Here is a 72,089-nt window from a genome sequence, read left to right as displayed (position 1 = left end):
AACCTTCGAACTTTTCAGATTCTGCTGGATCTTAACTTCATGTCTCTGAAGTTTCTTCAAAGATCATGCACGATGTTCGTGGCATGAATTTCCATTCTTTGAAGTATTTTATTCTAAGCTTCATTGTCTTTCATCTATATACTCTAATTTTTGATGTTTCATAAAAACTTCAAAGTTTCTCTACTTGTCCAAATTCGAGGTTTATTTAAGCATATAATTAACTTTTTAATTTAATATGAAATTACTCGTTGTCCTGTCTGAACTCATTTATCTTCATATTAACATGTCCTAATCAATGGATTAAGTCTTAAACAAGTTTTTATTTCTTTAATCCATATTTGTCTAAAACTTCAAATTTTTGAAGTTCATCAAATCTTTAAAGTTTTTAGCTTTAATGGTAATAATGGTAGGCATTACGTGTTGTTACTTTAAGTCCAAAACACCTTACCCAGTCGGAAAAACTTATTTCCTTCATATTTTTTGGAAAACTTAGCATCGTCAATGAAGAAAAGCATTGGGTAAAGCGTCCAACATTCGGATTAACGAGAAACAACTCTCAACAGACACATTTATGAGTCTAACATATATATGGCACAAAACTCAATAAAAGGACTGATTTATGAAGACTAAGGTAGAGAAGTTATTATGCTCACTGATTCATTAATATTTGCAACTACTCTTTTGCACTAGTATTCAATTTGTTGAGAGATTCATTGTTTATATATACTCTATAGAGATCAATTACTTGAGATTTTGATCACTTTGTGATCTACCCTATTTTCACATATTTAGAACAAATTAAGAATTTTGAATTCGAGGAACTCAAGCAGGTGATACATTACTTTTGAAAGAAGGAGTGTTTCAGACATGCATATTTTGGGTTATATTAAGTCATCCAAGAGCTCAGATCAATCTTAAAGTTTATAATAAAAAATTCCAAGGGATAAGCTTGAAAATTGGACGTAGGTAAGTAGTTGGTCTAACCAAGATAAATTTCTATTGTGATTTTCTCCTCTCTTCACTTTAGCACTTACAGTGATACTATTCCTTCTCTATCTCTTTAATTAAGTGTTTATTTGGCAAAAATTTTATTGGTCCAATTCACCCTCCTTTTAGGCATTTTTACAATTTTCTTTATTTAAATTAGTTATTAAATATTTTTCAAAACGCTTATTAGTTTTTTTAATTTATAAATAATAAAAATCACTATTTTCTTGTGGGTTCAACTCCTAAAATACTCTGAAATTTATAACTACATCGATCCCATGCACTTGAGGGAGCGATGAGTCACCTCCACAAGGAAGCCTATAATATGCTACCAAACATATAAAAGTCTTAGTTCCACATCCACTTCTCTCTCCCTCCAATTCCATCATACCATGCAGCCATATTCTTAAATACTCTTATTGCGAGTTTGGATTAATAATGATGATTTGGATTTGGACCAAATTCCTTATTTGGATACACAAAACTTAAATTATCCAGACAAATAATTTTAAATGCATTGATTTTAAATGTGAAAGTTCAGATATAAAATTCAAATCCAAATCTATAAAATCCAAATGCTACCTTATTGTTTTAGGAATTTTGAACTCACCACGGCTTTAGTTTCAAGTTCTACTTACTTTCTTTTGTCTCTCCCATATCCCAACCATTACTTGTTTTCTCAAATGATCAAGCAAGGTGTCACGCCCCAAAATTTGGAGAGCAACCAGCACGGGATGTGAACCATTTCACACATCCCTGTAAGCTTTAAATCGTAAATTCACTCTGTTTCTAAAATTAAATTAGATTTATATTGAAATTATAACACTTTTGACACTATTAATTATAACAAAGCTTTAACATGTTCATAAAAATTTCAACAAAATCCCTCCTGTAAATAGAATTTCTCAAAATTTTTACAAAACATTGATGCGGTCAAAATATCAAATAAATCAGGAGCTTAGCTCTTTCCAGCTGACAAACAGCATATATAGAAACAAAAGTCCAAAATATCAAATAAATCAGGAGCTTAGCTCTTTCCAACCGACAGACAGCATATATATAAAAACAAAAGTCCTAGTTATAGCTTATGTGGAGCACCTAATCGTACTTTTCAAAAATAAAATAAAAATAAGATATAGAAACATTTATAATTACATCAAAAGAAAAATTTCAATCAACCCTCCACCTGTTTATAAGTGCTCAAGGATCGGCAAGAAGATCAACGTCAGCTAAGGTATCTGAGACTAAAATAATTTTCAGTGAATAACGTTCCAACAATAAACAATAGCATATAAATAAAATAAAAGTTTGACATAGTTATGTAAGTTAAATAGACAAAATTTTTATAAAAATTTAATAAATTTCATAATAAAATGGCTCTATAAATTTTAAATAAAATCTCAAATCATTGAACTATCATAGAAAATAATAATATCACTTGATTCCAAGAAAGCACATAAATGAAAAAAAATATTATAAACAAATTACTAAATAAAAACTAATAGAATATGAAATCATCAAATGATTTGATTCATAATTATAGAGACTTATCAGAACAATTAACAAATATGGACACACAGTCCACGAAAGTAAATAACCCAAACGTAGCTTATGCCACAAAAACAAACATAGACACACAGTCCATGAGGATAAATAACCAAAACGCGGCCGAAGCCATGAAACAAACGTGGACATATAGTCCACGAGGGTAATGCTAACCAAACGTGGCTTGAAGCTATGAAACAAATGTGAGTACGATGCTCATGAATAATCATCCCTTCATTCCATGTGCGTTAGCCATCACACGGGGCTAGCGTCTCCTATAAATACCCTACTAGCTAGGTGTACTATGGCGCGCTAAGGGCTAATTGAACTGCCTTTAGCAATCAATGTTCTGTATAAAGTTTCTTTTTAAAACCATTTTCAAACATGCGAGAAAATTATCACTTTCAAGATACAATTCTCATTCTCAAAATCAAACTCGCATGAATACTTTTAAGCATTAAAACTTGTCAGAATAAAATTTCATATCTAATGCTCATGCTTGCATTTGTTGAATAATCAAAAATTGTCAATACTAATGAAAAGGAATTTTATTAATCTTGAAAGGATATCTCACAAGGGTTAAAACATTCATATGCTATGAAGAATCATTTTTCACCACCATATTAAAACTTAAAAATGAAAAAATTTAATTAACAAAGTATCCACTAGTAAACATAATTATTATTAAAATAATCAATGTAATAAAATAAATTTTAATAGGAAAACTTAATTAATAAATTAATTGGGACGCAATCCAAACACTGAAATTTGCCCATTTAGCATTTCCCACAAGGTTTATTCTTGAAACACCCAATATAATAATAATTGAATCTTAAAAATTTTTCAAAACGCATAATTGCCCATTTACTTAACTATTATAGTATATTCTAGCATTGCTCTTAGACACCCATCTTTTAATTTTCATTATAGAGAAATTCATATCCTTCGCATTCTTTTCTAGCATACAAGTCATAAAAATCCACTGACACATTTTAACCAAACAATACCATTTTGTTACATTTAAACTCTTCCTACAACTTTGAAAAAAAAAAAACTCTTCCTATAACATTTCATCAACATTTTATATGCATTCAAAAATCAAATCATACACAAGTACCAAAATGTATAAATCACCAACCATACAACCCTCAAACATCAACAAATTCTTTATAAAGTTTCTTAGATTTAATTTGATATAAAGATTCGACGTCCTATAAGAGAAAAACTTGATTCTGGATTTAAAAATTTTTAGTCCTTAATACTACCAAAATTCATCTAATTGATTCAAAGGTTACCCCAAACATCATCATTTATATCACAATTTCTTCATGAAACTATAGCCATAGTTCATTATTTCATTGAAACATGATTCTCTCTCAAGCCTTATATCAAATACCTTGTGTGTACAACTTTTAAGTCATTCAGTAAAACTTGTTCAGCCTCAATGTCTTACCCAATGATTTCTATGCATACATCATTAAATTCATCTGCTTTTCCAATCTAATTCTCCACCAAAAAATCAATTTCAGCTCAAAAATTCAATCCGAAACAACATTTTCACAGCCAAAGAAGCAAGTAATGAAAACCACTATATATCTATATACCACACAAGATCATCAAAGATGAAGATGGGAGGATAAGCTCCCTCAAACCGGCCACAGCCAACAAGAACGATGGAGGGGGAGGAGTTCGAAGCTGAACAGGGGATTTTTTTTTAATCTCAACCACTTAAAAGCATACACACAAAAATCAAAGAGGAAGAGAAAGATTCGAAGCTCTTCTCATTCACACAGCAAATAGAACAGAGAAAGAGAATAAATTTCACACTCACACGCAAAGAGCCGGCACAGAGGAGAAGGACTGGAAAACTCATACCTGAAATCTTAGTAACACTAGAATCAAGGAGCACGGAATACAAATCATGCGGGCACAAAGGAGGGAGAAGAAGAACGTCCAACACACTCCCACACCGTGACAGGAACAGAGGAGAAGGAAGAAGCTCAGATGACACGAAGCAAAACTGGGGAAGGATGGCTTCGATAGTGATGCCACACAGAAATAGATAAAGAATTCATGACCTCCTCGGAACTCCTTGTAGTGGCGAATGAACGGCGACTCCAACAGTGACAGCGATGGATAGAAGGACGAGCTGGACGACTAGCAAGGTTGAGTGATCTGATACGAAGCAGAGGAGAGAAAGCATTCACAAATTAAACCTTTATAACAATGGAAGAAACTCCAGCAGCACCCACACCGGTGATAGTAACAGGGACGACGCCGGAAAATCGAAGGGAGAGAAGGTCGGATCTCTCTAGCTCTCGATCCTTTGAAATTTTAGAAGGGGAAGAGGAAATAACAAGGCAGCATGCGTGCTGCAAATGTTCTGATCTCTCTTCCTCTTAGTTTTATTTTTTTTTCCAGGGTAAGAGGGTAATTTCAAAAGGCTGTGGTTAAAATAATAAAATTCCTACCCTATCAAGATTCGAATCCGGGACATAGAGGCATACATATAAAAGAATTTCCATTAGGCCACTAGCATCTTTTGTGTAATCTATTTCAAAACTAATAAAAATATACAAAATTATATTCTTATAGATTTTAATCTAATTTAAATTTTATTTATTATTTTTTTTGAGTTATTACACAAGGCACTCGTTTTCTTCTATTTATACTGTCTGATGTTTGGTTCTTTTCTAGAATTGCTACATTCCCCACTTTTTAAAGCAAATCTTGTGCGCTGAGTGAATCTTCACATAAATCTTCAATTCAAGAATTTTTGTAGATTTATTGTTTCTTTTAAATTCTAGATTTTTGTTTCCATTGTTCTCTATTTCTTCTTGTGTGGTAAAAATAATTACTTTTTCTTTTATATCTCCTTACTTCTTTACTTGTCTCTCTTTTCATAATTCACCATTCTTATTTCAACTTCATATTTCTTTTACTCTACTATCTATCTTTATTCCGTCACTTTTCTCCTCAAATAAGCAACAACCTTCTTTCTTATTTTATTTTGTATATAACCATTGCACCAATTTTTAGTAGCAAAAGAGTTTTTTGTTATTTCTCAAATATATTAAATAGATGTTGTTCTCATTCTAGCATTCTCTTAAAATGACAAATAAAATTTAGTTAGACATAAAGCTAATATTAATTTTTTCTAACTCCCTCCCCCTTACTTCAAGGCATTTTTTTTTATGACACCTAAGAGTGGACACGATAGCATTCAATAAAAACAATCAAACTATTATTGATGTTGCCCATGATACTGTGCCTTCAACTTCACAAAACGAGGTAACAACTAACTAGAAGTGACATGTAGCAACTTACTCCCTCCGTCCTCATGTATAAAATGTTTTTAACCGAATCATGTAAACTAATAAAAGTTAGTTATCTAATTAAAAGCACCACAATATTTAATTTGCCCTTAATTATTGTAAATAAAAAATGAGTCTCTTTTTTCAAAGTAAATTAATGAAAGTATTCATCCTTTTTTCTTTTCAATTTAATAAGGGTATAATAGTCCATTTATTAAAAAATATGCTAATAACCCCTTACATTTAGGAACCAAAAAAAGGTTTTAGAATACTTTTTATATATAGGGATGGATGGAGTAGTAAATATCAATAAACACATTTACAAAAAAAAAAAAGAATCAAAAAACACAATATAATATATGTGAATGCATTGATTTTACAATGAACATAGCTCTTTATTAAATAATTACTAGGGGATTCATTTTACCTATTACATGTTGTAGGATTTTTCCTTGCAAAAACTTCAATAGTAGAAAAATGGAGTAAGGTTTGGTGGGCGAGTCATAAATAAGGATGCTAAAAAGAAGAATCAACACAAGATGTGATTCAACAGTGGATGAGAACGTGGAACATAAGCAATCTTGGGTTCTTCCCAAAGTTCTTGTTGTCTCTCTTCTTATTGCACTGTCTTTTTTCTTTTTTTTTTCTTTACTTTTCTCTTTTATTTGTTTTACATGGAATACAGGAGGCACAGGCTTGTTGAACTTAGACTTGAAGATTTGCCATTTTATCCTGAAGATTTTGTCCTTAGTGGGGAAGGCATACAATTGTTGGATAGAAGGTCCCAAAAATATTTTAAAGAATATTCATCTTGTTTTCATGTCTTTGCATTTTCTCTTATAATTTCCACTTCATATATACTCCAGCATGTGTATGTCATCATTGACTAGAAAATTTCAACACTTCATTCTCTGTTAGGGTACTTCCTCACAAAAATATATTATTTCAACTTGTTTGGTTTATAATATTTCTGATCTCTGTTGGCTAGTAGTAGTTGTTGAATTTTCTGAAATTAATTTTAAACTTTCTTATCTTTCAACTAATTTACTCATTAGGTTTACCTAAAATGAATATCAGATTGTGTTTATGATAACTTATATTTTGAATCGCCATGATAATGAATGACACAGTTGCCTAGCTTTTAAGCTTGAATGCTGCTCTCTTTCACTGCCTCGGGTAGTAAATATATGCAAGTGTTTTTAAGGAAAATTATTGGTGATTATAGTTTTGACACACTTTAAGCTCAGTTTTTAAACATTAACTCGATTGATACAACTCAATTCCTATAGTTTTAATTTAGACTCTAAATTTTGATTCTTATAACTCAGACTCTATAATTTTAATTATTTAAAATGTTGGTCCTCACATTTTATAAACTAAAATTGTAAAGAATAAAGTTATTATTAAATATTAGAGACTAATATTTTAAATCGCTAGAACTATATACTTGGTCGTGCAATGAGTTAAAGTTCATATAATGAGTTACAATTGAATCAAAATATAGATATTAAGATATAGTGAGTCAAAAGTATATAAGGACTAAATAATTAATTTTTTTGTATTTTAAAATTTCTTTTATTCTTGGGTTAAATATCATTTGCCCTTGAATTATACTCTCAAGAGTACCTAGTGTCTTATACTCACTTTTGGTATAATCTTCTTCTTAAATTAAAAATACTAGACCAATATTATCCTTGTTGTTAAATGGGAGCTATTTGCCGCCAAGCATTATTGCAAGCGCATGGGTTATCACAAGTAGTAAAGTTTTAAAATCTATCATTTTCATGATGACTAGTACAAAAGAGGGTTAAAATTTATCATTAAACTTTGGATTAAATTGAGCAAAATAAAAAATGAAGTTTGTGTATCATTCTTTCATGATAAAGTATCAATATTTTTCTTTTAAAAAAGTTAAATCTCATTATCTACTGTAAAATCAATCGACAAAAAGGGGAGGGGCAGGCCAATAATTAATTGGTTATTGAATGTATAAGTTATATAATATTGTCAACCCCTATCTCCAAATTCCCTTACAAACCGGCCCATTGATTTTCCTTGTATAAATTTTAAATATTTTATTTTTTAAAAAAGGTAAAAGAGTAAATTGATTCATAAATTATAAGTAAAAGAGTATCTAAGACTTTAAACTTATTTTTGGTGCAATGTTCTCTTTAACTTTAAAAATGGTGCAATCTAATAACTATTGTTAACATAAATTAACTTTGACTAATAAAAAATATTTTTCTTTTCTATAATTTTTGGATTCTTTTAGTGTGATTTTATCCTTTTCTATAATTTTGAAATATTTTTTTATCATTTTTTAGTTAACTAATAATCAAAATTAATTTTTATTAATGATAGGGTTAGATTGTATCAATTTTAAAAGTTAACGAGAAACATTGCATCAAAAATAAGTTTAGGATCTCAGACATTTCAGGCACCAATTTGTTCTTTTACCCTTAAAAAGTAATGTGTTTTAAAATTAAGGTAAAAAGCAAATTGGACCCTAAACTATAAGGCTAAAATATTTGGGACTCTAAATTCATTTTTTGTACAATGTTTTTCTTTAACTTTTAAAAATGGTGCAATCTAACATCTGCTGTTAACAAAAGTTAAATTTAACCATTAGTTAATCAGAAAATAATAAAAAAAGACCTCAATAATTACAAAAAAGGATCAAGAAAATTTCTTTCGCCGTTTATAGTTTATAACCAAAGCAAATTTTTTCTATGGTTGTTGCATTTTATCTATTGATATATGTACTGTTTTCTTCTTTGGGTTCCTATTATTTCTCAAATCATTCACTGCTCTGATTTCAGACATGCATATTTTGCATTGTATTAGGTCATCCAAGAGCTCAAATCAATCTTAGAGTTTATAATAAAAAATTTCAAGGGGTAAGCTTGGGAATTGGATGTAGGCAAGTGGTTGGCCTAACTAAGATAAATCTCTATCGTGATTTTTTTTCTCTTCACTTTAGCATTTACGGTGATATTATTCCTTCTCTATCTCTTTAATTAAGTTTTTATTTGGCAAAAATTTTATTAGGCCAATTCACCCTCATTTTAGCACTTTTACAATTTGCGTTATTTAAATTAGTTATTAAATATTTTTCAAAACTCTTATTAATTTGTTTTTATAAATAATAGAAATCATTTCTTCTTGTAAGTTTGACTCCTAGAATACCTGAAATTTATAACTACTTTGATTCCATACACTTGTGAGGACGATGAGTCACCTCCACAAGGAAGCCTATACTATGCTACCAAACATATAATAGTTTAGTTCCACATCCACTTCTCTCTCCCTCCAAATCCACCATCCCATACAGCCATATTCTTAAACTCTTATTGTGAGTTTGGATTAATAATGATGATTTGGATTTGGGCCAAATTAAATCCCTTATTTGGAAACACAAAAAACTTAAATTGCCCAAACAAATAATTGTCAATGCATAGATTTTAAATGTGAAAGTTCAAATATAAAATTCAAATCCAAATCTATAAAATCCAAACACTACCTTATTGTTTTAGGAATTTTGAACACACCACAGCTTTAGTTTCAAGTTCTACTTACTCTCTTTTGTCTCTCCCCTATCTCAACCGTTACTTGTCTTCTCAAATGATCAAGCAGTGGACTTGTTTCTTTCTATTTACACTGTTTGATGTTTGATTCTTTTGTAGAATTGCTAACATCCCCCCCTTTTAAAGCAAATCTTGCGCACTAAGTGAACCTTCACACAGGTCTTCAATTCAAGAATCTGTCTAGATTTGTTGTTTCTTTTACGTTATAGATTTTTGTTTCCATTGTTTCCTATTTCTTCTTGTGTGGGAAAGTTAATAATTACTTTTTCTATTTATCTTTCTTTACTTCTTTAACCTCTTATATTGTCTCTCTTTTCATATCGTTCTCATTTCAACTTCATCTTTCTTTCACTTTACTATCTATCTTTATCCCGTTACTTTTCTCCTCAAATAAGCAACAAATCTTCTTTCTTATTTTCTTTTGTATTGTTTATAATCATCGCATCAATTTTTAATAGCAAAGAGTTTTCGTTATTTCTTAAATATATTAAAAAGTTATTATTCTCATGCCAGCATTCTCTTAAAATGAAAAATGAAATTTAGTCAGACATAAAGCTAAAAATAATTTTTTTCTAACTCCCTCCCCCTTACTTCATGGCATTTTTTTATGACACCCAAGAGTAGACACGGTAGCATTCAATAAAAACAATCAAACTGTCCTTGATGTTGCCTATGATACTGTACCTTCAACTTCACAACACGAGGTAACAACTAACTAGAAGTGACATGTAGCTACTTACTAAATATCAATAGACACATTTACCAACATAAAAATATTCAATAAACACAATATAATATATATGAATTCATTGATTATACAATGTATGCAGCTCATTATTAAATAATTACTAGGTGATTCATTTTACCTATTACATGTTGTAGGATTTTTCCTTGCAAAAACTTCAATAGCACAAAAATGGAGCAAGGTTTGGCGGGCGAGTCATAAATAAGGATGCTAAAAAGAAGAATCAACACAAGATGTGATTCAGCCGTGGATGAGAACAAGAAATAGGCACATAAGCAACCTTGGGTCCTTCCAAAGTTCTTGTTGTTGTCTCTCTTTTTATTGCATTGTCTTTTTCTTTATCTTTATCTTTATCTTTAGTTTTCTCTTTTATTTGTTTTACATGTAATACAGGAGGTGCTGGCTTGTTGAACTTAGACTTGAAGATTTGCCATTTCATCTTGAAGGTTCTGTCCTTAGTGGGGAGGACATACAATTGTTGGACAGCGTATGAGGGGGTCCCAAAAACATTTTAAAGAAGTTTTCATCTCTTTTTTATGTCTTTGCATTTTCTCTTATACTATTTCCATTTCATTTATACTCCAGCATGTGTATGTCATCATTGACTAGAAAATTTAAACACTTCATTCTCTATTAGTGTACTTCCTCACATAATTATATTATTTCAATTTGGCTTGGTTTATAATATTTCTGATCCCTGTTGGCTATCAGTAGTTGTTGAATTTTCTGAAATTAATTTCAAAATTTCTTATCTTTTAACCAAATTTACTCATTGAGTTTACCTAAAATGAATATCAGATTGTGTTTATGATAACTTATATTTCAGAATCGCCATGATAATGAATGACGCAGTTGCCTACCTTTGAAGCTTGAATGCTGCTCTCTTTCATTGCCTCGAGTAGTAAATATATGCATGTGTTTTGAGGAAAATTATTGGTGACCATAGTTTTAACTCACTTGAAGCTTAGTCCTTGAATTTTGAATTGATCAGTACAACTCAATTCTTTTTAAGTCAATCTCTAAACTTGGACTCTTGCAATTTAAACCCTATAGTTTTATCTATTTAAATCTTGGTTCTCACATTTTATAAAGTTAAATTATAAAGAATAAAGTTATTATTAAATATTAGAGACTAATCTTTTAAATGGCTAAAATCATATACTGGGTTGTGCCAATTGAGTTAAAATACAAATATTATGCTACAATGAGTTAAAAGTATAAGGATCAAATAATTAATTTTTTCCATGTTTGAAAATTTCTTTCATTTTTGGGTTAAAAGTCATTTTGCCTTCAAACTATATTCTCAAGAGCACACAGTGTCTTGTACTCAATTTTGGTATAATCTTGCCCTTTAAATAAAAAATATTGGACCAATATTATCCCTACTATTAAATGGGAGCTATTCGCCGCCAAGTGTTATCACAAGCACACGGGTTGTCACAAGTATTAAAGTTTAATTTAAAAGTATTTCATTTTCCTGATGATTAGTACAAAAAAGAGTTAAAATTGATCATACAACTTTGGATTAAATTGAGCAAAATAAAAAATGAAGTTTGTGTATAATTATTTCATGATAAGTATCAATACTTTTCTTAAAAAAAGTTAAATCTCATTATCTACTGTAAAATCAATTGACACAGAGAGGGAGGGGAGGCCCACAATTAATTAGTTATTGAATAACATAAGTTATAATATACATATATATATATATATATATATTATAAGTTTATAATATTGTCAACCCCCCATCTCCAAATTCCTTTACAAAATTATTCTTCAAAAGCACCCAATACCCTAAATTATTTGGTGTAGTATTTTTGCCCTTAAGTAATTAAAACATAGTATTTTGACACTAATATTAAATAATAGATGTTGACTATTAACATGATGTGAGAGAAGGTAGTTTGACTATCTAACGGATGTTGGTGAGTTTTTAACATTAGAGGGGAGAATGTTATGTTTATTTACTTTAGGGTAAAAATGCTACGCATAATAGTTTAGGGTGTTAGGTGTTTTTTAAATAATACTTCAAAGGCAAAAATGCATTTTTATCTTTTATTTTTTTTTTTTTTAAAAAAAGGTAAAAGAGCAAATTGACTCGTAAACAATAGGTACATGAATATTTAAGATCCTAAACTTATTTTCCAGTGTAATGTTCTCTTCAAGTTTTAAAAATGGAGTAATCTAGTCATTACCATTAATAAAAGTTAACTTTGACCATTAGTTGAATAGAATATGACATCAAAAATTATAGAAAATGACCAATAAAAATCTGTTGATACTTTTCTATATTTTGGATCCTTTACTGTGATTTTTGTCCTTTTCTATAATTTTGAGACTTTTTATTATTATTTTCTGATCAATTAACAGTAGTCAAATTAATTTTTGTTAATGATAGGGCCAAATTGTACCGGTTTTAAACTAAAAGGAGAATATTGCATTAAAAATGAGTTTAAGATCTTAGACATTTTAGGACCTATAGTTCATGCACCAATTTGTTCTTTTACCCTAAAAAAGTAATGCATTTTAAAATTAAGGTAAAAAAGAAAAATTAGCCATTAAACTACAAGTCTAGAATATTTGGATTTTTAAACTCAATTTCTATACAGTGTTCTTTTTCAACTTTTGAAAACGGTATAACTTGACGAATGTCAATAACAAAAGTTAAATTTAACTGTTAGTTGATCAAAAAATAATAAAAAAAAACCTTAATAATTACATAAAAAGACTAAGAAAATTTCTTGTCGCTTTATAGTTTATGGCCAAAGCAATTTGTTTTTTCTTATGGTTGTTGTCTTTTATATATTAATATGTGTAGTGTTTTTTTCTTTTGCATTCCCGTTATTTGTCAAATCATTCACCGCCCTTTAGGCCCAAAAAAAAAAAAACAGAGAGCGAAAATCATTCACCGCTCTGATTTCACGTTCTTTTTCTCACTCTATTATCTCTCTTTATTCCTCACTTTTCCCCTCACATGAGCAAAGAATCTTCGTTTTTAGTTTGTTTTTTTTCTTATATATATATATATATCCCTCTCTGAAACTACCGTGACAAATTTGTCTATAACAGAGGAAGTAGCGGCAAATTACTTTTAAGGACATCTGTCAGTTGCTTAAATTCAAAAATTGCCTCAAACACTGTAACACTCATTTTACGATAGGACTCACCCTATATATAATCTTTGATCTTTCATTTAACAATCCCTCTCTCAAGCTACTGCGGAGAAATTTTCTGAAGTCGAAGTAGAGAGGAAGTAGCAGCAAAGATTGCTCTTTCTGATAGCGCTCAGCAAACGGCTATCTTTAAGGTACTTATAGGTAATATGCACATAAATAAGAAATATTATTGTCTTGATGCTTCCTTTTCTTAAGGTCTGAGTTAATTTCATGTGTTCTGTGTTGATATTTGCTTACGAGAATCTCTTATTTCTCTCCGTTCCGTTTACTTGTTCCTACTTCTGTTCTCGTTTGAACTTCTTTTCTTTGAAAAAAAAACACATGGAAGTACTATAAATTTACTTGTTCTTTCTTTCTTTTTATCCTTTTTGCCTTCTGGGGATTTCGGGAAAGCAAGAACAGAGAAGTAGTTATACTTTGACAAACATATTTGGTTGTAAAAAGAACTAGTTCAACAACCTAGCTGGAAGCCTCCCAAGTCAATTAAATGGAACCTGTTTCTGTGCACAATGACTACAGAATTTTCACAATCACAAGTATGGAACCTCATTTGTATAGAGCTGCAGCAGCTGGTGAAATAGATGTGGTCAGAGAAAAGAATGAACAAATTGGGTCCATCCCATGCTAACTCCAAATAAAAATACAACAGTCCTTCATATTTACTTGACAGTGACACGTAAGGGAGCTATAGGCATTTGTGAGAGAGATTTTAGATATGATATCACAGGTATACTTTTCAAATCAATTTATTAATTAAAATAAATAGTTCACTATATTAAGATCATAAATCTTGCTCAAAAAAAAAATATTAAGATCATAAATCAACAAATCAGTTACTAGAAAAATATTTTCGTGACAAATTTTTTAATTGGGTCTTTTTTTATGTAAGTATATATATAATATCTAAGTTTATTATGTCAGATTGAATATTTTTTGTTTGGCCCGATTTAAAATAGTTCTCTCAAAAATATTTTTTATATTCAGTTTGAATTCGAAATCTTATGTTTCAACACCTATGTGTTTAATTAAATTTAGTATCATAACAACTTCGCTGCTGTATTCAAGTCGTCTTCTCTCTTAATACCGCATTTGTTAGCTGCATGCATTCAATAATTTTTTAGAATATATTAATTGCATTAGCCACCTTTCTTCTTCTCATCCTGCTATGGACATCCACTACTTACTACACCTTTTATTTAACTTTCCCTTCTCTTGCTGAAATAATTACTACTGCAGCAAATTTTTCTGGGGAAGGCAAATTAATAGCAGTATCGAAGAGGTGTTCTTTCATAGCGCTCGGCAAACGGCTATCTTTAAGGTTCTTTTACATCAAATAAGAAACAACATACTTGTTTAATATATGCCCTGTTTCTCTTCATTCGTATCCACTTACTTTTGCGAGATTTGAGTTAGTTACCTATCTTGTTATGCTGATTTGCTTAGAATAATAATGCCATGTATCTCTGTTGGCTTACTTACTCTTACTTTTATTTTCATTGGAACTTCTTTTACATATTCAAAAAAACAGGTGAAATTAAATGTTAAAAAAAAAATCGTTGGATACAAGTTGTAAAAGCTGTGAGTCTGTGACTGCTCTGGTAGTGACATTAAAAACATTTTTTGGTTTTGGAAGTTGTTGGGAGAGTGGGGGAAAAATTATTAATGATGTGTTTCGATTTTTGATTGAGGATAAATCTCATTTTAATATATATATATATATATATACATATATGGATTTAAAATTCTTTATAATTCTAAATTTTTTATATATTCTAGTTATTTAAAACTTAAGCCATTCTTTTTTTTTTTTTGTATTTTTATTGTTGTTGTTTCTGGTCATTCTTGTCTTCTTTCATCTCTCATTCTTATCCTCATCTCTCGTCGATTGAAGAATAAAATAAAATCATCACTCTCAATATTCTGTGTTCGCTTCAAATCTCAACTCATCAATTTTTTCTCAATCTCGCAATAAAATCAACATTCTCAATTTTTTATACTATTCAAACAAAATATTTTTAAATACATGAATTTTGAAGATAAAATTTTTAAGTACAATTTAAATTTATTAATTCAAACGCAACTTTAAAATCCTATGCAACAAATAGAACTTATTGTACATGTTAAACCCACCGTATGTCTCTAAGGAGAAGTTAATGAATCAACCCGTGAATATATTGGTCATGGGTTTAACGACTTTGAGGAAAAGCTTAAAAGAAAAAAAAAAAAAAAAAAGCTAGTAACCTTTACTGGTTTGTTATTGAAAACCAAAAATATATCTTCAATTTTTTAATTAGTCTCTTATTGTAATTAATAGTATTTAGATATTCATTTACTAATTTTTAAACATCAAGTATATGTGTTTTTGGATTTAATTTATTAAAATTTCATTTATAAATCTTCAATTGATTCTAAAACTAATTTTTGTAATTAATTTTAGATGCTAATTTACACCTAACTAATAAAATTCCTAAATTATATTATGATTTTTATGATTAAATGTATTCATTTACTAAAAAAAAAAATTTAAGAGTTTTCTTTTCTTTCATTATTTTTTTTTTGAAAATATTTGCTTAATGTTTTGGCAGCTTGGGACCAAAAATGAAGTAATTTTTCAGTTCAAGAAGACATAAATAAAAATTTGATTATTTAAATAAATGCGTTATATCTTCAATTTTTTAATTAGTCTCTTATTTATTAATAGTATTTAGATATTCATTTACTAATTTTTAAACATCAAGTATATGTGTGTTTTGGATTTAATTTATTAAATATTCATTTATAAATCTTCAATTGATTCTAAAAAATAATTTTTTGTAATTAAATAAATTTTAGATGCTAATTTACACCTAACTAATAAAATTCCTAAATTATATTATTATTTTTATGATTACATGTATTTTCATTTACTAAAAAAAAGAATTTAAGACTTTTCTTTTCTTCTTTGATAAAAAAGAGTTTTCTTTTCTTTCATTAATTTTTTTTTTGCAAATATTTGCTTACTGTTTATCGCAACTTGGGACCAAAAATGAAGTAATTTTTCAGTTCAAGAAGACATAAATAAAAATTTTATTATTTAAATAAATGCGTTATAAATGTTTGCCACAAAAAAAGTATGTTTACAAATTTTAAATTTAAATTATTTATATAATCTCTCAAACTTACATTTTTTATGTTATGTGATAAAAAATGTGTTTGAAATATCTTTTAAATGATTTAAAAGAAACCTAATAAAAGTGTTTCAATAAATTTGAAAAAAAAAATGAAAAATTTATAATATAATAAAATTTAATAAATTTTATAACATAACAAGAGTTGGAAAAATATACTTATGGGTCCTTACAGTTTTCTTTAATTTTAAATTAAGTCTCTATTATCTATTTTATTTTAATCAAGTCATATATTATAATTACAAAACAAAAATATTCTTGGCGTTTTTTTATAAAATTTAATTTAATTTTTTTATTCAAAATTGAAAAAGAAAACTTCATTTAATCCACTGTTTATATTTTTATTATAATTTTTTAATAAAATTCTGCTGCATTTATAAAAATATTTTAAGACAATTAAAGACAATTTGAATTATAAAAATTACATAATTAATTTTAAAGTCATATAATCACTTCATAAAAATAAAAGTTTTTAATCTTGTTTTTTAAAGAAAAAATGTATGGATTTCAACCATTAAAAAATTTAATTTATTAAACTTTAAGTGTGCAATTAAAATAAAATAAAATGTAAATATTTTTCCATAAAAGTTTGAAAATGTATGTGTTATATTGTTTTTGTTTATAATAATATTTTTTTAATTTAAATGTTTAGGCAATGTTAAATTTAAAATGAAATATCAAGCATAGGAAGGTTTATGCAACGTACAATTAATTTTAAAGGAGATTTATATAAATTTTTAAAATAAAAGGGAATTTATTAATTTAAAGATGGGGGTGGGTAGTATATTTTACTCTAATAAATCAACCCGTGCATAGTTCATCGTTTTAAACAACTCCAACCACTTTGCTTTAAAAAATCAAAAAAATAAAAGGCCAGTAATTACCTATACAGTTTGGTCAAGTTAATGAAATTTTAATCAAAAATTATTTAATTTTCAAAATTTTAATTGGTCTCTTATTTATTAATAGAATTTGGATATTAATTTATCAATTTTTAAACATCAAGTATATGATTTTGGATTAAATCTATTAAAATGTTCTCATGCATCGGCCCTAATTGCAAAAGACAAAAAACACCTTAAATGACTAGATCCAGAGAGCAATGGATTTAACAGGGAAAATATATTAAAAATTTTAAAGTATGTTGTAGATTTGGCAAAATTAAACGGTCCAGTCATTTAATTTTCCAAACAATTAACTTTCTTAATATTTGTCAATTTGCATATATTCAATAATTGTGCTAGAGACAAGACAACTTTCAAGTTTCAACCACTGCTTTTATTTATTTATTTATTTTTACATATTTTAGCTTCACTTTTACTTTTCACGTGATATCCATCAGGTCCAGTTCTCCAATCAAATCTTGATATATATGTGATTTTTTTAATTAGTGATGATTAATTTTACAAAGTTTTGAAATTTTATTCGTGTGATTTTTTTATTATTAAAAAACTCGTGCAAAAATTTGGTTAAAGAGGACTACCACTTTCTGTTATTCATTTTCTGCTATAATCAGAAGAACATATGAAAACTACATTATCAACGGCAAAGTATGGCTGTTCTGGTAGTGACAATTGAAATTCAGATGTTGACTTAGTTTCGCATAGCTAGAAGAAACTCAACTTCATTTTTCCAAGTTCTAGTTTTTCTTTTCTCTTTTTTGTTTGTTTGTTTGTTTTTTTTTTTTTTTTGCATTCTAAATTCTGTTTTCTCTGATTTTCAGCATGCCAGAAACATCCCAAGTGATCACTTCAATCGAACATGTCTCTATGCATATCACATGCATGGAACTTCAATTCTATAGAGGTGCCGTAGCCGGTGAAATTGATGTGTTCAGGGATAAGGATGACCAAATTGAGTCTATTCTAACTCCAAATAAAAACACAATCCTTCATGTTCACTTGATGACATGTCATGAGGCATCGGAGGAATTTGTGGATGGGATTCTAAATATGTACCGTGCACTTCTGACGAAGGCTAATGCCAAGGATGAAACCATCCTTCATATAGCAGCCAGGTATGGACATATTGAAATAGTGAAAAAAATTATTGAACATGTTAATGAAGCTACCCCTAGTGAAAATGAAATTAAGAAAACACTTATAAGGGCTACAAATGATAAGAAGGACACAGCCCTACATGAAGCAGTACGTTATAATCATAAAGAAGTAGTGAAGTTGTTGATAGAAGAAGACCCAGATCACCCATATTTTAAAAATAATGATGGGGAGACTTCACTTTATATTGCTGTTGAGAGATGTTACTGTGAAGTAATACATACAATATTGGAGAAAAGCAATTCACCAAATCATGAAGGCCCCAATGGTAGAACAGCATTACATGCAGCTATTGTTCATTTGATGAAGCGGGAAGATCTAGGTATATATACATTATATGCTTTCTTTTTACACTTTATCATTTATAATGATTAAATTTTTATTTGATTTGTATATAAAAATGTCTTCTTTATCAGGTATATTAAGTGACAATGTTAGTATCAATGATTTGGGAATGCATATAAAAATGTCATTTTTATAAAAAAAAATTAGGGATATTATAATTTTTAATTTCTCAAGTTTGTCAATTATCAATTTAGTTCTTATTTAATTTTTATCAATTTAGTCTCTTATATTTTTTTAAATATTTATCATATGAGTTCTTTATGTTTTAAAATATGAATTGACTCTTAAAATAATCTAATGTATAAAGTATATATTACTAATGGCTTGGCACATATATGTGTGTGCAACTAAATGAGAACAAATTAGCCCTCGAATTAATCTAATTTAATGGCTTGTTTTGAAAATTTTGGAGTCTATTTTTTCCCTACCTAAATAATTATATTTCTTTCCATTGATTTCCAAAAATTCTATTAATATTCTGTTATTCATATTAGCAAATTTTAATGGTGAAACTCCTTTTTAAATAGTAACAATCAAATTAATAATTAAAATAAATTTAAGAGACTAAAGTAATAAAAAATTAAACTGGGATAATTGAGACAAAATTGAGAGGCTTAAAAGTTGTATTATCCTAAAAAAAAATTAATAATATGTACATGTCTTGTTTTTTTAAATAATTTAAATGGAATGTTGTGGTCATTTTTTTAATACAAATTTTAATATTTTAATTGACACAAAATTTTTATTAATATTCTGTTATTCATGTTAGCAAATTTTAATGGTGAAACTCCTTTTTAAATAGTAACAATCAAATTAATAATCAAAATAAATTTAAGAGACTAAAGTAATAAAAAATTAAACTGGAGAGATCAAATGGATAATTGAGACAAAATTGAGAGGCTTAAAAGTTGTATTATCCTAAAAATAATTAATAATATGTACATGTCATGTTTTTTTTTGAAATAATTTAAATGGAATGTTGTGGTCATTTTTTTTTGTTACATTTTTCAAAAAAAAATGAAGTATGAGAGGCATGTTTTGAATAAGCAACTGCAATTGAAAGATATTTAATTTGATTTAAAAAAAAAATAGAAGTTAATAAAGGTCAGAATTGGTGTTATAGGAACATTGGAGAAGTTGCTGCAAAAAATACCGTCAGCGGTGAAAGACGCAGATGAAAATGGATGGGTGCCACTTCACTTAGCAGCATTAGATAAACGGGATGGCAATGAATTGGTAGAGGTTTTGCTAAGGCATGATAGAAACACAGCATACATGAGAGACAATAAGGGAAGGACGGCTCTTCACTTTGCTGCACATTGTGGAAATGTTGTAGCCATGAGAAAGATAATAGAATATTGTCCAGATTGTTCAGAGTTGGTGGATCACAAGGGCCGCAATGCTCTTCATTATACTACAAGTCTTGAGAGAGGCCAACTCCCATTCATTGGAAGATTAAGAGCTGCAGAAGTGTTTATGGACAGACAACAACTAAGAAACATGCACAATGAGAAAGACAATGATGGCAACACGCCCCTTCATCTCCTTGCCCATTATGCTTCCACATGGAAAGAATATCATTTTCATCATCTTCTGAAAGAAAATACAAAAGTGGACACGACGGCATTCAATAAAAACAACCAAACTGCTCTTGATGTTGCTTATGATAATGTGCCTTCAACTTCACAATATGAGGTAACAAGCAATGAAAACATGTAGCTACTTACTAAAAATAATTAAATACAATATATAATTCATTGATTAAACAATATATTAGTAAATGCTGCTCATTATTGAATAACTAACAGGCGATTCTCTTTTTCAAAATGAAAATGACAAATACCTGTTACATGTTGTAGAATATTTTCTTGGGAGTACTTCAACACCAATTTAAAGCAAGGTTTGGTGGGAGAGTCATAAATGAGAATGTTAAAAAGAAGAAACAACAGAAGAGATATCATCCAGCAGTGATAGAAAAGCAGGAACAGGAGAACGAGGAACAAGAGGGAGATGATGAGTCAAAAATTCAAGGCAGAGAGAGACAAACCTTGCTTGTGGTGGCCACACTGATAGCAACAGTAACATTTGCAGCAGGATTTACGGTGCCTGGGGGTACCATACAAGATGGTAAAAACAAGGGCTCTCCCATGTTAATGCATAATGCAGCTTTTAAGGCATTTGTGATCACAGATTCTCTCTCCTTTGCTCTCTCTATTTCTGTTCTCTTTGTCCCAATTTTCTCATCATTTGCAGGGAGAAATAATTGTTTCTCTGTTTCAAGTAGAAGTTCGTTCCTAGTAGCCTTACTTTTGACGATGTACGGAATGGTATTCATGGCAGTGGCATTTGCGACGGCCACATATGCTGTCTTGGCTCCTTCCAAAGGCCTTGCTATTGCCACTCTTCTTATTGCATTGTATTTCTGCTTCGGCGTTTTCTCTTATTTGTTTTGCAGGATAAGAGTGTCACGTTACAAATGGTGTACGAAACTGGTCAGTTTGAAAAGTCTCCTATTGTTGCAATGGAAGACATGCAATTGTTAGATAGTGTATGAGATCCCAAAACATATCAAATATTTTCAATTGCAATTCACATCTTTGCATTTTCGTAATTATTTTTTCTTCATCCATATCACATGATGTGTCCTGTGTCCAACCTGTGTATGTCGTCGTTGACTTGAAAATAAACACTTCATTCTTAATTATTGTACTTCCTCAAATAATTATTTTGTTACTTTTCCATATCTTTTTTTTAATTTTATACAATTTGTTTGGTCTTTAATTGCCAATCCCTTTTGTCCGATAGTTATTGAATTTTCTGGAATTTATTTTTAAATTTCTCATATTTTAATTCATTGAAATTTACAGAATGTTGAATAAATCCAAATATAACAATAATTGATGGCAAGAAAATGACATTAATGGACATTAGAGGCCGTGATTCACATTAACCCAAAAAATCGTATGGTAGGAGTTGAAAGTTTAGAAGATTTTCTTTTTCTTTTTAATTTCGGGTTTATACGATATCTATTACTTTTCCCACGGTTAATTTGCCTCCAACAATTAGAGGCATAAGATCAAACCAGAGCTTTATTTTTTATTTTTTTTAAATAAGCCGGGCACTCACAAAATAGTTTTGTACATACAAATTCAAATATATATAATTCTTAAGGGCTATATATAGAACAAGTTATTTTATTTAAAGACTAGGCCTTGCTAAAAATTCTTAAAAACAAATGCGTTATGATCATCAATCTAGTCTTTTTATTTTAACTAAACATACTTAACAATTTTTCGTTACTAGTCAATCACTTAGAATTAGAACCATCTTCAATACTAATCAGAACCCTCAAAAGTTGAGTTGTTTCTTGCTTTGATCTGAGTCCTCTTCACCTAATTTCTCTCCCATATGAAATACCTCTTTCTCATCAATATCAAGTGGTGATGCTGCTACTACTTTCACTTCAAGCAACTTCAAGCATGCCTTCATCCACACATGCAAAGCACTTCCCAGACTAACCCAAGATATGGCTTTATAAAATCTCAGAATCATAAGCATTCCCAGAAAATCCCTAACTCGAGAGCATCACAATCCTGTTTTAGAAGAACATACCCAACATTTCCAAAACTTGCATAAGTATCTCTTTCCCAGAAACTAGTGTGAGCAAAAGGTGTTTAAAAATGTAATTTTTCTCAAACTTTGACATAATTGGCCAATTCTCAGAAAGCCTCTTGATTTGCATCACCCTAAATCAACCCAGTTACATGGTTGAGGAGACAACTTTTGAGGAATTCAAGGTTGAAATCTAGGACTGAGTCAAAGTATTAGTCTATGGAGCTTCTGGTGATACGTTTTTTTTTGTAGTGTATTATGAGTCTGGTCTCACTCAATGCTGATAGAAATAACTACGTCTATCCTTCCTAATTCTTAACAAGATTTTGCTTTGACCCACACCATTCTCTGTCTCTCTCTGTTTTTATTTTTATTTTTGCCCACTCCCATACCCATTCAATGAATATCAAGCTGTATCATACTTTTTTTTTTTTTTTTTTAAGGGGATATCATGCTTCGTTTTGGATCCACACTAATTCATTGATGAATGGTGAAAAAAATCCATGGGAAGCACAATTTATGTGTGTTATCCTATTCTCTCTTTGCACTATGAAAATCAAATATGTGAGATAAGATTCTGCAGAAATTCTTCATGCATGTTACAGTGCTTCTTGTATATGGAAGGGTATCCTAAAAGCTAAATCTTAGGTTCTTGAGAACATAAGTTGGAAAATTGGAAATTGCAAACATATTCCCCTCAGCCACCCTTTATGGATGCTAAAATGCGAGCAAATTTGGAACCTCGATGTCCAGCAAATGATGCAGTAACCGCGCTTATGCTCTCTGTCTTTTTAGCAAAACTGCCCTTTTCTCGTCGCTCTCTCTTCATTGATATTCTTATTGGCTTCATTTGGACAGAGAGAAGAGAATGTTAGGTGAAAATTAAAAAATCTTAAAAAATTATAATTTTTTTATTATTTTTGGAGTTTTCCCTCAAAACATTCTTCCCCCACCCCCCCTAATTTCCTTCCTATCTGAAGGAGAATTAATTTTGGCAAGAAAGGATCCAAATCCCAATTCTCCACCAAAGTGATGTTCAAACAAACTATATCTCTTCTTGGTAATAACTGTTGGTAGAAGAGTGTAATGAATGGGGCAGTGAACAACTGCAAAAGGGAAGAAGATAAATAGGCAAGAACAATAAATGGACACCCATCTTAATTTAAAACCTTAAGTCTTTAGTTTTGAGTCTTTCTTTTTTATTATATATTAGTTATTAAGCTCAACTTTATTTGAGGTGAGATTTCCCACACATCAACTTAAAGTCCACCTAAATTTGGACAACATAACAATTTTCACCTCAAGTGTGAGTAACAAGTTTTTCATATTAAAGATATTCTAAACACTAAGTCTCTACTCATATAAATTTTATCTAATGTGGTCCCACATTGTCAAGTCACTCACCACATCCTAACACAATATAATCTCATTTTATCATTGTTTGTCAGGTTTTATTCTTTTTCTAATGTAGAAAGCTTTCATTTTAAATATAATCTTCCATTTTATTGTATGTTTGCTAAAAAAATAACTTCTGTACGTTATTGAACTATTTATTTATTTGTACACTTAATCATCTAATTTTAATTATTTTTTATCAAAGCATAACTTTTACTTTAGATTCTAGATGTTATCTTGCAAATATTTTTCCTAGAATTGATCATTATCATATATTTTATTAAATTATTACCGAAATATATTTGTAACACCCTCAAATTTACAAACCGATTTTTCGCAAATTATTAATTCAACAAATCATTTTTTTTTTCATTGAACCCTTATCATTCCCTTATCATGGTAGAAAAATTTCTACCATGATACATCCAAGACAATATACCACAGGTCTTAAAATATCTAAAAAAAAGCAATTAGAACTATGAGGGACAGACAGGATTCTCATGGCATGATATTTAAATCAGGTCATGAATCAAGAGGGACAAACATAATCCTCTTGGTCATATAAATACATTTAATAAAAAGGATTAGAGTTTACATGTTGTCAAAATAAGAAATGTCCTAGGTTGGCACAAGATACATTGCATAATACAAAATGAGAGGCAACGTAAAAGATGGTGTCTCATACACCAAAGTTACGCCTCTGGTGCTTTCTTGGCCGGACTCGCTCCTGTAAAATTGTTAACCACGGGGAATGAGACTTAAAAGTCCCAGTAACAAAAATTAATATGTCATGATGCATGCGGATGTAACTAATCATGCGATTGCTAAGTGGGCACACAAAAATTTAACCGAACAATATTTCCAAACAAACCGAACAAGTATTTAATTGCATGACTACACCTTATATCCTCCTTTCGCCATGCTCGGACGCCAAATCACCCAGCCAAAGGTGAGTTGGACCAAGCGACACGCCACTCATTGGGTCCAATGAGGGCTTACCACGTGGTAATAATTAACCGAACAGAAATTCCCATTAACACCATACATTAAAATACCCTGACAAGTCATGCATCATTCAAATATCCAAACAGGAATATATCCGAACAATAATATCTCATCATGATAAACAAAAATAAATTTTTGACCCACTTGGCAATAATTTCAAACAAGTATATAACAGTATTTATTTTCAATAATTCATAATTTTTCCAAACAACAAGACAACACATAACCATTCACAAACACACCCATCACAACACATTAATAATGGTTACCTTGTGTCTTGAATAACAAGTTCCCCTTCCACAACTCCTTTTTCACCACTATCTTTGTCAATATAATCTACATAATTATTTCACAATACTATATATTAATTTTACATTAAAATAAATAACTCTAATTTAAAGAGTTAGAAAGTCTTAGATCTATAGTCCATATTAACACTAATTTAAGATTTATGCCTCATTTAACTTCCCAAATTCTTTTCTAAAATTCTCGTACCCTAATGAACTATTTTTTTTATCCTCAATTCACTTCTAGTATCACAATTTCATCCTTCTATATTCTAAAAATTCATCCAAAAATAAATTAAAAATTTTAGAATTATCCTGAAGCCTCAAATCACCTTTTATAACCTCAAAAATACCTATTCATACTTAAATAAATATTTAATAATCATAGGTTTATCCCTACGTCTCAGATTCCACATAAATTCAACCATATAGATCTAGATTTTAACTCAAAAATTCTTAAACATGAGTTTCAACCTTAAGAAAATATTCTATAATATTTTTTATATCCCTAAGAATTTTAACCTATATTTTTAATCCATCATATCATCAGATTAACTATCCTATAGAAAAATCCTAATCAAAATATTTACTCTATCCTACAAAATAATCATATCACTAGAAAGCTAATATTATTTAGAAAATAACTATAAAATTAATTTTGTAATTAAATAAATTTTTAAATGCTAATCTAAACAGGAAAGTTAGAACATACCTGAAGAAAAAGAAAATAATCCCCCCTTGCGAGAAAACGCCGAGCAACGTGAGAGGAAGAGAGAAAAATAATATAAAAATGGGATTGTGAGTCCCAAAATTATATAAAAAAAAACTATAGGTTTGAATTTAATTATTCAAACCTTTGGGCCAAAAGTTGCAATTTTCTCTAAATTGCATCTTAGCCTCTCATGCTTCCTAATGCACACACCCCCTCCTTTTTATACATGAAGGCACCTCTTCTCTTCCCTCATCTAACCAATGTGGGACTTAGAAACAACAACCTTCCACCCCTTTTTTTTGTTCCTTCTACCTTCTCTTTTTTTTTTCAACACATACATAAAAAAAATTATTTATGTATTATATCTTAACTAAATATTGCTTATGTGGTTTTAAATTTAAATTTTTAAATTCATAATTAAATACCTAACCATAAAATTATTTCTAAATAACCTCAAATAATATAAATTCCTATTATTATCATTTTTTTTCTCAAAACCTAAATTCCACAATTTCTTTATTATATAAAAAAATCAGGATGTTACAATTCTCCCCTCCTTTTAGAAATTTTGTCCTCAAAATTTAATAGATAAGCATAGAAACTATGTACCTAAGCAAATAAATGTGGATAATCTCGCCTCATACTCTCCTCGGTTTCCCAAGTAGCATCACCTAGGGCTCCACCCTTCCAAATCACCTTCACGAGTCGGATGGTCTTATTGCGTAGTTGTTTGTCCTTAAAGTCCTCAATTCGCTCCGGTTCGGATCTAAAGGTCAAATTCTCCCTCAATTCCACTTCTTCAGGTTCAATAACATGGGAGGGATCCGGGTTGTACTTCTTCAACTGTGATACGTGAAACACATTATGGATACCTGCAATCTGTGGAGGTAATGCAACTCTATATGCAGCAGATCCAATTCGCTCCAAGATCTCATACGGGCCCATAAATCTAGGTGTCAATTTCTTTGCCTTAATGGATCTACCAATGCCTGTCACCGGAGAAACCTTTAAAAATACATGATCTCCTACTTTAAACTCTAACGACCGTCTCCTCTTATCGACATAGCTCTTCTGTCGGCTCTGAGCTGTTAGCAATTTTTGCTTAATCATTGCAATCTTCTGGGTGGTCTGCTCTACAATTTTTGGACCAATGATACCCCTCTCACTTAATTTTGTCCAACACAAAGGCGATCTACACTTCCTTCCATACAAGGCCTCATAAGGCGCCATCCCAATACTAGAATGATAGCTGTTATTATAAGCAAATTCAGCTAATGGCAAATGATTATCCCAACTACCTGGTAGTTCAATGGCACAAGCTCTCAACATGTCCTCCAAAGTCTGGATCGTCCTCTCTGTTTGTCCATCTGTTTGGGGGTGGTATGCGGTGCTAAAACTCAATCTGGTACCCATAGCCTTCTGTAGCGCACCCCAAAAGTTTGAAGTGAACCTTGGGTCACGATCTGACACAATTCTAGAGGGTATACCATGAAGTCTAACTATTCCTTAATGTATATCTCAGCAATTTCTCTAATGTAGAGGTAAACTTGATCGCCAAAAAGTGAGCCGATTTGGTGAGTCGGTCTACTATCACCCAAATAGCATCCTTACTCGAGGGTGTTCTTGGCAGTCCAGTGATGAAATCCATGGAAATATCATCCCATTTCCACTTTGGAATATCTAACGGTTGCAGTGTTCCAGCTGGCTTCTGATGTTCTATCTTTTTCTTCTGACACGTTAAACATCTAGAAACAAATTCAGTTACATCTTTCTTCATTCCTGGCCACCACCAACCTCATTCAAATCATGGTACATTTTAGTTATACCGGGATGAATTGTATATTTGCTCCTATGAGCTTCTTCTAAAAGGATATTCCTCAATCTTGGATCATTAGGTACACAAATTCTACCTTTATACCTCATCACTGTGTCCTCAGAGATGGTAAAATTTAGGGCCTTACCTACCACTATCTCCTTCCTTATATTCCTTAAGTAGTCATCACTCTGCTGTGAGACTCTGAGATCTTCCCAGAATTTGCTCTCAAAGTCTGCTACCTGGAGTGCGGCCATTTGATGTTCAATCACATCTACTGGAACATCATGAAAACTGTTCCACAAATGATATTCATGAACCATCAAATGTGCAGCATGAATAGTCTTTCTACTTAAGGCGTCAGCTACCACGTTAGCCTTACCCGGATGGTAATGTAATTCAAAGTCATAATCCTTCAGAAATTCCATCCATCGTCGCTGCCTCATATTAAGCTCTTTTTGATCAAATAAATACTTCAGGCTCTTATGGTCACTGAAGATTTGAAACTTAGATCCATACAAGTAGTGTCTCCATATCTTCAGAGCAAACACAACTGCAGCTAACTCCAAATCATGAGTAGGGTAATTTTCCTCGTGTGGTCTCAACTGTCTGGAGGAATAGGCAACCACTCGGTCATTTTGCATCAAAACACATCCTAAACCCTTTAAAGAAGCATCAGTGTACAGAGTGTACGGCACCACAGGGTCAGGAATAGTCAACACTGGAGTAGTGGTTAACCTCTTTTTCAATTCTTGGAAAGCAGCTTCACATTTGTCAGTCCAAATAAATGGGGCATCTTTCTTAGTCAGCTTAGTTAAGGGCATCGCAATTTGCAAAATCCCTTAATAAAGCGACGATAATAACCTGCTAAACCTAGAAAGCTTCGTATCTTTGTAACAGATTTTGGCTGTTCCCACTTCATCACTGCATCAATCTTGCTAGGATCCACCGCAACTCCGTCTCTGGACACAACATGGCCCAAAAACTTTACTTTTTGGAGCCAAAATTCACACTTGTTTAATTTGGCATAAAGCTTATGTTCCCTCAAAACTTGCAAGACAATTCTTAAATGTTCACCATGAGCCTTCATCCTTTGAATAAATAAGAATGTCATCAATAAACACTACTACAAACTTATCTAAATAGGGTCGAAAGATCCTATTCATGTAATCCATGAATACCGCAGGAGCATTCGTAAGTCCAAACGGCATCACCATGAATTCATAATGCCCATATCTCGTCCGAAATGCTGTCTTAGGTATATCCTCTGCTCTTACTCTCAATTGGTGGTACCCTGACCTTAAGTCAATCTTTGAGAAAACTGCGGATCCCACAAGCTGATCCAGCAAATCATCGATTCTCGAAAGTGGATATTTGTTCTTGATGGTTACTTTGTTCAATTGTCTATAATCAATGCACAATCGGAGGCTTCCGTCCTTCTTCTTTACAAAAAGGACTGGAGATCCCCAAGGTGAAACACTCGGTCTGATGAAACCCTTCTCAAGTAGCTCTTCAATTTGCTTTTTCAGTTTCGCTAACTCTGAAGGGGACATCCGATAAGGAGCCTTAGAAATTGGCCCTGTACCAGGTACCAATTCAATTGAGAACTCTACCTCGCGTTTGGGGGTAAACCGGAGACTTCGTCTGGAAATACATCTGTAAATTCTTTGACAATTGGGATATTCTTCACGCCTTCATCAATCTCAGCTTGGATAGAGAAGAAAACCATGTAGGCCTGGCAACCCTTCTTCATACATCTATCAACTTGCGCCGCCGACAAGAAAACATGATCTTGAGTCTCGACTGGGGTCACCGACAAAGAAGATAAAGACACACTCCTCTCTCTACAATCTAGGATAGCACCATTTGCAGCCATCCAATTCATTCCCACAATTACATCCATACCTCTCAGTGGTAGGATAATTAAGTCCATAGTTGTTTTCCTATTTTTAAACTCGACTACTAGGTTAAGGCATGCCTTAGCAGTCCTTACAGATTCTCCCGCAGGAGTAGACACATTCATATCAAAAGGTAAAATACACACAGGAAAATCAAGGTTCTTTACACAAGTTTCAGAAATAGAAGAGTGTGTAGCACCCGAATCAAATAGTGCAACAATATCATGATGAAGGATTTTGATGTTACCTCTAATGGCATCTGGGGAGTTCATGGTGTCCTGAGTAAGAGCAAACACACGGCCAGAGACAGTAGGATGTTGGGAAGGGTTCTTCATATTTGAGCCCTGGTTGTCCCCACAAAACTTTGCAATGTGACCGGGTTTCCCACAAATGTAACAGACCCAGCACTGTCCGAAATGACGACGCCCGCATTTAGTGCACTGTTGAGAGCTCGCTGTACTCAGGGTAGGTGTAGATACTGTTGGGCTCCTCTGTGACCCTGATAACTACTATGATAGCTCCTTTGTCCTTGGCCCCTTTGAAATGGACCCTTCTGCCTTCCTTGGTTCCATGAGCTACTCGAACCCTGATGGTTTTTCTTCATAATGCCTCCGGTGGGTCGAGGGTAGGTTGGGGGTCTACTATATGAATAACCCCTCTTCTCTCTCTCAACCTCCTTCTTACTGCGAGCTACTACTTGTAGTTTTATGCACATTTCATCATAATCTCGGATATCTAGATGAGCCAATTGTTTCCTCAATTCTGGTCTAGCCTTCTCCAATAAGCGCTTAGCCTTCCATTCGGAATCATCCCTATACTGCAGGTACGTGGAGTATCTAGATAACTCCTGAAACTTAGCAATGAATGTGTCCTCATCGAGGTTCCCTTGCTTAAAGGCATGGAATTCCGCTTCCTTCTCAGACCTTAACTCTGATGGAAAGTAATGCCTGAATAATTTTTCCTTGAATTCCTCCCAGGTGAGTGTAGAATCATCCTTGGGCCCTGCTGTCTCCCACCAATCTCTTGCTCCTTTCACTAGGAGCACTAATGCTACTTGTACTTTTTGATTGCTGGTGCATGTGACTACTCGAAAGATGGATTCGAGTCTCTTCACCCATTCCTCTACCACAGATGGTTTAAGGTTACCATCAAACGTAGGAGGGTTAAACTTCCTAACAGTTTCCCACACATCAGTAATGGTCGGTGGGGCTCTCTGTTCCTCCTGCCTAATTTCCTTCCTTTTAGACTCATGATCTCTCGGAGTGGCAGGATGTGAGGAACTGCCTTCCCCCACATGACTCTCAACATGAGCCCTATCTCCATTTTCAGTTACCTTTTGCCTATTTAGCTCCGTCAACTCTTGTTCGTATCCTTGAACCTTGTCTGTTAATGTTTTTACAAGCATTCTTAATTCCGCCAAGTCAGGCTCCTCATTTGGCAGTGGCGGTGGCAGGTGCTCATGTTGGAATCCTGAGTTACCACGAGTAACAGGCATTTTCTCTCCCCTCCTAAAGGATATAAGATATAAATAATAAATTAGCCTAACTATATAATGGCCATACAATGAGAAGCACCATAACAATGTATATTGCCAACCAACTATATGCAATGCACCACACATAATAAATACATATTAAATTCATACAAATAATAGTTTCAAACAAAAGTTTAAATAAGTGTTACTAAAATATAGGCTCAAAACATGATGCTCTGATACCAATCTGTAACACCCTCAAATTTACAAACCGATTTTTCGCAAATTATTAATTCAACAAATCATTTTTTTTTCATTGAACCCTTATCATTCCTTTATCATGGTAGAAAAATTTCTACCATGATACATCCAAGACAATATACCACAGGTCTTAAAATATCTAAAAAAAAGCAATTAGAACTATGAGGGACAGACAGGATCTCATGGCATGATATTTAAATCAGGTCATGAATCAAGAGGGACAAACATAATCCTCTTGGTCATATAAATGCATTTAATGAAAAGGATTAGAGTTTACATGTTGTCAAAATAAGAAATGTCCTAGGTTGGCACAAGATACATTGTATAATACAAAATGAGAGACAACGTAAAAGATGGTGTCTCATACACCAAAGTTACACCTCTGGTGCTTTCTCGGCCGGACTCGCTCCTGTAAAAATGTTAACCACGGGGAATGAGACTTAAAAGTCCCAGTAACCAAAAATTAATATGTAATGATGCATGCGGATGTAACTAATCATGCGATTGCTAAGTGGGCACACAAAACATTTAACCGAACAATATTTCCAAACAAACCGAACAAGTATTTAATTGCATGACTACACCTTATATCCTCCTTTCGCCATGCTCGGACGCCAAATCACCCGACCAAAGGTGAGTTGGACCAAGCGACACGCCACTCATTGGGTCCAATGAGGGCTTACCACGTGGTAATAATTAACCGAACAGAAATTCCCATTAACACCATACATTAAAATACCCTGACAAGTCATGCATCATTCAAATATCCAAACAGGAATATATCCGAACAATAATATCTCATCATGATAAACAAAAATAAATTTTTGACCCACTTGGCAATAATTTCAAACAAGTATATAACAGTATTTATTTTCAATAATTCATAATTTTTCCAAACAACAAACAACACATAACCATTCACAAACACACCCATCACAACACATTAATAATGGTTACCTTGTGTCTTGAATAACAAGTTCCCCTCCACAACTTCTTTTTCACCACTATCTTTGTCAATATAATCTACATAATTATTTCACAATACTATATATTAATTTTACATTAAAATAAATAACTCTAATTTAAAGAGTTAGAAAGTCTTAGATCTATAGTCCATATTAACACTAATTTAAGATTTATGCCTCATTTAACTTCCCAAATTCTTTTCTAAAATTCTCGTACCCTAATGAACTATTTTTTTTTATCCTCAATTCACTTCTAGTATCACAATTTCATCCTTCTATATTCTAAAAATTCATCCAAAAATAAATTAAAAATTTTAGAATTATCCTGAAGCCTCAAATCACCTTTCTATAACCTCAAAAATACCTATTCATACTTAAATAAATATTTAATAATCATAGGTTTATCCCTATGTCTCAGATTCCACATAAATTCAACCATATAGATCTAGATTTTAACTCAAAAATTCTTAAACATGAGTTTCAACCTTAAGAAAATATTCTATAATATTTTTATATCCCTAAGAATTTTAACCTATATTTTTAATCCATCATATCATCAGATTAACTATCCTATAGAAAAATCCTAATCAAAATATTTACTCTATCCTACAAAATAATCATATCACTAGAAAGCTAATATTATTTAGAAAATAACTATAAAATTAATTTTGTAATTAAATAAATTTTTAAATGCTAATCTAAACAGGAAAGTTAGAACATACCTGAAGAAAAAGAAAATAATCCCCCCTTGCGAGAAAACGCCGAGCAACGTGAGAGGAAGAGAGAAAAATAATATAAAAATGGGATTGTGAGTCCCAAAATTATATAAAAAAAAACTATAGGTTTGAATTTAATTATTCAAACCTTTGGGCCAAAAGTTACAATTTTTTCTAAATTGCATCTTAGCCTCTCATGCTTCCTAATGCACACACCCCCTCCTTTTTATACATGAAGGCACCTCTTCTCTTCCCTCATCTAACCAATGTGGGACTTAGAAACAACAACCTTCCACCCCTTTTTTTTTGTTCCTTCTACCTTCTCTTTTTTTTTTCAACACATACATAAAAAAAATTATTTATGTATTATATCTTAAGTAAATATTGCTTATGTGGTTTTAAATTTAAATTTTTAAATTCATAATTAAATACCTAACCATAAAATTATTTCTAAATAACCTCAAATAATATAAATTCCTATTATTATCATTTTTTTTCTCAAAACCTAAATTCCACAATTTCTTTATTATATAAAAAAATCAGGATGTTACAATATTCAGATGTCATCTTCTTTTTTCTTTATTGGTTGGGCTCCATATTTTTTTCCTAAGATATCTTCACAACCAGCAATCATGAGACTAATTTTTTGAAAAATCTAAACATCATTTAAGAAGTTGTTATATCCCAAGAGATGCTCTCCATACACATTTTCAAAGATTGAACTGTGGAATAATATTTAATTAGCCTAGACTGCCACTATCTGTGCCATAGCCATTTGGCTTGGGCTCCATATTTTAATAAACTTCACCAATTGCAAATGCAGCTGGAGGAAGACATTTCACATTACACTTAGGGAGTATAAGAACTCATTTTAAAAGTTGCAAAATTAGAGGGACCAAAATCATTTAACTTTCCATAAGTTTAACTTTCTTAATGGGATAAATGACAATTGAAGACCTTATAAAAAAGTTAATGTAAAATAAAGACTATTGAGTTATGAATTCTTCAAGTTTAATTTTAATAATAATTTCTTGAAATTTCAGTTGTAATAAATCCTTGATATTTTTCTTAAGTCCTTATTTATCATTCTCCCTCTTAATATATGTCGATTGCACACATTCAATAATTACATTTCAATAATTGCATAAGACAAGTTTCAACCACCTTCACTTGATTTTTTTTCCTTAGAAAATGACCAAAAAAATCTCCTGAAATATGTAAATAATGATGAAATCCCTCAAAATATTATAATTCTTCTCAAATGCTTAGGGACTTTTCTAAAAACATTAATAATTTTTAATGAAATAATTAAAATACCTCAATTTAAAATAAAAAAGTAATAGCTTTGGCCCAAACAAAGTAGATATTATTGATTATTTTAGTTTGATTAATGATTATTTTTCTGACAATGAATAGAATGAAACAAGCAATTATAGCTTTCTTCTATGCAATTTTTTGATTCACTCGTGCAAATTTTTCTATCAATAGACAACTTTCAGTACCAATTCCAAGGCGAACATTGTTTAAAAAACATGGTTGCTTTTTCATAATTAAGGGCTTGATTATTGGCTTTTCAATAGCAACACATGATACAAAGATATTACAGCATCTCATGCTGTGTGTCACGGCATGTGGAACAAAGCCACTTTTCTTTAATTTTTTTTCATTTTGATGTTTGGATGTCCCAGCTGCATTTCGAATTCAAACCTTAAATTGAAATGACAATTCAAAACATGCATTAGCTCTCTGTAACCACACACTATATTAATTTACTTAATTAATTTAATTTAATTTAATTTAATCAGGATTAATTTTTTATGATATTATGTAGGTCAAGTCCACCCTTGTAAATAAGTAACTATTTCCTCATTTTTTTTATTATTTTTAATGTCTTACACATGAATGAGAAAGGAAAATTAAAATTCTTTTAAAGCCATATTAATTTATCACAATTAACTTCAGCTAATTGCTTTCACGAGTGGGTGTTGTGGGGTATCTAACATCTTTGCCACATACAATCGACTTCCAAACTTGTTTTCTGATTTTGCAAACCATCCTTATCTTTTTTAAATGGTTTTCCAAGATTTATCTTAAAATTTTAGTGACGACTCCTGTTTGACTAGTTTTCACTTTAAAGGCCTGAACCTCCACTCTCACATGTCATCCGAGTTGTATTTTCAGGTGCAATAATAATTATTTTTCTTCTGACAATAACTAAAATAAAACAAATAATTACAATTATCCTATATACAAATTAAAACTCATTGAATAAAAAATTATGTGTAAATATGTGAAGGTGTCTGTGTTTGATCCATTAAAGAAGTGCAAGGGGTAATTTAATTTTTCGGAAAAATTTAAATTTCTAAGTACATATGTCACTTGTCAGTTGCATTATTGATTCACTAATTGTATTAAACACTTCTCAAGTCTCAACCACACGTTTTAGAGGACGCGTACTGCACTTATCTTTTATTCAATAATTAATACCTTATCCTCTCTCGCATCAAACAACTGCAGCAAACTTTTATGCAGAAGACAATAAACAGCAAAGAGTATATCTATGCTCGATCGGAAAACGGCTGTCTTTAAGGTACTTTACACATGACATGCACACCGATATTCAACAACCTCGTTTAGATCCGTTTTTTTTTTTTTTAAAGGTTGGAGTTGGCAGTTTCATATCTTGTTATGTTTACATTTGCTTAGAACAACGCCTAATTTCTCTCTGTCCACTTGTTTGATCCCACTTTTGTTCTTATTTTAACTTTGTTTTTAGTATGGGAAAAACATATGAAAACTACATTATATCAACAATTTGGATTCCAATACCGATATTGCTCTTTCTGATAGCGCTCAGCAAACGGCTGTCTTTAAGATACTTATAGGTAACATGTACATAAATAAGAAATATCATTGTCTTGATGCTTCCTTTTCTTAAGGTTTGAGTTAATTTCATGTGTTCTGTGATGATATTTGCTTACAAGAATCTCTTATTTCTCTCCGTTCCTTATACTTGTTCTTACTTCTGTTCTCGTTTGAACTTCTTTTGTTTGGAAAAAACACATGGAAGTACTATAAATTTACTTGTTCTTTCTTTCTTTTTATCCTTTTTGCCTTCTAGGGATTTCAGGAAGGCGAGAACAGAGAAGTAGTTATACTTTGACAGACATATTTGGCTGTAAAAAGAACTAGCTCAACAAGCTAGCTAGAAGCCTCCCAAGTCAATTAAATGGAACCTGTTTCCGTGCACATTGACTATAGAATTTTCACAATCACAAGTCTGGAACCTCATTTGTATAAAGCTGCAGCAGCTGGTGAAATAGATGTGGTCAGAGAAAAGAATGAACAAATTGGGTCCATCCAATGCTAACTCCAAATAAAAATACAACAATCCTTCATATTTACTTGACAGTGACACGTAAGGGAGCTATAGGCATTTGTGAGAGAGATTCTAGATATGATATCACGGGTATACTTTTCAAATCAATTTATTAATTAAAATGAATAGTTCACTACATTAAGATCATAAAACTTGCTAAAAAAAAAAAGATCATAAATCAGCAAATCAGTTACTAGAAAAATATTTTCGTGACAAATTTTTTAATTGGGTCTTTTTTAATGTAAGCATATATATAATATCTAAGTTTATTAAGTCAGATTGAACATTATTTGTTTGGCCCGATTTAAAATAGTTCTCTCAAATATTTTTTATATTGAGTTTGAATTCGAAATCTTATGCTTCAACACCTATGTGTATAATTAAATTTAGTATCATAACAACTTCGCTGCTGCATTCAAGTCGTCTTCTCTCTCAAATACCGCATTTGTTAGCTGCATGCATTCAATAACTGTTTAGAATATATTAATTGCATTAGCCACCTTTCTTCTTCTCATCCTACTGTGGACATCCACTACTTACTCCATCTTTTATTTAACTTTCCCTTCTCTTGCTCAAATAATTACTACTGCAGCAAATTTTTCTGGGGAAGACAAATTAATAGCAGTATCGAAGAGTTGTTCTTTCATATTGCTCGGCAAACGGCTATCTTTAAGGTTCTTTTACATAATTTGCACACAAATAAGAAACATCATACTTCTTGTTTAAATTATGCCGTGTTTCTCTTCATTCGTATCCACTTACTTTTGCGAGATTTGATTTAGTTACATATCTTGCTATGCCGATTCGCTTGTACTAATAATGCCTTATTATATCTATGTTGACTTACTCACTCTTACTCTTGTTTTCACTTGAACTTCTTTTACATATTCGGAAAAACTGGTGAAAATTAAATATTAAAAAAATCGTTGAATACAAGCTGTAAAAGCTGTGAGTCTGTGACTGCTCTGGTAGTGACATTTAAAAATAAAATAAAATTTGGATTTGGAAGTTGTTGGAAGAGTGGGGAAAAATTATTAATGGTGTGTTTCGATTTTTAATTTAGGATAAATCTCTCATTTTAATATACATACACACACACACACATATATATATAGATTTAAATTTTTTTTATAATTCTAAAATTTTTATTTATCCTAGTTATTTAAAATTTCAACCATTCTAATTTCTTGTTTTCTTTGTATTTTTATTGTTATTGTCTCTGTCATTCTTGTCTTATTTCATCTCTCATTCTTATCCTCATCTCTCCTTGATTCTCCCCGGTTGAAGAATAAAAATAAAATCATCACTCTCAATATTTTGTGTTCGCTCAAATCTCAACTCATCAATATTCTCTCAATAAAATCATCACTCTCAATTTTTTACACTATGGAAACAAAATATTTTTAAATACATGAATTTTGGATATAAAATTTTAAATATGATCATTTTAAATATACAATTTAAATTTAGTAATTCATACTTGACTTAAAATACTATGCAACAAATCGAACTTATTGTACATATGTTAAACCCACCGCATGTCTCTAAGGAGAAGTTTTTTTTTTTTCTTTCGGGGCCAGAGTCTGTAAGGAGAAGTTAGTTTAATAATAAATCAACCCGTGCATATATTGGTCATGGGTTTAACAAGTTTGGGGAAAAACTTGGAAGGAAAAAAAAAAAACCAAAAAAAGCGAGTAGCCTTTACTGTTAGCTATTGAAAACCAAAATATAAATCTTCAATTTTTTAATTAGTCTCTTATTTATTAATAGTATTTAGATGTTCATTTATTAATTTTTAAACATCAAGTATATATGTTTTTGGATTTAATTTATTAAAATATTCATGCCGGAATCCTTCTATTTTGAAAAGATACAATTAAGTCCAGTCAACTAACTTATAAATATTACAAAAAAATTATAAAAATTTTTTCAATTAAAATTGATATTAAATAATTTATTTATTAATTTACCCCTCATTCTAGTAAACTGCTAAATTGATTCTAAAAACTAATTTTTTTAATTAAAATTGATATTAAAATAAAATTTAGATACTATTTTACCCCTAGCTCGTAAATTCCTAAATTATATTATTATTTTTATGATTACATATATTTCATTTACTGAAAAAAAAGAATTTAAGAGTTTTCTTTTCTTCTTTGATGAAAAAGAGTTTTCTTTTCTTTCATTTAGTTTTTTATTTTTGAAAATATTTGCTTAATGTTTTTTGCAACTTGGGACAAAAAATGAAGTGATTGCTCAGTTCAAGAAGACATAAATAAATATTTGATTATTTAAACAAATGCGTTATAAATGTCTGTGACAAAAAAAGTATGTTTACAAATTTTAAATTTTTATATAATCTCTCAAACCTACATTTTTTTATATTATGTGATAAAAATATGTGTTTGAAATATCTTTTTAGCAATTTAAAAGAAACCTAATAAAAGTGTTTCAATAAATTTAAAAAATTAAATTATGAAAAATTTATAGTATAATAAAATTTAATAAATTTTATAACATAATAAGAGTTTGAAAAATATATTTATAGGTCCTTAAAGTTTCATTTAATTTTAAATTAAGTCCCTGTAGTTTATTTTATTTTAATCAAGTCATATATTGTAATATTAAAATTAATAATAAGTTATTGAATTTTACAAGACAAAAATATTCTTGGAGTTTTGCATAAAATTTAATTTAATATTTTTATTCAAAATTGAAATATAAAATTTCATTTAATCCACTGTTTATATTTTTATTATAATTTTTTAATAAAAATTCTACAAGTATAAAAATTTTGAGTTATAAAAATATGTAATTAATTTTAAAGTCATATAATCATTTAATAAAAATATAAAAGTTCTTGATCTTGTTTTTTTTAAGGAAAAAAATGAAAGGATTTTAATTTTTTAGGTATCAAAAAAATTAATTGATTAAACTATGAAGGCTCAATTAAAATAAAATAAACTGTAGATATATTTTCCCATAAAAATTTGAAAATGTATGTGTTATATTTTGTTGTTGTATAATAAATATTTTTTAATTTAAATGTTTAGATAATTTTGATGTTAAATAGGGGTATTTTGGTGAAAATGCAAGTTTGAAAGTAAAACTTAACTGCCAACTAATGGTGGCATAGATTAAAATCAAATATCAACCATACAAGGAAGGTTTATGCAACGTGCAATTTAATTTTAAAGGAGATTTATCTAAATTTTTAAAGTAAAAAGGATGTTTATTAATTTAAAGATGGGGGTCGGTAGTATATTTTACTCAATAATAAATCAACCCGTGGTCATCGTTTTAACAAGTCCAACCACTTTGCTTTAAAAAAAAAAAAGAAAAAAACAAAAGGCCAGTAATTACCTATAATGTTTGGTCAAGTTATTGAAATTTTAACCAAAAAATATACAATTTTCAATTTTTTAATTAGTCTCTTATTTATTAATAGAATTTCGATATTAATTTATTAAATTTTAAACATCAAGTATATGATTTTGGATTGAATCTTTAAATGTTGTCAAAATGCAACAAGTGCAAAATCTTTAAAATCTTTAAAATGCAACAAGTGCAAAATTTTGGATTGAATCTTTAAAATCTTTAAAATGCAACAAGTGCAGCTAATTGCAAAAGACAAAAAACACTTTAAATGACTAAATCCAGAGAGCAATGGATTTAACAGGGAAAATATATTCAAAATTTTGAAGTATGTCGCCTGATTTTAAAATTTGGCAAAATTAGACGGTCCGGTCATTTAATTTTCCAAAAAATTAATTTTCTTAATATTTGTCAATTGCATGTATTCAATAATTGTGTTAGAGACAAGACAACTTTTAAATTTCAACCACTACTTTTATTTGTTTATTTATTTTTGCTTTATTTTTTACATATTTTAGCTTCACTTTTACTTTTCACGTGATATCCATCAGGTCCAGTTCTCCAATCAAATCTTGATATACATGTGATTTTTTTAATTAGTGATGATTAATTTTACAAAGTTTTGAAATTTTATTCATGTGATTTTTTTTATTCTTTGAAATTTTTTGTTAAAATCGGAAAAACATATGAAAATTACATTATCAACTACAAAGTATGGCTGTTCTGGCAGTGACAATTGAAATTCATATGTTGACTCACTTTCGCATAGTTTTTTCTTTCTTTTTTTTTTTTTTTTGCATTCTAAATTCTGGTTTTCTCTGATCTTTCAGCATGCCAGAAACCTCCCAAGTGATCACTTCAATCGAACATGTCTCTATCCACATCACATGCATGGAACTTGAATTCTTAGAGATGCCGTAGAGGGTAAAATTGATGTGTTTAGGGAAAAGGATAACCAAATTGAGTCTATTCTAACTCCAAATAAAAACACAATCCTTCATGTTCACCTGATGACATGTCATGAGGCATTGAAAGAATTTGTGGATGGGACTCTAAATATGTACCCTGCACTTTTGATGAAGGCTAATGCTAAGGATGAAACCATCCTTCATATAGCAGTCAGGTATGGACATACTGAAATAGTGAAAATAATTATTAAATATGTTAATGAAGCTACCCCTGGTGAAGATGAAATTAAGAAAACACTTGTAAGGGCTACAAATGATAAGAAGGACACAGCCCTACATGAAGCAGTGCGTTATAATCATAAAGAAATAGTGGAGTTGTTGATAAATGAAGATCCAAATCACCCATATTTTGAAAATAATGATGGGGAGACTCCACTTTATATTGCTGCTCAGAGAAGCTACTATAAAGTAATACATACAATATTGGAAAAAAGCAATTCACCAAATCATAAAGGCCCCAACGGGAGAACAGCATTACATGCAGCTATTATTCATTTGGAGAAGTTGGGAAGAAAAAAGGTATATACACATTATATGCTTTCTTTCACACTTTATCATTTATAAAAATTAAATTTTTATTTGATTTGTATATAAAAGTGTCTTATTTATCAGCTATATTAAGTGACAATGTTAATATCAATGATTTGGGGATGCATATAAAAATTTTATTTTTATAAAAAAAATTAGGGATATTGTAATTTTTAATTTCTCAAGTTTGTCAATTATCAATTTAGTTCTTATTTAATTTTTATCAATTTAGTCTCTTATTTTTTTTTAAATATTTATCATATGAGTTCTTTATGTTTTAAAATATAAATTGACTCTTAAAATAATCTAATATGTAAAATATATATTAGTAATGGCTTGGCACATATATGTGTGTGCAGCTAAATGGAAACAAATTAGCCCTCAAATTAATATAATTTAATGGCTTGTTTTCAAAATTTTAGAGTCAATTTTTTCCCTACCTAAATAATTATATTTTTTTTCATTAATTTCTAAAGTTTCTATTAATATTCTATTATTCATGTCAACAACTTTTAATGGTGAAACTCCTTTTTAAATTGTAACAATCAAATTGATAATTAAAATAAATTTACTAAAGCAATAAAAAATTAAACTAGAGAGATTAAATCAATAATTGAGATAAAATTGAGAGGCTTAAAAGTTGTATTATCCTAAAAAAAATTAATAATATGTACATATCTTGTTTTTTTTTTTTAATAATTTAAATGGAATGTTGTGGTCATTTTTTTTTTTACATTTTTCAAAAAAATTGAAGTATAAGAGGCATGTTTTGAATAAGCAACTGCAATTGAAAGATATTTAATTTGATTTTTTTTAAAAAAAAGAAGTTAATAAAGGTTGATGAATTGGTGTTACAGAAGCATTGGAGAAGTTGCTGCAAAAAATACTGTCAGTGGTGAAAGAAGCAGATGAAAATGGATGGGTGCCACTTCACTTAGCAACATTAGATGAACGGGATGACAATGTCTTGACAAAAGTGTTGTTAGAGCAAGATAGAAACACAGCATACATGAGAGACAACAAGGGAAGGACGGCTCTTCACTTTGCTGCGTATTGTGGAAATGGTACAGTCATGAGAAAGATAATAAAATATTGTCCAGATTGTTCAGAGTTGGTGGATCACAAGGGCCGCAATGCTCTTTATTATGCTACAAGTCTTGAGGGAGACAAACTCAGTGGAAGATCAATGGCTGCAAACATAATTGTGAAAGAACAACAACTAAGAAACGTGCACAATGAGAAAGACAATGAAGGCAACACGCCTCTTCATCTCCTTGCCCGTTATGCTTCCACATGGAAAGAATATCATTCTCATCCTCTTCTGAAAGAAAACTCAAGGATAGATACGATGGCATTCAATAAAACAATCAAACTGCTCTCGATGTTGCTTCTGATATTGTGCCTTCAACTTCATAGCTTGAGGTAACAAGCAATGACAACATGTACCTACTTACTAAAAATAATTAAATACAATATATAATTCATTGATTAAATAATACATTAGTAAATGCTACTCATTATTGAATAACTAACAGGCGATTCTCTTTTTCAAAATGAAAATGACAAATACCTGTTACATGTTGTAGAATATTTTCTTGCGAGAACTTCAACACGGTATTAGAGCAAGGTTTGGTGGGAGAGTCATAAATAAGAATGTTAAAAAGAAGAAACAACAGAAGAGACATGATCCAGCAGTGATAGAAACGCAGAAACAGGAGAAAAAGGAACAAGAGGAAGATGACGAGTCAAAAATTCAAGGCAGAGTGAGACAAACCTTGCTTGTAGTTGCCACACTGATAGCAACAGTAACATTTGCAGCAGGATTTACGTTGCCTGGGGGTACTATACAAGATGTTAAAAACAAGGGCTCTCCCATGTTAATGCATAATGCTACTTTTAAGGCATTTGTGGTGACAGATTCTCTTTCCTTTGTTCTATCTGCCTCTGCTGTCTTTCTCCAAATTTTCTCATCATTTGTGGAGAGAAATGAATTTTTCTCTGTCTCAAACAGAAATTCGTTCCTAGCAGCCTTACTGGACAATGTTGGGAATGGTATTCTTAATAGCAGCATTTGCGACAGCCACATACACTGTCTTGGCTCCTTCCAAAGGCGTTGCTATTGCCACTCTTCTTATTGCATTGTCTTTCTTCATCACCTTTCTCTTTTATTTGGTTTACAGGAATGAAAGGTCAATTTATAAATGGTATACAGACCTTGAGAGAGAGCGTGAGAGAGGGCGTGGAAGGAGATCATTGCCCTTTTTTAAATTTGATGACTCTCTAAGGGAAGACATGCAACTGTTAGATTGTGTATGAGATCCCAAAACATATCAAATATTTTCAATTTCAATTCACATCTTTGTATTTTTGTAATTATTTTTTCTTCATCCATATCACATGATATGTCCTGTATCCAACCTGTGTATGTCGTCGTTGACTTGAAAATAAACACTTCATTTTAAATTAGTGTACTTCCTCAAATAATTATGTTGTTGCTTTTCCATATCTTTTGTTTTTAATTTTATACGATTTGTTTGGTCTTTAATTGCCAATCCCTTTTGTCCGATAGTTATTGAATTTTCTGGAATTTATTTTAAAATTTTGCATATTTTAATTCAATCAAATTTACAGAATGTTGAATAAACCCAAATATAACAATAATTGATGGCAATAAAATGACATTAATGGACACTAGAGGCGGTAATTCGCACTAACCAAAAAATCTTACGGTAGGGGTTGAAAATTTAGAAGTTTTTTTTTTTCCTTTTCAATTTCGGGCTTATACGATATCTATTACTTTCCCCACGCTTGATTTTTGCCTCCAACAATTAGAGGCATAAGATCAAACTAGAGCTTTATTTTTTTTTTTAAAATAAGCCGAGCACTCACAAAATAATTTTGTACATACAAATTCAAATATATATAATTCTTAAGGGCTGTATATATAACAAGTTATTTTATTTAAAGACTAGGCCTTGCTCAAAATTCTTAAAAACAAATGCGTTATGATCATCAATCTAGTCTTTTTATTTTTTACCTTAACTAAACATACTTAACAATTTTTCGTTACTAGTCAATCACTTAGAATTATTGGAACCATCTTGACTACTCATCAGAACCCTCAAAAGTTGACCACTTGGAGTTGCTTCTTGCTTTGATCTGAGTACTCTTCACCTAATTTCTCTCCCATATGAAATAACTCTTTCTCATCAATATCAAGTGGTGATGCTGCTACTTCTTTCACTTCAAGCACCTTCAAGCATGCCTTCATCCACACATGAAAAGCACTTCCCAGACTAACCCAAGATATGGCTTTATAAAATCTTAGAATCATAAGCATTCCGAAAAAATCCCCAACTCAAGAGCATCACAATCCTGTTTTAGAAGAACATACCCAATATTTCCAAAACTTGCACAAATATCTCTCTCCCGGAAACTGGTGTGAGCAAAGCGTGTTTAAAAATGTAATTTTTCTCTCAGACTTTGACATAATTGGCCAATTCTCAGAAAGCCTCTTGATCTGCATCACCCTAAATCAACCCAGCGACAAGGTTGAGGAGACAACTTTTGAGGAATTCAAGGTTGAAATCTAGGACTGCGTCAAAGTATTAGTGTATGGAGCTTCTAGTGATGCTGTTTTTTTTCTTTTGTAGTGTATTATGAGCCTGGCCTCAGTCAATACTAACAGAAATAACTGCATCTATCCTTCCTAATTCTTATCAAGATTTTGCTTTGACCCACACCATTCTCTGTCTCTCTCTGTTTTTATTTTTATTTTTGCCCACTCCCATACCTCATTCAATGAATATCAAGCTGTATCATACTTTATTTTTTTCTTTTTATTTTTAAGGGGATATCATGCTTCGTTTGGATCCACATTAATTCATTGATGAATGATGAAAAATTTCCATGGGAAGCACAATTTATATGTGTGTTATCCTATTCTCTCTTGGCACTGTGAAAATCAAATATGTGAGATAAGATTCTGCAGAAATTCTTCATGCATGTTACAGTTCTTCTTGTATATGGAAGGGTATCCTAAAAGTTAAATCTCAGGTTCTTGAGAACATAAGTTGGAAAATTGGAAATTGCAAACATATTCCCCTCAGCCGGCCTTTGTGATGCTAAAATGCGAGCAAATTTGGAACCTCGATGTCCAGCAAGTGATGAACTAACTGCGCTTGTACTCTGTGTCTTTTTAGCAAAACTGCCCTTTTCTCCTCGCTCTCTACTCATTGATATTCTTATTCGCTTCATTTGGACAGAGAGAAGAGAATGTTAGGTGAAAATTAAAAACTCTTAAAAATTATAATTTTTTTATTATTTTTGGAGTTTTCCCTCAAAACATTCTTTTTTCCCCTTAATTTCCTTCCTATCTAAAGGAGAATTAATTTTGGCAAGAAAGGATCTAAATCCCAATTCTCCACCAAAGTGATGTTCTAACAAACTATGTCTCTTCTTGGTAATAACTGTTAGCAGAAGAGTGTAATGAATGGGGCAATGAACACCTAGAAAAGGGAAGAAGATAAGCAGGCAAGAACAATGAATGGACGCCTGGCCCATCTTAATTTAAAACCTTAAGTCTTAAGTCTTTGGTTTTTTTTAATATTATATATTAGTTATTAAACTTGACTTTATCTGAGGTAAGATTTCCCATACATCAATTTAAAACCTATCCATATTGAGACAACTTAACAATCTTTGCCTCAAGTATGAGTCACAATTTTTCCATATTAAAGACACCCTAAACAAAGCTCTACTCATATAAATTTTATCTAATGTGGTCCCACATTGTTAAGTCACTCACCACATCCTAACACAATATAATCTCATTTTATAAATGTTTGTCAAGGTTTTTTCTTTTTCTAATGTAGAAAGCTTTCATATTAAATATAATCTTCCATTTTACTTTTTGCTAAAAAAAATAACAGCAGTTATCGAAATATTTATTTATTTGTACATTTGATTACCTAATTTTAATTATTTTTTATCAAAGCATAAATTTTTCTTTAGATTCTAGATGATATCTTGCTATATTTTTTTTTCCTAGAATTGATCATTATCATATATTTTATTAAATTATTACCAAAATATATTCAGATGTCATCTTCTTTTTTCTTTATTGTTTGGCCTCCATATTTTTTTCTCAAGATATCCCCACAGCTGACAATTATGAGACTAATTTTTAAAAAAATTTAAGTGTCATTTAAGAAGTTGTCATATTCCAAGAGATGCTCTCCATACACACTTTCAAAAATTAAACTTTGGAATGATATTTTAGGAACCCAGACTGCCAATAATTATGCCACAGCCACTTGGCTTGGGCTTCATATTTTAATAAACTTCACCGTTTGCAAATGCGGCTTGAGGAAGACAATTCACATTACACTTGGGGAGTATATGAACTCAGTTTAAATTTGGCAAAATTAGAGGGACCAGTCATTTAACTTTCCATAAGTTTAACTTTCTTAACAGGGAAAATGACAATTGAAGACCTTATAAGAAAGTTAATGTAAAATAAAGGCTATTGAGTTATGAATTCCTCGAGTTTAATTTTAATCATAATTTCTTGAAATTTCAATTCTAATAAATCCTTGATATTTTTCTTAAGTCCTTATTTATCATCCTCCCTACTTAATATTTGTCGATTGCATGCATTCAATAATTGCATAAGACAAGTTTCAACCACCTTCACGTCACTTTTTTTTCTCTTGGAAAAATGACAGAAAAAATCTCCTAAAATGTGCAAATAATAATGAGATCACTCAAAATATCATAATTCTTCTCAAATGCCTAGGAACTTTTCTAAAAACATTAATAATTTTCAATGAAGTAATTAAAATACCTCAATTTAAAATACAAAGTGATAGTCCTAGCCCAAAAAAGTAAGTATTATTGATTATTTTAATTTGAGTAATGATTATTTTTCTGACAATCAATAGAATGAAACAAGGAATTACAGCTTTCCTTTGCAATTTTTTGATTCATTGGTGCAAATTTTGCTATCAATGGATAACTTTCTGCACAAGTTCTAAGGTGAACATTATTTAAAAAACATGGTGGCATTTTCATAATTAAGGGCTTGACTATTGGTTTTTCAATAGCGGTACATGGTACAAAGAGGCATGCTTTACGTTTTAGTGACTCGTGCGATGCGGCATCTCATGTATGTGCCACGGCATGTGGGACAAAGCCACTTCTCCTTGTTTTTCTCTAACTTTGAGGTTTGGGAGTCCTAAGTTTGCTCTAGATTCAAACCTAAGACTAAAACCATAACTCAAAACATGCATTAGCTCTCTATAACCACACACAATATTAATTTATTTAATTAACCTCATTTAACTTAACTTAATTAGGGTTAATTTTTCATGATATTACATAGGTTAAATCTGTCCTTGTAAATAAATAACTATTTTCTCATTTTTTATTATTTTTAATGTCTTACACATGAATGAGAAAGGGTAATTAAAATTCTTTTAAAATTATATTAATTTATCACAATTAACTTCAGATAATTGTTTTCACAAGTGGGTGTTGTGAGGTATCTAACACCTTCACCACACACTATTGACTCCTAAACTTGTTTTCTAATTTTGCAAACCATTCTTATCTCCTTTAAATGATTTCTCAAGATTTTTCTTAAAATTTTGGTAACGACTTTCATTCGACTGGTTTCACTTTGAAGTCTTGAATCTCTGCTCTCACATGCCATCCATGTTGTATTTTCAAGTGCAACAATGATTATTTTTCTTTTGATAATAACTAAAATGAAACAAGTAATTGCAACTATCTCATATACAAATTAAACTCATTGAATAAAAAATTATGTGTAAATATGTGAAGGTGTATGTGTTTGATCCATTAAAAAAGTGCAAGGGGTGATTTAATTTTTCGGAAAAATTTAAATTTCTAAGTACATATGTCACTTGTTAGTTGCATTATTGATTCAATAATTGTATTAAACACTTCTCAAGTCTCAAGCACACTTTTTAGAGGAAGTGTACTACACTTATCTTTTATTCAATAATTAATGCCTTATGTCTCTCATCAAACAACTGCGGCAAACTTTTCTGCAGAAGACGATAAACAGCAGAGAGTATATCTGTGCTCGATCGGCAAACGGCTGTCTTTAAGGTACTTTGCACATGACATGCACAGCGATATTCAACAACCTCGTTTAGATCCGTTTTTTTTTTTTTTTAAGGTTGGAGTTAGCAGTTTCATATCTTGTTATGTTGATATTTGCTTAGAACAACGCCTCATTTCTCTCTGTCCACTTGTTTGCTCCCACTTTTGTTCTTATTTTAACTTCTGTTTTTAATATGGGAAAAATATATGAAAGTTACATTATATCAACAATTTGGATTCAGATACCTCCTGTGCCATTTCTGCAGTGCCAGGGAAGTGTACTCACATGAACCATTAGATCTATCTTATCTGGGGAGGGAGTGTTGTATAATAAATTTTTCTTGGTGCCAAAGTAGAAAACAAAAAAACAAGGTACTGAGAATCAATTATTGAACTGGTCAAGAGGTCAAGGGTTAATAATCAAAAGTGTAATCAAACCAATTATAAAGAAAGCATTTTATTAAATTGGTCAAGATACTGGTTTAATAGTTTACTAGTTCAACCAAGCAAGTTGACTTGAATTTACATACAATGAAAGAAAGTAAGGTTTGTTTGAGAGTATATAATGAAATAAAAAAAAAAGGGTCATTAATGGAATGGAATGGGGTGGAGTGAAAGAAAATAGAACATGTTCTGAAAGTTTTATCAAAGAAATGAACCACTTTATTTAATAATTATTTAAAAATTATTATAAAATTAATATATTTGAATTAGACACAATTATATTTTTAGTATTAAGGTGAAAGGTGAGAGGGTAAGGATAATTTTACAATAATTAATGTTATTCATATCAGACCATTCCATCCTTATTTGGGAGTTAGAAAAAATGGATTTAGGATGGCTAAAGATTGTTTGAAAGGTCATCCCAAACTATTCCACTCCCTTTTACAAAAAATTCTTCCAAACAAGGATACAAAACTTTAGCCATCACACCCAATTCTATTCTATAAACAAGCATTCCATTTCTCCGCCACCCGTCACTCACTGAACGAGCCTCTAAATCAAAATCACAGGGCTCTCTCATGGACTCTTCCTCGTCAATTGTCTCCTTCTTCAGCGTGGCACTCTCTGCAGCCATCTTTGAATCAAAGTTCCTCCTCCAAAGTCTAAATCCAGGTCGATCTTCGAGGTTGGATGGAGGAATTGCAATTTTAATATCGGATGTGTAGCCAGTAGTAGAGAAAAATAGAGATATCTATCGGAGGTTAAAATATGGAATTTGTTGGCGTGAAAAAGCAAATGGAATTAAGTCTACACAGAAAGCAGTCCCACAATGTTATAACTGTCCCGAGATAAAGAAGATGAAGCGAAGCGTTGGAGCAACAAGATTCTTCCGTCTGGCAACTAAGACGGGTTCTTGAGCTTACAACATCGGACTGGCAGATAAGGGTGTAGCATGTTTTCCGTGAAGGCAATGGGTGCGCCGACGGACTCACTAGGTTGGTAATGATGCAGAAGTCAAGATGCTCTGTTCTTCAGGAACCTTCTGGCAGTATTCTGCAAAGGATTCATCGAGATGCTGAGGGTGTCGCGCACGTCCGAGTATTCTCAATTCATATGTAGTTTAGTTTGGGAAGAAGAAGATGATGAAGAATTTTGCCATGTTTTTCACACCTTGAAAATATTTTATAACACTCCCCCTTATCACCACAGGATGGATCTTACCCTGCAGGAACGAGATTTAAATTTGGTGAGTAATTTAAGTATCATTTCATTAATATTTGAAAATTATTAAAATATTTTCCTCCAAAAATTCATAACAATCATCAAAATCAGAACAATATTTACTTATGTTGTCCTCTCTAAAAATTTGATTTGATACTTTGTAAACATTATATGACAAAACCTTTGACAATCATTCGATTAAATCAAATTATTGTTAGCGTACTGCATAAGACATTTATTGAATAAATGTATTTAAGCCACTCACTAGTTTTAAATTAAATTCACGGGAATGATACAGGATGTGACCTAAGCATGAATTTAGATATTCTATTGTAACTTGCAAAGGCTGTGGTCCTGGTAGTGACAATCAAAAATTCAAATGTTGACTGAATGGGAATCAGTTTCACATACATAGCTAGAAGAAGCTCTCAACTTCATTCTAAATTCTAGTTTTTCTTATTTTTACATTCTAAATTTTAGTTTTTCTGGTTTTCAGCATGCTAGAAGCCTCCCAAGATCACTTCAAACTTTTTTCGATCTCAAACAGAAGTTCATTCGTTAGCAGCCTTTCTTTTGACAATGTTGGGAATGGTATTCATGATGGCAGCATTTGCAACAGCCACATACACTGTCTCGGTTCCTTCCAAGGGCCTCGCTATTGTCACTCTTCTTGTTGCACTGTCATTTTGCTTCACCTTTGTCTTCTATCTGATTTACAGCGATGAAAGGTTTCTTGTAAGATGTATAAAGAGATTGAGACAACAATTTTACCTGTCTTTCATCCTTCCAGTTCCATCGTGGCAGCGGAAGACGTGCAACTGTTGGATATGTAGTTTTTAAGATCCCCAAAACATATCAAATATTTTCAATTTCAATTCATGTCTTTGAATTTTTGTAATTATGTTTTCTTCATTGACATCTCATGTATCCTGTGTAGAACCCGGGTACTGTGTCATCGTTGACCTGAAAATAAGCACTTCATTCTTAATTACTGTACTTTTTGAAATAATTATGTTGTTACATTTCCATATGTGTGGTTTCTTTAATTGCCAATCCCTTTTGTCCAATAGTTATTTTAAAATTTGATATCTTGTAATTTAATCAAATTTACACCATGTTGAATGAGCCAAAATATAACAATAATTGATGGCAAGAAAATGACATTAATGGACATTCTCATTCGAATGGAATAGCGCTGTTGAAACCACACACATACACACAGATGAAATCAATATCAATCTATTTCTTTCCCCACAGTGGATTTTGCCTCCAACAACTTGAGGCATGAGTGTAAACCAGGGCTTTATTTCTTTTTATTTTTTTTTCTAAAAAAGGCTTTCGTATTTATAGTAGTCTAGCACTCACACAATAAGGCCTAATGCTCAAACAGCTTAACAAGCATACATAGTACATGTAAATCATTTTGAACACACAAATTCTTAAAGAACATATGTATAACAAGCTATTTCAATAGAGACTGGACCTTGCTCATAATTTTTAAGAACATATGCATTATGATTATCAATTTAGTCTTTTTATTTTTCACTGAGCTAAACATACTTAACAATTCTTCATTACTAATCACTTAGAATCATCTTCACTCATCAGAACCCTCATCATAATAAATTCATGTCTATGCATTTCCCTTAAAATGTTTACTTCATCTATATTCTAGCCTGTATATGTCATCATTGACCAGAAAATTAAACACTTCACTCTCTATTCGTGTACTTCCTCAAATAATAATTTCAATTTCCTTGATTTATAATACTTTTGATCCCTGTTGTCCAGCAGTAGTTGAATTTTCTGAAATTAATTTTAAAATTTCTTATGTTTTAACCAAATCTACTTTTATTGAGTAAATCAAAAATAATATCAGTAATTGCATTTTTTTTTATATATAAGTTATATTTTAGAATCGTCATGATCATGAATGACACAGTTGCTCGATTTTGAAGCTTGAATATTGCCCTCTTTCACTGCCTCGAGTAAATGTACACAAGTGTTTTAAGGGAAAACTATTGATGTCTATAGTTTTTATGCAGTTAAAACTTAGTCTCTACACTTTAACTCGATGCAATTCAATCCTTATAATTTTATATATCTAAAATGTTGGTCCTTCATTTTACAAAATAAAATTATAATGAATAAAGTTATTATTAAAGCTTAAGGATTAATAATATTTTAAATGACTAAAATTATATGTGCTAGATTGTAATGATTTAAAATTTAGAAATTGAGATATAATTAAGTCAAATTATAAGGATTGAGCTATACTAAGTAAAAGTTTAAGCACTAGGTTACAATAGAATTGAAAGTATAAGAATCAAAAGATTAATTTTTTTAAATATTATAATGCACTTATGAGTGTAGAAATTCAGAGTTTTAAAGAAACAGAACTTGGTGAAAACTGACCAAAAAGCATTTTAAATGTTCTTGTAGGAATCATAGCCATTCCATCTCTTGTGTGATAGAATCATCATTTCCCCAGACGACCAGGAATGGACATTCCCATTGGAATGGAATACCACTGTTGAAAAATTTCAACCAGACAGACATATAGACATGGAATCAACATCTATTACTTTGCTAACAGTATAATTTACATCCAAGGAATTGAGGCATAGATTCAAACCAGATCTTTATTTTTTACCAAAAAATAAAAAAAAACTCTCAATTATAATAGTTAGTCTAGCTAGCACTCACAAAATAAGGACTACATACAGCTTAACAAGCAGATAAATATTCACTACAAACAAATAATATTGTACATATATATATATATATATATATATAACAAGTTATTTTATACAGAGACTAGACCTTTGCTCATAATTCTTAAGAACATGTGCGTTATGATCATCAATTCAATCTTTTTATTTTTTCTGAACTAAACATATTTAACAATTCTTCATTACTAATCAGTTAGAATTAGAATTATCTTCACTTAGAACCCTCAAAAGTTGACCACTAGAAGTTGCTGCTTGCTTTGATCAGAGTCCTCTTCACCTAATTTCTCTCCCATCAGCAATGCCTTCTTCTCTTCAATATCAAGCGGTGATGCTGATACTGCTTTCACTTCAAGCACCTTCAAACAAGCCTTCATCCACACATGTAAAACTTCCCAAACTAACCCAAGATATGGCTTTACCAATCTCAAAATCATAAGCATTCCCAGAAAATCCTCAGCCCAATAGCATCCCATTCCCACATTATAGAAGAAAACACCCAACATTTCCAAAACTTGCACAAATATCTCTTTCCTAGAAACTGGTGTGAGCCTAGGGCGTTCGAAGATTAAGTTCTCTCAAACTTTGACAGAAGTTGCCAGTGCTCAAAAAGCCTCTTGTTTTGCACCACCCATTCATGGAACTTGTGAAGCAACTTCACGATCAGCTAGTGGACAAACCCAATGACAAGATTGAGGAGACAGCTTTTGAGGAATTCAAGGTTATTGAATAATCTATGATTGTGTCAGAGCTTAGGGTACTAGTCTATAGAGCTTTTAATGATACCATGTAACATTGTTAAGTTAAAGATATCATAAGCTTTTGAAAAAAAAGTTTGTGAATATTTTTATACTTTATGTTTGCTTCTTATTCTTTTTTTTTTTAATCAATCAACATTAATGGACGTCAGCAAATTTAACAAGATGAAGAAGGTTGCACTCATCAAATTTAAATGCTTTTTTTTTTTCAAACTTTTATTTAATTAATTAACTAGGACGTTGGCCTATATATGTTTTGCGTCTAAGATGAAATTTGCATTATTTATGATTTCTGAGTAATGCAACTTTTCTTAATTTTGAATTCTAGATTTTTTTTATTTCCGTTGTTCTTTATTTCTGCTTGAGTGGGACAAAATTATTACTTTTTCTTTTACTTCACTTTCTTTACTTCTTTACCCTCTCTTTTCATTTCAACTTCTTTTTTTACTCTACTATCTCTCTTTATCACATCACTTTTCTCTTCAAACAAGTAACAAACCTTCTTTCTTATTTTCTTTTGCATTTTTTTTGCATATAACCATCACATCAGTTTTTTTTTTAAATAAAAGAAAGCAGTGGATAGCGAAGAGTTTTTCTTTATTTTACAAGTATATTATAAAGTTGATGTTCGTATGCTAGCTTTCGTTTAAAATGGCAAATAAGATATCAAAAAAATTAAGTTATTTTTTCACTCCCTCCCCAGTTTCTTCCAAATTTATCAAATTTAAATCAATATAATTATTTCACGATAAAAATAAAAATATCTAATTGGGGATGCAAATATAAAAATATCTTGGTTATTAGGTATATATTAACTGACAATGTAAATAACAATAATTTGGGACGATGCATAGAAAAATTTGGTTTTTAATTAAAAAAATAACAACACGTATATATAAAGTTTTTTTTGAAATAATTTAAATGGAATGATGTGGTCATGTGATTAAAGCGTGGCAGGAATGTTTTTAATTATCAATTGTAATGAAAGATCTTTAATTTGATTTAAAAAAGAAGTTAATGAAGGTAGATGAATTGGTATTGCAGAAACATTGGAGAAGTTGGTGTGGAAAATACCGTCAGCAGTGAAAGAAGCAGTTGAAAATGGTTAGGTGCCACTTCACTTGGTAGCATTATTATGTATTGTATATATATGAATATCATAATGTTGAAGTAGTGGAGATGTTGCTAAGGCATGATAGAAACACACAGCATACACATGAGAAATAACAAGAGAAGGACGACTCTTCATTTTGCAGCATATTGTGAGAATGTTAGGGTCATGAGAGAATTAGATTCCAATTATTTCTTAGAGATCCAGAAGCTACAAAAATGATTCTAGATATGAGGAACAAACTTAGCAACCTATGCCCCTTCACCTTCTGGGCCATTATGGTCCCACATGGATATTTTATAAAGAACATCCAATTTTAACTAGACAACCAGAGTGGACATGATCGGATTAAATAAAGACAACCTAACTGCTGTTGATGTTGCATATGATAATATGTATCTTCAACTTTACAAGACGAGGTAACGATTATGAAGGACTAATACTTTAAATTGTTTGACATATTCATGTCAGTATCGTATTGATATGCGCCCATATTTTTCCGATAAGTATTTGTAAAGTATAATAATATTATTTTTAATTAAAAATTATTTTTAATTTTCAATACATATTTGATTCTTTAGATTTTGAGTCAATACATCAAGGCATTTTTTTGTGCCACCCAAGAGATGACACGATGGCATTGAATAAAAACAATCAAATGACACTTGATATTGCTTATGATAATGTGTGTCTTCAACTTTACAAGATGATGGGTAACAACTATGAAGGACCGATATTTTAAATTATTTGACTTATTGGTGTTTGTACCGTATATGATATGGATAAGCGTCCATATTTTTTTACAATACATATATGTAAAGTTTCAAAATATTATTTTTTTAATTAAAAATAATTTTAATTGTTTATATGTATTCAATACTTTAGATTGTGAGTCAGATACTTCATAATCAATACATCAAGGCATTTTTTTTTATGTCACCCAGGGGTGGACACGATGGCATTCAACAAAAAAACAACCAAATTGCTCTTAATGTTGCTTATGAAAATGTGTCTTCAACTTCACAAGATGAGGTAACAAATTATGAAGGAATAATTTTTTAAATTATTTGACATATCATGTCAGTATTAGATATTGATATTTTTTTTATGTGTATCGATAAAGTATCGCAATATTATTTTTTAATTACAAAATATTTTAATTTTCAATATGTATCCAACAATTTATATTATAAGTTGATACTTCGTAATCGCTACTTGAAGGCATTTTTTATGATGCTCGAGAGTGGACATGATGGCATTCAATAAAACAACCAAACTACTCTTTGATGCTTGATGGTGTGTTCTGCCTTCCACTTCACGAGGTAACTACTAACAAGAAGTGACGTGTAGCTACTTACTAAAAATCAATCAACATAATATATACAAACTCATTGATTATACAATGTATCAGTAAATAAAACTCATTATTAAATAATTACTTGGTGGTTCATTTTACCTATTACATGTTACAGGATTTTTCCTTGCGAAAACATTACAAAATTATTGGAGCAAGGTTTGCTGGGCGACTCATAAATAAGAATGTTAAAAAGAAGGATCAACGCAAGAAATGTGATTTCAGTAGTGGATAAGAAAAGGAACAAGAGAAGGATGATGGCTCAAAGTTCGTTAATAGAGTGAGACAATCTTGCTTGTCGTGGCCACATTGATAGCGACAGTAACATTTGGAACAGGCACATACGCAATCTTGAGTCCTTCCAAAGTTCTTATTGTGGTCTTTCTTCTTATTATATTGTCTTTTTTCTTTACCTTTACTTTTCTCTTTTATTTGTTTTACGAGAGGCGCTGGCTTATTGAGCTTAACTTGAAGATTTGCCATTCCACCCTGAAGATTCTTTCCTTAGTGGGGAAGACTTACAATTGTTGGACAGCAATGAGAGGTCCCAAAAACATATTAAGGAAGTTTTCATCTCTTTTTATGTCTTTGCATTTTTCTCTTATAATTTTCACTTCATTTATAGTTCCAGCATGCATGTATTTGTCATCATTGACAAGAACATTTAAACACTTCATTCTCTATTAGCGTATAACTATTCAATTTGCTTATTGGTTTATAATTTTTTTTTCTCCTTGTTGGCCAGTAGTAGTTGTTGAATTGTCTTGAAAATAATTTTAAAATTTCTTAATTTTTAACAAATTTACTCATTATTGAGTATATTATAAGTTATATGTAGGATATTGTCAGCCCTCGATCTCCAAATTCCTTCACAAACCGGCCCATTGCTTTCCTTGTATAAACTTTAAATATTTATTTTTTAAAAAAATAATCACTTTGTAAAAATCGGATAAAGTTCCACCTGTGAAAGTATAATTTTTTTATGAAATTAATTATGTGATGTCCACGTACGAAAGAGGTAATATGGTTATATCCATAGATTTATTCTTTATTGTTTTCTCTCTTTACTGATCTTCAACTTTATTCTTCGAAGTGGTCCAAAACAAACCTTTATTCTTCGAGACTTGCCAGTGGAGTTTTCTTTTCTTTTCTTTGTATTTTTATTCAATACTACAATTTTAGTGAAATTTCTTCCAAAGAGTCACTATTCCATTCGTCTCTATTGATTTTCTCAAACAGCTTATAAATTTCGAAATTATTTAATTTTATTTTTAAACTCAGTAAAATACCTCTTATTTATTTTCGTCATTTTAAATAAGAATTTTTTTTACTTAAACATATACATTATGTTTATTTAGTTTAAATTATTTTTAGAGATTTTAAGCTTTTCTGTGGATAAATTATGTTAATTCACCTCCTTCCTAATTTATAACACACTTTTAAACAAAATCACACATACTAATAAAATTTATTAATACAATTTATAACCTTACCTTTTCAAAAAATATAAACTTTTAAAAATATTCTTCATTTAATACTCTATTTGTAAAAGAATATTAACAAGAGAGTATATGGGAAGGATACTACTAGAAAAATATTATTAATGAAACATTATTTTTGTCAAAGTATTTTATATATTGGGATGTTGATGAATCTTTCAAAAAGTATCTTCTAAATTAGGACAGATCAAGGGAGTATTATTCATTCTAAATTTGATTTTGGGATGGAGGGAGTATTATCCACCGCTCTGATTTCATGTTCTTCTTCTCACTCTATTATCTCTCTTTATTCCTTACTTTTCTTCTCACATATGCAAAGAATCAATTCTTTTTATTTTGTTTTGCATTATATATATATATATATATATATATATATAGATCCACTCTGAAACTACCACGCTATAACAGAGGGAAGTAGCAGCAAGGAGTTGTTCTCTCACTGTGCTTGGCAAACGACTGCTTTTAAGGTATTTGTTACTTACAAATCCTCTTTAAAAGTTTTAGTTAGTTTCCAATCTTGCGATGCATGCGCGCGTGTGTGTTTAGAAGAATGCTTTATTTTTTATTTTAATCTCCGTCGTACTTGTATATATATTCTCGTATCTTCTTATTTAAACCTGTTTTATTTAGGGAAAAAATATGAAATTAAAACTACGTTATTATGAATTTTGGTGATATCCTTATAAGTTACAAAAGCTAGTTGTGACTGCTTTGGTTTGGCACTTGACTGAGTGAGAATCAGTTTCAAATAGCGAAAAGAAGCAAAACTTCATTCTAATTAAGTTATATTTGATTATCTAATTTTTATATTGAATTGACAAAAGTTAAGGGAATGATGGTTATGGGTCATGATGGGTGACTTAATTTTTTTTCCTTGATTTAATTGCTCAGTATCCTAAAAAACTTGGAGCTATTGCCACCTTCCTTTTAGACTAATTCAAACCCTCATTGTGTGGAAATATTATTACTAATATCAGCTTCATAGGTATCTTAAGGATGCTTTTAATATATTTATTTAACATGACTACATATCTCAATACTTGAATTGAAAATTTCAAGACAAGTTAATTCAACTATCTCAACTAGTTGAACCAAGCATCCCTCAATTGGGTCACTTAAATTATAGTTATAACTCCAACGAGTGTTCGTATGACCTTGTAGAAAAAGGAAAGATAAGGAGAAAAGGTGCATTGATTTTCGTTCATTGACCATATTTTTTAAACCCGTACTCCTCCTGTTTCTATTATAGGGCACCTTCTAGAAATATTTTTTTTGATTTTTAATATAAGGCACACTATGGGGTACCTTCTATAAAATCTAGTTTTTCTATTTTTTAATATTATATTGAAAATAATTATCTGATAAAATATTCTCATTTCTTGGGGATTTCAAGAAAATTGACAAAAGTAGTTTAACTTTTGCAAACACATTCTGAGGAAAAAAGAACTGTTTCTCTCTGTCCGCTTGTTTGCCCCCACCTTTGTTTTTAATACAAGAAAAACATATGAAAACTACATTATATTATATTATCAAGAATTTGGGTGCTATAGTAAGATGCAAAGTATGGCTGTTCTGGTGGTGCAATTGAAAATTCAGACGTTGATTATGACAATCGGTTTCGCAAAGCTAGAACGAGCTCAACTTCAACTTTCCAAGTTCTAGTTTTTCTTATTTTTATATTCTAAATTCTGGTTTTTTTCCTTGATATTTAGCATGACAGAATTCTCCCAAGTGATCACTTTAATGGAACCTGTTTCTATGCACATCACAGGTATGAAAGTTGAATTCCATAGAGCTGTCGTGGCTAGTGAAATTGATGTGTTTAGAGGAAAGTCATCTGACCAAATTGAGTCCATGCTAACTCCAAATAAAAACACAATCCTTCATATTCACTTAACATGTTCTGAGGTATCAGAGGCATTTGTGAATGAAATTCTAGATATGTTTCATGTACTTTTGAATAAGACCAACGCTAAGGATGAAACTATCCTCCATATAGCAGCTAGGTATGGGCATACTGGAATTGTGAAAATAATTATTCAACGTGCTAAAGTTATCACTAGTGAAGATGGATCCAAGGAAACACTGATAAGGGCTACAAATGATGAGAAGGACACAGCTTTGCATGAAGCAGTACGTTACAATCACATGGAAGTAGTGGATTTCTTGACAAAGGAAGACCCACATCACCCATATTTTGCTAATAGTGATGGGGAGACTCCACTTTATATTGCTGCTGAGAGAGTCTATGAGAAAATAATGTATATAATATTAGAGAATAGCATTTCACCAAATCATAGTGGCCCCAATGGCAGGACAGCATTATATGCAGCTCTCATTCATTATGAGAAGATTGAAAAAAAAGGTATTATTTCATTGTATGCTTTTAGCATTTTTATCATTTATAATAATTAAATTTTTATTTGAACTATATATATATATATATATCTTGATTATTAGGGTTGTGTGTGTGTGTGTGTGTGTGTTAAGTGATGATGTTGATATCAGTGATTGGGGATGTAGTAATTTAAATGGAATGTTTTATGCTTGTATGTGGACATGAAATTGAAAGAGATTTAATTTGATTTAAAAAAGATAAGCTAATGAAGGATGATAATAGGTGTTGATGGTATTATTGAAATACTGGAGAAGTTGATGTTCAAAATACCATCAATAGTGAATGAAGCAGATGACAATGGTTGGAGGCCACTTTACTTGGCAGTAATACTTGGAAATCCTGAAGTGATAGGGGTGTTATTAAAACATGGTGCCACAGCATACATGAGAGACAATAAGGGAAGGACAGCTCTTCACCTTGCTGCATATCATGGATTTGATAATGTCATGAGAAAGATAATAGAATGTTGTCCAGATTGTTCAGAATTGGTGGATCACAAGGGTTGCAATGCTCTTCATTATGCTATTGCTGGGTTTAAGAGAGATAGGACCTATGAACAAGATTGCAGTAGTAAAGCATCAAGAGAGATTTTGAAAGAGGAACATCTAAGCAACATGTACAATGAGAAAGATGAAGATGGAAACACGCCCCTTCACCACCTTGCTCTTTATGCTCCCAAATGGCAAAAGCATAATCAATCTCATCCTCTTCTGGAACCAAACCGAAGAGTAAACACGATGGCATTCAATAAAAACAACCAAACTGCTCTTGAAGTTGCTTGCAATGTTGTGCCTTCAGCTTTGCAAACCAAGGTAACGAGCAATGACAACATCTAGCTAATTTATAATAAAAATCTATAAGCACAATATTTTATGAAATAGTTAATAGGTGGTTCTCTTTTTCAAAATGAAAATGACAAATACCTATTACATGCTGCGGAATTTTTTCTTGCGAAAACTTCAACATGAAATTGGAGCAAGGTTTGGTAGGAGAGTTATAAATGAGGAAGGTAAAATGAAGGAACAACAGAAGAGACGTGATTCAGAGGTAATTGAGAAGCAGAAACATGAGAACAAGGAACGAGACAAGGTAAAACAAGAGGATGAGCATCATAACTCAAAAATCGAAGGGAGAGTGAGAGAAACCTTGCTTCTGGTGGCCACACTGATAGCAACAGTAACATTTGCAGCAGGATTTACGTTGCCTGGGGGTACCATACAAGACGGTTGATGCACAATGCAGCTTTTAGGGCATTTGTAATAACAGACTCTCTCTCCTTTGTTCTCTCTGCTTGCGCGGTCTTTCTCCAGATTTTCCTGTCAGCTGTGGAGGGACAAATAGATGTTGCTATCGTTGAGAGAGGTACATTCCTGGCAGCCATGGTGCTGACAATGTTGGGAATGATCTTCATGATAGTTGCATTTGGAACAGCCACATATGCTACCTTGGGTCCTTCCATAGCTCTTGCGGTTGTCACTCTTCTTATTTCATTGTCTTTCTTCTTTACCTTTGCTTTTCTCATTTATCTGCTTTACAAGAATGAGATGACGGGTGGGCCGCAGCATGATGAAGAAAAATCTAAAGATAAATTTGTGGAATGGTTTCATCCTGGATTTGTTGACCGTCAATTGGAAGACATGCAATTGTTGGATAGCATATGATGAGATGTCCCAAAAATATTTCCAAGACTTTTTTCATCTCTTATTCACGTATTTGCATTTCTGTTATATATAATTGCAGCTAGTATATGTTATTATTGACCACAAAATTAAACACGCCATTCTCCATTAGTGTACTTTCGTCAAATAAAATTATTTCAATTTGTTTGGTTTATAATATTTTTTTGATCCCTTTTGCCCTGTAGTTGTTGAAGTTTCTGAAATTAATTTCAAAATTTTTATCTTTTAAGTTTTAACCAAATTTACTCATTTAATTGTGTTTTTGTTAACTTATAATGAATGACACAGTTGCCCAACATTGAAGCTTAATCTTTCACTGCCTTGAGTAAAAATATATGTATGCATGTGCTTTATAATTTCTTTTATTCTTGATTGGCCATTGCCTCGAGTGCCATCATTTTGTTTTCCTGAGTAATGTATTTCTTCAACAATTTTGATTCTATATATTATATTGCTTTATTATTCCGCATGCATCTTCATGTGAAACGTCAAATAATTAAGGGAAATCGTTTTAATGGAAATTAGATGATGTTCTTTATTTCACCAATATTAAAAAGTTGCCGTTCAACATATAACTCCTTTAGAATAGCAAAGTTAAAAACAAGACCTAGTCTAAGGTAAAACTAATTAAGTTTCATTTTTCTGTTCCTCTTTCTTTCGAGATATTAAACTTAAATATATATTTTAGTTTTTATCATAAATTAAAGTATTAATATAATGTCTTTTTAATTAGTACACGTAGAAAAGTATGTCAGAGGTCTAATTAAACTCTCAATTTTCTAAAATGCAAGTATTATCATGTACTTTATGAGTGTAGATCGAAATTCAGAGTTTAAAGAAGCAAATCTTGGTAAAAACATTGCAAGAAAACATTTTAGATTTGTTTTTTTTTTTGTAAGAATATCATAGCCATTCCATCCCTTATCTTATGTGATAGAATCATCATTCCGACAAAGGAATGGACACTCTTATGGGAATGGAATGGCACTGTTCCATCACCAATATGTCATTTCTATTACATTTTTTTATTTTCATAAAAATATTATTTTTTATTAAAATTAATTTAAAGTGAAAACATTTCTAGTTTAAATATTAAATAATTTATATTTAATTTAAAATTTTCCTATAATATATGTTTATAAATATTATAAATTAATTTTTATTTAATAATATTTTAATGAGTTATAATTTTCGAATTTCAAATATTTTTATTGTCGATTAATTAATAGTAATTTTGAAGTTATTAATGCTGGTAAATTTTTAAATGAGCTTAATTTTTGTATAAATTATTTTATATTAAATAAATTTAGAAGTAACATATGATAACAGATAAAAATAAATATGCTTATTATTAGCGTGGAACAAAATTTCCTTGCTATTCCCTCACTGATGTTAGAGAAGCATTTTGTCACTTGCTAATCCCTTGCTAATATATCATATCAATCTTTTATAGGAAATAAATCCCTTGCTAACTGTCCATGCTAAATGTAAATTTTAGAGATGTCAAAATTGTTCATCCTAAATGCCTTCCTAATTTTTCATTTTTAGTGAGGAATATGATATGGTAGAAGTTTTCATATTATTTATTTTATAATTTATTATTATTATTCTATAATAGATAATTTAAAATATGATAAATTATATATTATATAAATATAAATTAAAATATACTATAAAGATAATAAAATATTTGTTTAATTTAATATTAAATTTCCTAACAAAGTGATTTTAAAAAAATATAATATAAATATGTATTATAATTATACATTTATATATAAATTAAATTGTCAAATGAATAAATAAAAATAATTAATAATTTTTAATGTGTGTGTGTAGGGTTAAATATCATGTATTTAATTTCCCAATTAAAGATTGAAAATTCCTACCAGCAACTAACAAGAAGATAGACATTCTTACCGGGGGGAAAAACAAGATGAACACAAAGGACGCCATAGAAGGAGAGTGAAGTTGTGAGTTTGAATTTGATCAAGGCATATTTAAAATAAATATATGATGTAGCAGTAATTAGTGTTATTAAAACTGAATCGAATCAATTGGTTCAACCAATTAAATTAGAAACCAATTTCAAGTCCAGTCCGATCACTATAAAAAATTAAAAAATTTGAAAACCAGCCATAACCTAGTCAAATTGGCAAAAAATGATTGAATCGGACATATTACTTTTTTGACCAAGGCATATTTAAAATTAATATATGATGTAGTAGTAATTAGTGTTATTAAAACTGGATCAAGCCAACTGGTTGAACCAATTAAATTGAGAATCAGTCTCAAGCCCAATCCAGTTACCATAAAAAATTGAAAAATTTGAAAACTAGCTATGACTCAATCAAATTGGCAAAAAATGGTTGAACTGGACATATTACTTTTTTATTTATTATTTTTAATTCATATTTTTAAATTATAATTTATATATATATACCTAATAAGCATTATGAAATAAAAATAAAAAAATATGTATAAATTATGTATATATACATGTATTTAAAAGTTATAAATTATAAATTATAAAATAATTGTATATATGTTGGTTGAAAATGATGTAACATTTATGGATGTTATATTTTTTATTATATTTTGTTTTGGTTGAAATTTAAATGTTAATTTTAGTTACTATGATTTTTTTTATTTTAAACATATAATATTTAAAATATATTAATTTATTTATAATTGCTTTGACTATTATTCAGATCGTGGTTTAACCTATTCATACTGTTGATTATTAAACCGCGAAGCAGTCCCTTAATCTATTTAATGCTCAGTTTTGTTTTCATAGCTGCAGCAGCAACATGATTGTGTGGTGATGTGATGATTGACATGACAATGGGGTGGCGATAAAACCAAGCTCTCTTTTCCAAAGTCAACAAAAGTGTGATGAAGAACCAAGGAGGTAATAAATTGAGAAGGTCTTTCCACTTTATCAGGTGGCTTTCATTTAATGGGCTTCTTAACAGCGAAGTTCTTTGATTAGACTTATAGGAAGGCCGTTGCAATATAATTCCATTCTCCTTCCTTCATCAATTGGGCCCTCCTCCTTCATCCGGGTTTTTTAAAATTTCCAGTTTCGGGCCACCATCTAATATTGGAAGCCCAGATTCATTTGTTTGCCCACCTCCATAGTCTATTCCACTCTTTCCCACATAACTCGGGAGAAGTACCTCCATTTTTTTCTCTCTCAATTATCATCATCATTTTCCCTTCATCTCCCTAATTATATTCATTCATTAAATTTATGATTAAAACATATTCATTTAATATTGAAGGACAATAAGAAAACGGAGATGTTCTACTCCCATCCTTGTCTTGCTAGTGCAATATACTGTTTTACCACATGGTTTAATTTTCATATATCCCTTTTTAGCCAACTTGGATCCACTTAGTTTTTTTTAAAATAGAAAATAGGGCTAAAACCAGGAAGTATTATTCATAAGAAACAAAATGAGAGATGAACTCTCTTGAGCCCGCAAATGAGCGGATTTAACCCAAATTGGCTCATGCTAAAAATTTTGACAACGACAGCATGCAAAGATTAATCTTTACTGCAAATAATTAAACGCTCAGACCTCAATTTAAGATAATTTAAACATTCACACGTAGATAATTAATGAATATAACTATTGGCACCAGCTACAACTCAATTTGATATCAAATAAAGATCCTGAAACACTCAATACCAAAGCAAGCTCGCAAGCTATATATACATAAAATGACAAGTACCTGCCCTCTCATACTCCTTGATAAACTTAACCAAAACTACTCCAATGAATATGTCCTAACTATATCATCTTTAACACTTTCGGTCATGCTATAAAATTGTTAGCTACCAGATAATACAAGAGTTCCTATTGCAAAACCTCATGCATGTAACTTAATACTTCTAGACTCAATAAATCTCCTAATGTTGGCAAATATGCATGCTACTTTACATGAAACCGACTAAAGGCTTCACACACCGAGGCCCTAGTTTCCTACCTGTGACGGCACTTCCCTTTTTTGGTTCGCGAGCACATGACAGATACATGGAGTGCTAATATGAGATATAGAAATCTCATTAACCAAACATTTCAGTTTATAAAACAAGTAATATGGTATAACATTACACCCACATGAATAAGGCAAATGATGTATCACAATAAAGGCATATACTTTCAGTGATGGCGATTTACATATTCATATTTGCTTTCTACTAATATACGCGCCATCATATGGAAGCATATATAAAGTATGATGATCACATTATCAAGGTAGATCATCACATAACTCAATTCATCTTAATATCACAAAATAATATCTCAATGCTTTATGATCAATGCAATCACTTTATATCCCTCCTTATATCATCTGACAAAACCCATGGGCTAATAAATCATATAGAACAAACCCATCTAACTGAATTAGCCTTGCTCTTGAATTGTGAGGGGCTACCCATGGGCTAATGACCAAATGTTCTCATACTCAACTTTGGACCATGGGTCTCCCTTAATCGAATTTCAAGATATCATAAGTTGCCCGATCTACACCGTCCAGTCCAAGATTAGTGATACTAAGCATCGTGCCCAACTCATGCCACACCCATAGGATATTAGCAATACTAAGTACATTAATAATCAAGATACCAACACTATGCGCAAACTCAGTGAAAGCTACACCATGTGAATTTTATTATTCAAGCCTTTAACTACACTAGGGTGAACTCCCACCCATCATGCTCATGCTAGTTCAACTACTCATTGATAACTTATAGAATTTCAAGTCATTTAAGCACATTTTCCTTGGTTTCTAATATATTTTGATTATCCAAATTTAAAAAAAATGTGCATCTTACTTTGGGTTTGCACACTTGGCTTTAATTTAATACTTTTGGGCTAATTTTGTTATTTTGGTTTAATGTTTAGTTAGATGTATTTTTGGATATTTGTTGGTATTTTTGGAAGGCTTTGAGATGATAAAATCATATGCAAAAATGTGTTGTCATGAAAATGGAGAAACCATTGCAAAACATCCAAAGTCATCATCAAAGTCACGCCTTTGTTTGTGACTCTTGACACTATTAAAAAAATGCTACATTTTATTAATTTGAAATTGATTGGGTAGAACACTTATATGCTGCTAGCTTGACCAAAATGCATTCTACACAGTTAAAGATACTTTAGGAGCTTGATTGTGCTAGGAGTTGAGCTTTAAAGACATTTGAAGCTCCATTTCTTTAGTTCATTTGTTTCTTCTCCATTTCTCTTCTTGTAATTTGATATGCTATGAATATTTTGTATATTTGTAGCTTCTTGATGTTTGTGAGTAGCTAAACTCTTTGCTCTAGGATTATTTTGAACCCTTGTATGGATTAACACTAAGTTCTTCCTCTCATTTTGTGAATAATAATATATATGTGTTTATTTTATTCTTTTCTTAATGCTTCTAAGTGTTTGGCCACCATTTAGATGTTGGGTTCACTTGGGTTATGCTTGAGAGAGCTTGCTTGGATGTAAAACTTATGTAAAATAATGCAAGAATTTGAAGTTTATATGTTAAATGGATGATTTTGTCAGTAAGATAAATATATACTTACTAACCTTACATAGCCACATTAGAATAAATGCTAAAAATTAGGTTTTATTGATTATAATAGAATTAATATAATTAAACAATTGTTCATGACTTAAGAGAGCTTGTTCAAATATTTCTAGAACCCTGGGTTAGCATTTATCTTCATTGAAAACATTTATGAGAAGAGGTAATTTTAGTGTTATAGATGCAAGGGGTATAAAGAATCCTATACCCTAATTTGTGCTTGAAGTTTATGAATCATTCTCTTTTCTTTATTTTCTAATGTTAATTTAGTTTGCAAAATCAACTTTACCTAATTATGTTTTACTCAACTTAATTGAATTTACTTAGTCTTTTGCTTGATCACCATTTTTAAACAAATCTCCGTAGGAATAATAATTTACTCACATGACATTACTTATCATGGCTTGTGTACTTGCGGAGAGTGTAATATCCATATATATATATTATATATATATATAACATTAATATTTTAATTAACTTTGGATCTATCACACTTGTGTACATATGCTCCTAAAATGAAGTGTATTAGTAAGTGAAGGAATAAGGAGATATAAATGCTATAAATATCTTTAAAATAAATAAAGTAATAATTAACTAAATAAATAAAGTAATGGAGTACGTATATCAAGAGAAGAGGGAATGAAGGGATAAAGATTGACAAAACTTGAAGGATAAGACACAAGGAAATGTACGGATAAGGATTGAATAGACTTAATAAAAAAGAAAACAAACAATAAGCATGATAAGTAGGATAATTTAATAAGTACATTGCATTTAGAAATTTACTATTCACTATATATACCCTTATTTCCTTAAACAAGACAATAGGAGTTTTACCAAGAGAATTAACTAAAGATCAAAGTAAAAGTTGAAGATCAGGAGAGGTAAGAGTCTCTCTTACTAAGTGATACACCCTGTGTATTATACTATTTCAAATTTTGTTATAAAAGCATGCGTTTACTGTTCTTATATATATATATATATAACTAATATGTGTGTGCCTAAGAATGTATAGGCCTTCATTCATTCAATATTTTATTTAACTTTATTAGAACAAATGTTTAATTTTAGAAATCACGTGTGGTTCCGACAATATTCTTGGTAGTTCATGTCTTATTAATAATAATCAAAGTGAGGTATTCTATTTTTGCTATGGGTTTCATTGGCTGCCAAAGCATGATTCTTGTAATGCTAAATTCTATAATATATATGCCTATCATCCTAACTTTATCAATATGCATAATGAATTGTCTATACATGTCACTATCTCCAATTTCTATCTATACACACATATATACAAATTATAATACACTATAAAAAAAAGCTAATTAGCAGCGGAATTTTTCATTGCTAATCAGTAAAAATTCTATCGCTAAACAAATTTTTCTATAATGCTTGTAACTTCTCTTTTTGATGTTTTGTAAGCCCATAATACTTCATGAAGTCGCACGTGCGATTTCCTAGGGTTTTCCTCGATTATCTTATTTAAAATTCCAAGGATTATTTTATTAGAAGCTTCAGCCTATTCATTTGCCTGAGGATAATATGGTGAGGAAGTTAACAATCTGATCCCACTTTCCTCGGAAAAGGTTTTAAAGTCACTTTCAACAAACATGGTCCCTTGATCTGTTGTAATTGTTTGAGGAATTCCAAAATGAAATACAATTTGTTCATGTACAAAATTAATAACGTCATCTTGCTCGACTTTCTTCATTGGGACGACCCATTTTATGAAATAGTCCATGGCCACTAGAATGAACGAGTGGCCCTTGGACGAGGCCAAATAAATTTTTCCTATTATATCCATGGCCTACCCTCTGAAAGGCCATGGCTTAATGATATGATGAATATCTGATGCTGGTATTTGCTGTACTGGCCTGTGAGTCTAGCATTTTCTGCACCTTTTAGCATATTCAATATAGTCTTTTGTCATTGACAGCCAGCAAAATTCATGTTTGTGCATCATCTATTGCATTTTTAGTCCTAACTAATGTGCTTCACACGCTCCTTCATTAGGAAAATCAAATTACCAATCGTGCCAGAGATGTTGAGTCTCAATTAATAACAAAGGGTTCCCGAGCTCCCTTGCCATAATTTACCTGAATGTAAAAGATACACAAGACTTGGTAGAATAAGTGCTTGATTACTACTAAAAGGTTATAAAATGTAAATGGTTACCTTAAGAATTATGGGTGCAAAGTATGTAACATCCCAGTTTTTAATTCCATGATTTACTAAGCTTAATTAAGATAATTAAGTAAGTTAACATGGTATGTAGTCAGAGGAGAATAATAAGTGTTTTTAGTTATAATTTTAGGTATAATTTAGGTCCCAAGTCAAATTGGGTCACTTAGGAACCAAAAAGTGGAGAAAAACAAGCTAAAAAGCCTCTGTGCCATATGCCGCAACGCGCCACGACACATAGGGCTATCAGGTGAGAGTTGTCTTCTTTGTACCATATGCTACGAATTCTGTAGAATGTAGTCACAATCTGATGTGAAAAAAATAGAAGGGAAGAAAAGGAAAATAGAGGAGACGTGCATTTGCTCTGCTAGGGCACTATTTAGGGGAGGATTTAAGAAGGTTTAAAGCTCTAAATCATCTAAGGTAAGATTCCTAAACCCTTTTTCTCCTTTACTCTTCCATTTTCTCAAGGATTTGAGTTAGGGTTTGAATGAGGATGATGATTTCGGTTCATATAGGTTATAGGTCTGAACCCATTAACTCAAATGGAGTTAATAGGAGTTGTTTAGAGTATTTAAACCTAGCATAAATGACTTTGGTGGTTATTCAAGGGAGAGCTCCATTAATGTCTAAAAATAGACATTAAATATGTCATTATTATGATTATTGAGGTATTAATAGCAATGTGGGTATTCAATGAAGTTATATAATGTTATAGATAGTTAATAAACTCAATGGATAGATTCAAACTCATGTAAAGTGGATATTGGGTAATTTAGAAGTGGAGATGAGAGTAGAATGCTTGTGTTTAGCTATATTAATGGGGTTTAACTTAATTGATTGTAGTTTTGGCTCTTAAATACCCATTTTGACTTGAGAATTCAAGCTTGGAAGCCATTGCATGTATTAAGGGGTAAACATTTAACCTCTCAAAAGTTTGAGGTAATCGGAGGAACCTTACTTTGGGTAGTTATATGTTAATTGATTATTAATTAATGACTAATTGTGAATTGTGAATGTTGCATGTATGGATTGATTTTCAATGTGAAAGTATGTATTATCTTCAATAAGTATATGAAAATTTAAATGTGCATAATGCTATTTTTGCTTGAAATGCAAAATGTGAAACTAAGATGGTTTTTGAACTATGAACATGCATATGTCTTTGGAAAGATGAATGTGATATTGTGTTGAGGTAAATGTGTGTTAATGAAGAAATGGATTAGTGTGTTAAGTGAGGAGAAAGTGATGAAATGTTATTGGATACTCACTTAGCTAGCGCATTATCGTGAACCTAATATGTGAATGTGATAAACAACAAACGAAAATGTGAAAATGAGTAAGTATCGTTTATGGCATGAGCAATGGATGGGAGTTCATCTAGGGAATAGGAGTAGAGAAAATTCATATGATACTTAGGCTGCCCTCAAGTGCATGAGGATATAGCCTTATCCTATTATTTATCAGGGGACTATCTCATAATTTATTAAGAGATTAGAACCTAGCTTTCTCTACTAGTTTAACGAGGAGAATAGCTTAGGATATGAGCACCCTAGAGATTCGAGAATGGGGGAAGTTGTGATCTAAGAGTGAGTCATGTGATCTTTGATCGGGTCACACCTCACGATTGGTGAGCTTGGGTAGGCCAGTCACACAAACTGAGCTTTATTCAGTGTTATAACCTATAGTTTTAGTCTGAGAAAATAATAAGAGTATAAGATCGGTTGATCATTGCCTATGCAAATATATGACATGTCACACATGTTGAGTTATGGCAAGTCACATGAATAAGGGGTTATGGTCATATATCTAAAAATATTGTGACACTGCACCTAGTATATGTGAGATAAAGAGGTTATTAAATGAGAAATGATGAGTTATGATATGCATGAGTTTGTTTTAAGTACTTAGTTTCATATGCATGTGCTTGTTTTTATAATTGATATATAACTACATAGGGTAGGTTTTACCTTAGTTATTGAGTGGCTAGATTTACCCCTTTCATTTAATACTTTTCAAGCTCTAGCTCTGGTGAGGCTAGGAATTAGTATATTCCTTTTTGTATGCCTCTAGCTTAGTTTATTTTGTGTAATAGTATATGTTTGCTAATTCTAGGTTGCATGCCATCTTACTTACACTATTTTATTGTTGCAAATGTCTGATTTGTATTTTGAACCTTGAGTATTTGTGTATATTGAGATATATATGTTTACTAGTGCAAGTGTAAAAATGATGATTTGAACATGTTTTGATTAATTTGGATACAATGCAATGACAAATTACTTCCCCCTCTGTTTTTTGGTAAAAAAGGGTTAAGGAGTGAATTTTGGTTATACTGTGGTTTAAGTATGTGTGATGTGTTATACTGGTAAGCCTGAGTTTAATGGATATGGTCCAGGTGTTAGGAAAGGCTTTTGGCACTTGTTGAGGGTTTTAAACATCCTTTTTATGTGAAAGTTGTGAAAAGTGGTTAAAATGTGTTTGGGTGTCCAACTTCCTAGTGTGACTTATTTTGGAAGTGAAACTAGCTAGTTCATGCTAAGAGCTTTTCGTAGACACCTAAATCGTGTCATTTGGACGCCGGACGGAGAATTGGGACGTATCGAAAGTTTCCCTATTTTGCTATCAAATGACAGCAAAATCTACTGATATTTCATGCAACATGCCTAAGCCGCAGCGTGTGGCACAGA

The 72,089-nt window shown here is 30.9% G+C and overlaps 3 protein-coding genes and 1 long non-coding RNA gene across 4 annotated transcripts; 3 read left to right on the top strand and 1 right to left on the bottom strand.

Annotated features, from left to right (window-relative positions):
• Positions 1–1,976: 1,976 nt before the first annotated feature.
• LOC129321289 (uncharacterized) lies at positions 1,977–4,881 on the bottom strand. Its single transcript, XR_008595971.1, has 2 exons — positions 4,408–4,881; positions 1,977–2,231 (listed from the first exon to the last, which is right to left on the bottom strand). It is a non-coding gene; the product is annotated as an uncharacterized LOC129321289 (long non-coding RNA).
• Positions 4,882–13,412: 8,531 nt separating this feature from the next.
• Positions 13,413–21,562, top strand: LOC129321360 (ankyrin repeat-containing protein At5g02620-like). The gene is made up of 5 exons (XM_054967096.1): positions 13,413–13,492; positions 14,588–14,669; positions 18,242–18,897; positions 20,044–20,615; positions 20,780–21,562. The coding sequence occupies exons 3-5, from the start codon at positions 18,243–18,245 to the stop codon at positions 21,461–21,463; spliced, it is 1,911 nt and encodes a 636-aa protein (XP_054823071.1). The 5' UTR covers positions 13,413–13,492; positions 14,588–14,669; position 18,242; the 3' UTR covers positions 21,464–21,562.
• A 19,260-nt stretch (positions 21,563–40,822) lies between these two features.
• LOC129322533 (ankyrin repeat-containing protein NPR4-like) lies at positions 40,823–43,494 on the top strand. The gene is made up of 3 exons (XM_054968840.1): positions 40,823–41,299; positions 42,180–42,659; positions 42,895–43,494. The coding sequence occupies exons 1-3, from the start codon at positions 40,823–40,825 to the stop codon at positions 43,492–43,494; spliced, it is 1,557 nt and encodes a 518-aa protein (XP_054824815.1).
• Positions 43,495–59,265: 15,771 nt separating this feature from the next.
• Positions 59,266–60,786, top strand: LOC129322532 (ankyrin repeat-containing protein At5g02620-like). The gene is made up of 2 exons (XM_054968839.1): positions 59,266–59,917; positions 60,173–60,786. The coding sequence occupies exons 1-2, from the start codon at positions 59,266–59,268 to the stop codon at positions 60,784–60,786; spliced, it is 1,266 nt and encodes a 421-aa protein (XP_054824814.1).
• Positions 60,787–72,089: the final 11,303 nt, after the last annotated feature.

The sequence above is a fragment of the Prosopis cineraria genome, unplaced genomic scaffold (genome assembly GCF_029017545.1).
Source record: "Prosopis cineraria cultivar Desert tree isolate PC_DT_omini unplaced genomic scaffold, ASM2901754v1 PC10, whole genome shotgun sequence".
NCBI classification, from domain to species: Eukaryota; Viridiplantae; Streptophyta; class Magnoliopsida; order Fabales; family Fabaceae; genus Prosopis; species Prosopis cineraria.
The sequence above is the reverse complement of the archived record's forward strand: the minus strand, read 5'-3'. Positions and strand labels throughout refer to the sequence as shown.

Excerpts from the sequence above, each read along its gene's own strand:
- LOC129322533 (XM_054968840.1), top strand. The coding sequence starts at position 40,823 with ATGACATGTCATGAGGCATTGAAAGAATTTGTGGATGGGACTCTAAAT. Across the intron at positions 41,300-42,179 it reads AGAAGTTGGGAAGAAAAAAG|TTGCTGCAAAAAATACTGTC; the intron begins GTATATACACAT and ends GCATTGGAGAAG. Across the intron at positions 42,660-42,894 it reads ACTCAAGGATAGATACGATG|AATATTTTCTTGCGAGAACT; the intron begins GCATTCAATAAA and ends TACATGTTGTAG.
- LOC129321360 (XM_054967096.1), top strand. The coding sequence starts at position 18,243 with ATGCCAGAAACATCCCAAGTGATCACTTCAATCGAACATGTCTCTATG. Across the intron at positions 18,898-20,043 it reads GATGAAGCGGGAAGATCTAG|GAACATTGGAGAAGTTGCTG; the intron begins GTATATATACAT and ends TTGGTGTTATAG. Across the intron at positions 20,616-20,779 it reads CTTCAACTTCACAATATGAG|AATATTTTCTTGGGAGTACT; the intron begins GTAACAAGCAAT and ends TACATGTTGTAG.
- LOC129322532 (XM_054968839.1), top strand. The coding sequence starts at position 59,266 with ATGACAGAATTCTCCCAAGTGATCACTTTAATGGAACCTGTTTCTATG. Across the intron at positions 59,918-60,172 it reads TGAGAAGATTGAAAAAAAAG|GTGTTGATGGTATTATTGAA; the intron begins GTATTATTTCAT and ends GGATGATAATAG.